Source organism: Benincasa hispida, chromosome 7 (genome assembly GCF_027475165.1).
Source record: "Benincasa hispida cultivar pf3 chromosome 7, pf3_genome.v1.1, whole genome shotgun sequence".
In the NCBI taxonomy this organism is placed as follows: domain Eukaryota; kingdom Viridiplantae; phylum Streptophyta; class Magnoliopsida; order Cucurbitales; family Cucurbitaceae; genus Benincasa; species Benincasa hispida.
The window spans coordinates 55,905,732-55,977,242 of NC_143484.1; the positions used below are offsets into that span (position 1 = coordinate 55,905,732).

Below are 71,511 nucleotides of genomic sequence, written 5' to 3' on the forward strand. Positions count from 1 at the left end.
CTGGTCGTCATGGGAGGGGCCCCGCAAAGGCTTATAACTCTCCCATTCGATCACCCTAGGGAGGATCTCAGAAAGGTCTACCTTGTAGCGCCGCTTGTGTATCCTGATCGTCATGGGAGGGCATAAAGGCTTACAACTCTTCCATTCGATCACCCAAGGTGGATCCCGAAAAGGTCTACCTTGTAGCACCGTTCGTACATCCTGATCGTCATGGGAGGGCCCCACAAAGGCTTATACTCTTCCATTCGATCACCCTAGGGAGGATCTCGAAAAGGACTACCTTGTAGCTCTGCTTGTGTATCCTGATCGTCATGGGAGGGGTCCGCAAAGGCTTACAACTCTCCCATTCGATCACCCCATGGAGGATTCAAAGGTCTGCTTTATAGCGTCGTTCATGTATCCTGATCGTCATGGAAGGGGTCCTGCAAGGCTTACAACTCTCTCATGCTTTCACCCTAGGGAGGATCCTAAGAAGATCTACCTTATAGCACCGTTTTCATATACTGATCGTCATGGGAGGGGCCCTGCAAGACTTACAACTCTCTCATGCTTTCACCCTCGGGAGGATCCCGATAAGGTCTACCTCGTTATGTTACTCCTTGATCAAAATTTGAAGATAAGGGAAATATGCCATTGAGTATTGAAGATGAGGTGGATATGCCATCAAACCTTGAAGATGAGAAGAATTCTCCATTAAGATTTTGAACGGAGTCAGTTTGGCTAGAGTTGATCTCGCATACAAGGCGGAGCCAGACGAACCAAAGTTATCCTCGCATATGAAGAGCCGGATGGACTAGAGTCGTCCTCGCATATGAGGTAGAGCTAGGCAAACAAAACTTGATCTCGCATATGAAGTGGAACCACACTCACATTTTTGGAGAGGAAGCGAAGCTACACCAATTTTGGAGAAGAGGTGAAGTTGTACCAATATTTTGGAGAGGAAATGAAACCGCACCACGATTTTAAAGATGTAGTGAAGTCACGTCATCAGTTTGGAGATGAATTGAAATTGCGCTATTAGTTTGGAGATGAAACGAAACCACACCACGACTTTGGAGATGAAGCGAAGCCACGCCAACATTTTAGAGAGGAAACGAAATCGTACCATGACTTTGGAGATGAAGCGAAGCCACGCCACAACTTTGGAGATGAAGTGAACCACGCCAGACTTTAGAGCTAAAGTGAAACTGCACCAACATTTTGGAGATGAAGCGAAGCCACGCTATCAGTTTGGAGATGAAACGAAGCCACGCCACGACTTTGAAGATGAAGTGAAGCCGCGTCATCAATTTGGAGATGAAGCAAACCACGCCAAACTTTGGAGATGAAGCGAAACTGCGTCATGATTTTGTAGACCGAGTCATTGAAAATGGAGCCGAGCCATGCACATTTGAGTTTGAAGACGGAGTAGAGCCATGCACACCGACCTTAAACTTGAAGATGAAAGTGGGGCCATGCATGCCAATCTTGAACTTGAAGATGGAACACCTTCGATGGAGTTTCTGAACTTGAGGATGGAGAAGTATTGACGAGACCTTTACGTTTGAGTTTGGCAAAGCGTCGGAAAATCCTCCATATTTAACTTTGACGAATTATCGGTGAATCCTTTACGCTTGAGCTTTGAATAATCGATGAATCCTCCATATTTGAGCTTGAAGCATCAGCGAATCCTTCGCACTTGAGTTTGACGAAGCATCGATGAATCTTCACATAGAGCTCGACTTTGCGACGTTGAGCATGAAAATGGCATTGCAAAACCTCCAAACTTGAGCATGAAGATGAAGCATCGATAAAGCCTCTAAACTTTAAGATGAAGGAGCATCGATGAAGCCTCTGAACTTGAAGATTAAAGAACATCGACGAAGCCTCTGAACTTGAAGATGGAGGAGCATCTAAGTTTGATTTTAAAGAGGAAGCGAAGCGCATTCCAAGTGTGTGCCTTTTATTTACCGTGTTGGCTCCTTACGAGGGATGAACATCTTCAATCCATTGTGTTGCCCCCAATAGAGATGAACATCTTCAATCTAAAATGTCATTCTTTAACGGAGATAATCAACATCAATCTTGTAGTGTCATACTTAGGTGGTTGTGGTACATTTTCTGATGGACTAAACTTAAATTTCTTTAAGTTTCCTTCATGCCTTTAAAGAAAGGGATCAAATCATGACGTAGTTGAAGTTTTTTTTTTTTAACTGGACTGAACTTAAAGTTTCTTTCAAGCTGCCTACATACCCTTCTTAATGATAGGGATCAAGTCATAATGTAGTTCGAACAATTTTTTTTTTGGGGTCGTTCACATTTTAAGCTCATGCGGGCTAGAAGCATCATGCAGTTTAGGCTCTTGCGATGAGGAGCTTCTTCATTTAAACTTCAAAAGATCTTATTTCATCATGGTTTTGATCATCCTCTTCATTTGTAGGATTCTTCAACATGATGATTTTTGGCTTCGCTATCAAGGAACCTTCTGTACTTATGTCAACAGAAAATTTCCTTTTCATGTGTGAAGGGACACGACTGTGAATCTTTTTGTCGTTGTTTTCTTCATGGAATGACGTTGGCTTCAAGATTTTCATCCTTCCTTTACGTTGATTGCTTATTGTCTTGAGACGATCAAAAGCAAATGCTGGAGTTTGATCTTTCTTTAATGTGGATATACTTAGCCTTTTGAAGGCTGAAGTTCGAGTAGAAGTAGTTGTTGGACATTGGTCTTCTTCTCCTACCGTGGCCATACTCAATCTTTGAAAGCCTTCAAGTGTTCGATCTTCAGTCTTAATACGATCGAAGATAGAAGTTCTTTGCTTCATTTCTTTTGAGTCTTTGACTTCTTCAGCAGTCACATGATTGTTGTCGACTTCCATATGCCGACAGTGTGACTTGCAATAACTTCATGATACTTTCTCTAGATGATTATTGAGAAAGCTTCTTGGGAGAAATTCTGCCGAAGTTGCCGGCCGTCAGAATTGAGGGAAGTCTTTGTCTTCTTTCTTAGCAGGCTTAGGCTTCCATGTCATCTTTTTTCCTTTCTTTTTATGAGTCTTGTTTCTTCTTCTATAGCTTCGATAGGAACGCGACTCTTTTTGGGTGGAGTTTAGTTGTCTTCTCTTTCGATGAGTCACTACTATCCACCCTTCGTTGTCATCTTCAACAAGCTCATCTTTTTCTTCGGAATTTGCTGTTTGAATCTCTTGTTGGAATCGAACAACTATAGGCTCGAATTCTCCAAACTGGATTGAACTTTGTCTTTGAGTATGGGACACAGACAGTATTGGAACATTTGAAGTCACTGCTACTGTAGCGTGATTTTTCTGAGCTACTTCATCCAAATCTAGCTCAATCTTCTTTTCACGAGCCAACTTTATAATTCGTTCCTTCAGCACAAAGCACCTTTCAACTAGGTGACTAATGACCCGAGGATACTTGTAGTAGTTAGGATCATCTATTTTTCCTTATTGTTCCGACCGCTTGCATTTCGGTAGCTGAATAAGTTGCTTCTCTAGTAGTTGCTTCAACATATCTGCCACATTAGAGTCAGGGAATGGATAAACCTTTTCTTGTCGTTCTTTAAGAGTTGGACGACACTTCTCGCCCTCATTGTGCCTTCTTTCAAATTTTGTTTGTTTTCCTTTGGAGGAAAATTTCAGGGGGGTCACATGAACGACCATAGATTCTTTTGTGGCACTACCCACGATATTTTCAGTGCCCTTGGCATCATTTTTGTATTTTCTCCCTTCAGAGACTAGGAAATCTTTAGTTCCCCTATTGGCAATGCTCAGCTCCATATCATGAGTACGTGTTGCCAGCTCCTCAAACGTATGAGGTTTTATCCCTTGTAGGATGTAGAGAAGCTCCCAGTGCATGCCTTGAGTGCACATCTCCACTGCAAATAATTTAGTAAGTCTATCTTTGCAATCTAGACTTAAAGCTCTCCATCGGTTGATGAAATCGATGACTATCTCTCCCTTCCACTGTTTGGTGTTTGTCAGCTCCATCATGCTAATAATACGCCTTATACTGTAGAAGCGGTACAGGAACTCCTTTTCTAGTTGTTCCTAACTGTCAATAACTTCTGGCTCCAAATCAGTATACCAATCAAAAGCATTTCCTTTCAAGGTACGGATGAATTGCTTGACTAGCTGGTCTTCTCTGGTTCCTACATTTTCACAGGTTACAATGAAGTGTGCAATATGTTGTTTTGGATTGTCCTTTCCATCGAACTGCTGGAACTTTGGAGGTTGATACCCAACTGGCATTCTTAGGTTGTCGATTCTCTTGGTGTATGGCTTGGAGTACATAAAGGAGGTTTGCAATGGTCCTTCGTACTGAGCTCTTATGGAGTTTGTGATCATATCCTGGAGCTTTTGAACTGATAGGGAGGCAACAGAGGTGGATTGTGGTGGCTGACTTTTCTGCAAGACAGTCTTTCCTTTGTCATTGACTTTTGTAGCTGGGGATTGACTTGATTCAGTAATATCTCGAGCCTGTATCTGATCTCTTAAAGCAGCGATTTCATGATCTCGCTCCTCTACAACTTTCATTAGGAGATTTATCTTTACCTCCATCTCTACCATGGTCGACTCAGTCGTTACGTTAGTCATCATGACAAACACTACATTAAAATGTGATTCTTTCTCTGATAGATCAGTAACAAAAGCATAGTTTTCAAACAAGGGATTTTCTTTGATGACGATCCCGCCTTTAGGAAATTCCATCAGCTAGCCCCAGATTTCCTCCGTGATGACAGAGCTTATGCAAGTGCTGCTTACGACGGTAGCTTTGGATGCAACTTTCTTTGGTACCATCTGTAGATTTCTTGACTCGGATGACGAGAGAGATGAGAGGTAGAGATGTCCCACTGGGCGTGTCAATTTGTTCGCACGAGATTTTAAGAGAAATTTATTTCGTGGAACTTGAACTTTGTATTTGTATTAATTTTGTGGAAAGTGAGTACAATCTCTAATACGCAGTATTTTGATGCTTTCAAAATAAACTATAAACTTTCAGCTAGTTTATCTTCTTGGGTGATCGGCCTTTGGGCTTGTTGATCTTCTTGGGTGATCGGCCTTTGGGCTTGATGATCTTCTTGGATGATCGACCTTTGGGCTTGATGATCTTCTTGGATGATCGATCTTCAGGCTTGTTAATCTTTTTGGAGGATCGATCTTTGGACTTATCGATTTTCTTGGATGATCGGCCTTTGGGCTTGTTAATCCTCTTGGAGAATTAGTGTTTGCACGAGGCTTCCGAAGAAACTTGTTTCGTGGAGTTGAACTTAAGTTTGTGTTGATGTTGAAGTTGATTTGATGCAATGTGGTTCGATCTCTAGTACTTGATCCTCTGATTCTCCCTCAGTTGAATGCGTACGCTTGATTTGAGGAAGCGAAGCGCGTGATGATCATGAAGTTGAAGTCTTGGAAGAATACTTGTATCTCCGAAGGACTTCAGTCTTTAAAGGTCTTCTATCTTCTAAGAGTGTTGCTTTAGGAGTCTTAGGAGTCTTTTGCTTGTTGATGAATTCTCTTTGGACTCTCTATATGTAGAATTGCTTGTATCTTCAAAGGACTCTATTCTTTAGAGTGTTTGTATCTTCAAAGGACTTCCGTCTTCAGAATGCTTGCATCTTCAAAGGATTTCAATCTTCAGGATGCTTGTATCTTCGAATGACTTTAGTCTTTAGGTGTGGTCAGCTTCAGGAGTCGAGTCTTCTGATTGTAAAGAATTCTCTATAAGCTCTCTGGAGTATAGAATTACTGACCTCCTCAAATGAGGAGAACTCTATTTATAGAGTTCTCTGCTGGAATTCATGGGCTTGGGCTTGGTCGGTCCATGGGCCTGACTAATTAGATTTGGGCCTTATTTGACATTTTGGTCAAATTAAGCCTATTTATGAGCTAAATTGGACTTTTAGCCCAAATAATAATATCAAATTGGACCGAAGTAATTTTATTCAATCCAACGGTTACGAAGGAAACATGTGGCATCATCGGACTTCGCCAATTTATATCTTCAACTTCAATTTGGGACAAATGTCAATTTCTAATTAGTCTCGAATTCAATTATTTGGAATTTCGTCATTAATTTAGTAAATGACGTGGCAATTTGCGACCAGTCCAAAATTTCTCATTCAACAACGATTATTTTGTATTCATAAATATAGTAGTTGCCAATTGGCCTCACAACGACACTTTAGAAGATATTAAATGTAAATGATGCCACCAGACATGAAACGTAAAGGTTTCATTCATAACTGTATGTTCCATTATTTGTGAGAAATTACAATAAACTTTTTAATTTTCAAGCAATCAAATGAATCTTCTTCTAATTGGCAAATTATTTGGTCTATTTTGATTTTTTTCCCTTTTGGTAGCATATAATTATAACAGGTATCTTCCTTTTCAACCATAAGAAAAATTCACAAATTTGTCTAATTTTTAAATTACAATATTAATGTTGAGCATGTAGTCTTTGTTAGTTCGTGAAATCTTATACAATTATTTTCTTAGTTATATCTTTGATTTGATTTCTAACTTATTAAAATCTTAAATTTCTTATTTATATGTTTGAGCCAAAATGTTTATTTGGTTTTCATGTATTTGAATTTTTAACATTTTTTATTCATTATGTTAGGAGAACTATCCAAGACAATATCATATAGAACAACATAATCAAATTTGATAGATTTAAAAGATTCAAAATAAATGTATTAGTATATATCATACATATCTCTAACTTTTTTTCTTAATTTATTCTCAAATTTACTCTAATTATAAAAGTTGTGCTATTTTTGTAGGCAGAAAATCAATTCGGTTGAATCACACAAAACATACTAGCAAAACTAGCAATCATCAAAATTTATGTTTCAGTGTTTCAAATATCCAAAAAAACATGCAACTCATTTTATATTGTTGTGAATTAACCTATAGTTTTGGCCATTAATTATTTTATTTTAATTTTCATGTTAGATATTTATTAGTTAAACTTAATAAAATTTACGTTCATTTGTTCTTGACATTTCATAAACAAAATTGATGTTTTAAAAGTTTTTAGCCACGTCATCACACATATTTTATAGCGAGTTGTTGTAAATTTGTCTTAATCATGGTTTAACTTTTTTGGGCCTTTGATATGACTAATTTTGATATAGGGTAATTACAATCAATAGCATTTTTAGGGACATTAACTAAGTTTATAACAATATTTTAAAAAAATTGCAGATATAGTAAAGTCTATCAACGATAGACTTCTATCACTGATGGACTCTTATCAACGATATAGTCTATCACTGATACAGTAATATGGTATATTATTAATAGACTATCTAAAATTTATCATATTTGTATTTTTTTTTTTACATTATGTTATATCTACTAATATTTTGGATCTTATTATTATATTTACAACCGTTCCTTTTATCTGCTCTAATTATATTATTCTTCTAAATTATATATATATATAACGAAAACAAAAACTTAAACGGTTAGTCTGAAAAATTCTTGTTTCGCACAAAATTGCGTTCGCAATAGCTTAATTTTCTGCCACAAAATATTTCTTATTTATTTCTTGACATGAAGCTTGGATCGATTTTTCTTTATTTTTACCTCATAGGAATGTGAACACTTGAATTTTTTAAAGCACGTGAAAATAATATTTGATAGATTAACTGCAGTTTTGTACCATCCCAATCAAATGGTAACGTTTTTTTTTTCCTTTTCTATATTTTCTTCGGATGGATGTGTCGATAAAAATATGAACTAAATAAATTACAGCTAGTCAGCAAAATGGACAAAATAAATTCTTAATATTAAATTCAAAGTCCAAACCTTCTAGTTTTGCACAAAAAAAAAAAAAAAAAAAAAAAAAAAAAACCCTAGAAAATGTAAAAAATGTACGGATACATCTGATACACTTGATATTTCTCGATACACTATTGATGTACACTTAATACATTTGATACACTTGATCTACTTGATACGCCTTGATACACTTGAATTAAAATAATACACTTAGAATTAAAAAAATAACAAAAAAAAACTTGAACTTCTTCTTCTTCACTCTCCCCCTCCCAACATCTCTCTTCGAAAAACCAGCACTACTCCACACGGTCTATCGTCGGCCATCGCTCCACCTCCTTGTCGTTTACCTCTGTCGACCACTGCACGTTCGGTCACTGGTTTTCTCTTTCTCTTTCTATCTTTCTTTCCCCCAATATCTCTCTTTCACTAACTCCAATCCATTTGTTGCCGACCACCACTCCATCTCTCTATCGCTTACCCATCGATAACCACAGCACATCTGGCCATCGATCGTCGGCCGCCACTTTTCTCTCTCTATCAATTAATTGTTTAGGGACTTATGTAATGAAAAATAATTAGAAATTCATAATTGCTAAACTAAAAAACTATTTAAGAATTGTATATTTGCCTTATTTGTAAAGTTAAAAAAATGAAATTCATAATTGCCAAAACCCTAAATTTAATTTACTATCCAATACAATTTTTTAAAAAATTATGAATAGTACTTATAATGGTTAGCTAGTTGTCTTTCATAGTAATGTTGACGCTTGTGCACAATGATGGTTAAAAACATATAAGCAATCAATTTAGCCATCAAACCATTTGTATCACCTAGAAGGCATCGATATTTTGCAACATTATGCTGCATTGTCTAAGTACTAATGGGAATTTTTTAACAAAATTTTCTTCATCAAAACACAAAAAAGACCTTGATGTCTAGACAAATAAGTTGGAACATCCTCACATCCTTTCATATTGAAAACCAAATCAATATAAAACAAGAACAATCTCACAAGTACACTACATGTAATGAAACTCGAGAAACTATTCGATAAAGAAAGTTTAGGTGTCAATGGGACAAAATCTTCTTTTTCTGATTTGCTAATTCTATTTATAAATAATGTAGGAGTTGTGGATGGGAGAAAACAAATTAATAACTGTGTTGGAGGTTTTCAATTTCTTCAACAGAAATTCTAGTGAGGTAATTTCGTTTCTGTTTAAATTCGGTTTACATAGTACTTGTTTTACCACAACAAGGATGAAGGCCGATGATGCAGTGACGCGAACAAGTATGAGAGAGAGGAAAGGGAGGAAAATAAAAATTGGGGTTTTTCATTTTTATTTTTTCCATTTCATCTCTTTTTTAAAAGAATTATTTTATTGGTAAGTTTGTATTAATGTTTAGTTGACATCAACTTGTTTGCTTTTACATGTTAGGCCTTTAACATGTACATTTATGTTTTATATAGTATATTCTAAAGTATTTGATATAAATGAGAAACAACTTTTTAGTTTGTTTTTAAATGATTACATGTTACATGTCAAATATAAACTTCAAACATGACAATTATAAATTATCAAATGAACGTATATAGTAAATCCTTATCCAAATAATGGATAATTCTCCTATATGTAAATAAAAACCTAACTTCTAAACAATATATCCATATTCAAATAAAGAGACATTTCATACGATTATAAAAGTAGTTATAGATTCGCAACAAAATAAATAAATAACGAGTTGAGTCCAAAAGACCTGTGATTCAAATCTCCACTCTTAATTTATACTTTTTAAAAAAAAAAAAAAAAATTAATATTTCAAAATTTAAAACTTATTTAAATATCAAATTATATACACGATCTATCAATCATCCTAAAATACTAGTGCTTGATGATTTGAACTATGATTAGATTGTTGAAGTTTTTAATTTATATGTATGTTGATATTTTGAAATTAGAGTAATGGCAACGTTGGCGCCATACGTGGTATAAAACGCTAATGTGGATGTATATTTGGTTATGAAATTTGTACATATTTGTGAAAAATAATACAAATTATTTATGTATAAATAGTGTTTTTTTAAAGTAATTTATTTATAAACAGTTGAATAAGATTATATTCGATTAATCATCCCATTCGTACAGATAGACGTGTGTCATAAATAATTGAAAGTGAGGTGAGACAAGAGGCAAACCAGGCTAATAGGCATGACAACTAAGTCATGTATTATTTATTCTTCAAGAAATAAAAACTTTGGCTAGCTAAATTTTTTTTTTTTTGCCCAATCATTTTTTCCCAATGTCACCAACTTTGGCAGCACATTCATCACTTATATTACTATGTTAACACATAAAAAATGGTTGAAATGAAATATTTGTGGATAATAAAAAAAATTATAGTAAATATTAATTTGTACCTTTAGGTTTTTTTATTGTATCAATTAAAATAATAAACCAATAACCAAAATGAGTATACTCAGTTGACATTTGTAGTTTGTGGTTTGAATCCAACCCCCAATTGTACTAAAAAACAATCCATCATTTATGTATCAACCTAAATGTTGAATTTTTATGAGTGTATCAAATTATATCTTTTGTTGCGTTTTGTGTGGATATGTCGTATGAGACTTTTATTTTTATCAATTATAAACATTTAAACTTGTGAGCAAATCAATTTTCATTTTATTGGAATTTTATTTTCTGATTTGCTTCTTCTATTTATAAACAAAATTTTATTGGAATGGTTGCACTAACAATTTTCCAAAGTAATTTTACCAAAAAATCTAAGTTGATCATTTATGACAACTAAAGAGTATCACTAAAACAATTATAAGTCTTGCACAATATTTTTGAACGAAATTTGAAAAGGATTGTAACTATTTATTTTTTTCATGTTTATCAGAATATCGAAATCATTTATACGAAAATGGTCTATCAATTTCAATTACATAATTTGATATTATAAATTTAATTGTATGTTTTGAATTATAGTTCACTCATGAGTGATTAACGATGTCATGTTATAAAGAGAGAGAGGCTTAGGAATGATTTAGAATCATCATAAAGAAAGTTTTTGGTTTAATATGCGGTTTGAAGTTTTCTCTCCTTGCGATTTTGTTTCTAAACCTTGTTAGAATGATTTGAGTTTTTTCTTTGGAGGGTTTTCTATTTCTTTATTTTTATTTATTTCAATTCAATATCTTAGAAAAAAAGAAAATAACGCTAAGACACGGTAGTTAAAAATGGTTACAAAGTTATACAATGTAGAAGGCAAGAAAGGAGAAAATTATTCGGTTACTAAGAAGTTAATTAAATACAGGTGTCTTTGTGGACCGCTTACCATGTCAACGCAAGTAACGTGCTTAATCACGAATTAAAGAGTTAATAAGACCGCCAACTGCTCCCGTTATCTGTGTAATACAGAAACTTCTTCGCGAGGTTGAGCCTCACGCGCGCCGTCGCAAAGACTGTTGTTATTCGTAACCCTCTATCGTTCGTTTATAGAAAAACCGTTGAAAAGCCGCCAACTTCCGTATGCACCACCACGCGCTTTTCTGAGTTCGGTACCCTACACGACGGGTCGAAGGGCGTGACGTGGCGGGCGTGACTAGGCAAAGGGAAAGATGAAAACGCAGGGTCAAATATTGCAAAAATACGCATAAACCAGAGGCCCAAAGAAAGTTCCATTTTGAACGAAGGGCGCTGTTTCTCCGCGTTTCACCGTCGATTGAACCACCGGAGTTTGGATTACGCCGTCGCTGGACCTTCTTCTTGTTGTTCTAGAATTACCTTCCTATAAACCGACTCGGTGACGCCGGATCGGGGGACTTTGGTGCAATTGGAGCGAGGAAATGAGTGGATGGGATAGGGTTAGACCATCGGGTTCGAGATTTGGCCGTGGTAATTCTGCAATGCACGAGAGGACCACCTCTACTACAACGGTTCGACTCGGCCGAGTCCAGCCACAGGCCCCTGGTCATCGCACCATCTTCTGCAATGATCGCGACGCTAATCTTCTTGTCAAATTCAAGGTTTGATGATTTCTAAGTATTGCATTGATTTGTTTATTGGTGTTGTTTCGTGGTCATGATATAGATTTAATCCGGACTTTTTTTTTTTTCGTTTCGTTACAACTCCCTGAACTTGGCTTTGGTTCTCGAATGTTTTATTAGAAAGGAGTAACAAGGAGTTGTGAGCGAATATGTTATTGCTTGATTTGTCTTTGGCCATATACGCTCGTTGTCTTTGGCGTATCTTTAGCCAAAATTGTCTAGTTTTTATCTTCGTCCTATGAATTTGAATGGTTGTCAATTTGACGTTGTATGCAGGGGAATTCAGTTTCGACGACAAAGTACAACTTCTTCACTTTCTTTCCGAAAGGGCTGTTTGAACAGGTAACTAATTTTAAGCGTCCCAAGCCTATATACTGTTTCTTCATTTTGTTACTTCCATAGACCTTTTTCTTTTAATTGGGAGGATGCGAGTGATTGAACTTAGAAAAAGTTTACGCAAGAGTCATTATGGCTGTCTCGTAGATGATTTATAAAATGAACAACTGTTGAAAACTGGAGGGGTAGTTTCTATCATACTATTGGTCGAAGAACAAGGTAAATTGGAGACAACATGTTTATCATTTTGCTGTTATTAGGAACTCCAGTTTTTGAAGTGAATGGCTATGACATGCTCTTTACTTGATTTATCGTCTAATTATCTTTTGGAATTATTAGAGCATTTTTGGAATATGACGTTAGTTAATGGTATTTTTGTGTGATCAAATGATGTGGGTACTGTCCCAACTTCATTGTACTACTATCTCTTGCTCATTTTTATTGAGATCACACTATTACTGTTGAAATAAATGTAAATGTTGTATCTGCAGTTATTATAATTTTTATTTTTATTTTTTATGGAAAAAATTATTTGTTTAAAAATGGAAAAGTTGAATTGCAATACCCCAAAAGAAGAACACAGGAAAAGGGAAGATTAGTATACTCTAAATTAAGGCCGAAGGAATTTCCCTTACCCCCCCTCCAACAAAAAAAAAAAAAAAAAAAAAAAAAACTCTCCTATTGGCATTATAAAGAAATATTAAAGTTTTTTTTTTTTTGTTGTTATTGGTATTGTTTTTGCCAGTAATTTGACCCTGCTACCATCATAACTTTTTTGAAACATTACATCTCTGATTAGAGTTCTGTACTTTTTTTAACTGACAGTTCAGGCGTGTGGCCAACCTATACTTTCTTACCATCTCAATCTTATCGACAACACCCATCAGGTTAGTTAATAGATGGAAAGTGTAGTCACTTTGGGTAGCATTCCCCAGTTGCACTTCACATTGTTTCTTAATAATTGTTTGATATGTAGAAGATGTCACTTTGGGTTGGCTTATTCTTACTGTACTGTCCTTAATATCTTTCTGGAGTTGACATGAAATAAGTTCATTGTAGTTTAAAATTATAAATTGCTAAATGGTACACCATGGGAATTTATGAGATCCTGATCGGTCATGGGGATCCGTGAGATCCTGGTCAGGTGATTTACTATGTTAGAGAGCATGTGGTAAAATTCATTAGACAACCACGGATATTTCAAATGGAATTCAGATTTGTTGTTGTTCAATTTAACAAATTAGCTGATTGTCAATTTGGTTGAGAGGAAATAAGAGTCCTAGCTGAATGTTGAAAGGTAGGCAATGGTTTCTCCTTTGAACAATAAAGAACTTCTTGTACCTAATGTTTGCAGTCATTCTCTGAAGATGAAAGCAAGGATCTTGTAGCTAAACACCTATCGATCCATTTTATGGGAAATATGGCTTGCGAGTAACAAAAGAACTTTCTAATTGGTGGAAAGAAATTGTAACTTTCTTTGGGAGCTCACTGTTCTTGTTTCTTCCTGAAGATGTCTCTATGGTCCTTTTTTTTCAAAAAAAGAAAAGAAAAAAAGGAACTCTTTTTATAACTCGGTTTCTATGGGCTTCTAGCCTTGTTTGTTGTTTTTTTTTTCCGATGGAGTTTGTTACATGTACAAGCAAAACAAAGAAAAAAGAAGAAGAAATGAAATAGCCGATCTTGCCTCTATTGTGTGCTCTTCTCAAGCTTCTTTTCTTTTTTTTTTTTTCTTGGATTTTTTTAATTAAAAAATAGAGCTTGTTATAATCATGATTTTTTTTTTTGAATGTTGCTTATGTTGCTTTAAAATTCTATATTATATTCTCGCTTTTAATGTGTTGATTTATTTTGTTTGAGTTCTATGGTTTTAAATCGGGGTTCAGGCCATTGAATATTGTTTTAGTGATTACCTTTTTAATTATTATTCATTGTGCAGTCCTGTGCATCCAATTACAAATGTGGTCCCTTTAAGTCTGGTTCTACTCGTCTCTCTCATTAAAGAAGCATTTGAGGACTGGGTGAGTGCCCTAACTCTATGGTTGTCTTTCAATTATTTTGACTCTGACGTTGAAAATCCTTAATCAAACAATAATCCTAACTATAAGGTGCTTTGAATGCAAACTTCTTTGTTTACGTCTTGACATTTTAATCATGCCATGCAGAAACGATTCCAGAATGATATGGCAATTAATAATAATCCTGTAGATGTGCTGCAAGATCAGAAGTGGGAGAGTGTTCCTTGGAAAAGGTTGCAGGTTGGAGACGTTGTTAGGGTAAGTGCTGTTTTATTTTATGGCTAACATCAGTTTTCTATTGTTTTGTTCTCTATCTCGATTTTGAATATCTGAAAAAAAAAAAAAAAACTATTATTTGAAGAATAAGGTTGGCATCAGATAGGAGTTTGTTTCCCCTCCACTATGATTTGACAATGATACTTCAATTTATATTTATGTGCTTTGTTGTTTATAATCACTACTGAACCTAAAAGTTAAGTTGATGTGTTATGATACATTTAATATTATATCAATACGTTAACACTCCCTTTTATTTATGGGCTCGGAAATTTGCATAAGACTCAACAAGTGGTTAATTAGGAAGGTAATGGGCATTACAGGATTTAATCACAGGACCATCCTATGTTACATTACCAATAAACCAAATGTTTTTTTAGATAAGAAACAATTTTATTGATCGAATAGAATAATCCAAAGTGGTACAAAAGGGGTCGATCAATGGGATTACAAAAGTTGTCTCCAATTTGCAATAATGAAATTTAAACTAAAATTGTTAAAGAGATGTGTATTTTTACACCAAAAAATAGGATGGAAGATTGATAGATATAAGATTTCCTTGGAGGGTCTATCTTTGCCTTGGAAAAGCCGAGCATTTCTCTCACCCCATAATTTCCACAAAATGGGCACTAAACTCAAAATCGATGGGTTGCAATAAATTTAATCTTATATCAATACGTAAATAATATATCAGGACAAGGTTTTAAAACGCAGTGTTTCCTCAATTTAGAATGTTTCTATTGGTTTTTTTCTTTAACCTCTGATACCTTCCACGTTCACATGTCCCCCTCCATTTTACAGGATTGGAGGCCCTCTTTCTTTGGAGGAGCTTCTTTTTATGTCGTGGGCTGGTTTTTTTGGTGGCATGTGTATTATCTCACTTTATTCTCAATGAAAGATTGTTTCTTACCAAAAAAAAAAAATAAAAAATAAAAAAGTAATTAGAAAAAGAAGAACTTGCTCCCCTTCAAATGTCGTATTGCCCCTTAGGTTTGATGGGACGAGTAGGACTATGTAGAGCATCGGGTTGTCATTGAATGAAGCAGATATAAGGTTAAGGTGGATAGTGGGTATAGTCATAGTCATAGTCATGCTAGGTTGAGTGAATGTGGGGCAATTGCATTGCACTCTCTACAGATTTTGATGAAAAGGTATTAAAAAAAATACTTCGGTGAAAGCTTGAATAGAAAGATCACTACAAAAGGATTTCTCATAACTATTCGTTAGGTTTTATTCTATTGGATTGAAGTCCCACTTTTGAATGGTTAGTTTAGGTCTATTTGGCTCTTTTTATTGGGCTGTCAATTTGTATGTCCTTTTGCATTCCTCTATTTATTTATTTTTCAATCTCAATACAACTTGATTGTCATCCTTAAGAGAAAAAATGATTGAAACCCACATATTATTGAAGTCCACTACCAAAGGAGGTTCTACGTAGGAAATAACCTAGAGGCCAGTGGTTGAGAAAGGGGGATAATGTATTTGGGTTCTCTATAGATTGGGTCTTCCCATAGTGTGTGACCTTTAACTTACTTCCATTGAGACAATATCATGGATGCAGGTTCGGCAAGATGGATATTTTCCTGCGGATCTTCTTTTCCTTGCTAGTACAAATCCAGATGGCGTCTGCTACATTGAGGTTCTTTTTTCCATCTCAAGTGCAATTTAAGTCCTTTTAGTTTTGATTACATTAGGTTTTCTCCCTTTTGTTCATTTTAAATAAGCGCTGGTTTTAGAATGGTGATGAGAATTCAGCCCTCCAGAAAGTTCAAATGTTTGAATATTTTTATTTTTGGCTCATAGACTGCTAACTTGGACGGGGAGACAAATTTGAAGATTAGGAAGGCCCTGGAAAAGACCTGGGATTACCTGACTCCAGAGAAGGCATCTGAATTTAAAGGTTCACATTCTATATTTATTTTTTTATCATCTTGTGGGTTTTGCCGCAACTTATGTCATGAAATAGTTATGCATTTCTTGATTACTTTATGACTCAGAAGTTGAATAAATGTGAAATTATGACATAATAAATGTAATGCATGGCAACACCTGGTTATAGAAGTTGACATTGAGGATGAGGTAGCTGAATGCACATCTGTATTTTGTATTTAAAATAATAAATGTTTAATGATGTGAATAGCAATTCGTAAGATTTATGATGACAAATTATAGATCACTAAGAAAGTGAAAAAAATGTCCTTATATGTTCGGTGCTGTCTCAAGGTATGAATGGATCTCTTGAAAACATTCACTATTCAATCTTAGTTCAATTGTTTAGTTATTTTGAGTCTTTGCTTTCTTATACTCACTTAGAAAGAATGTCACTGATTTTTTGATTTTTTGGATAAAAAACATTTCATTAATGAATGAAATATCCAAAGAGTACAAAAGGGATAAACATCGAAAAATACAAATGAGGCCCGATCAATAGGGGAGGATAACAACAGAGAAAGAATGTCGTTGATAATGAATAATCTATGGTTCCATGCATGATTTCATTTCTTTAGTTTTCTGTGTGCTTTTTTGATATCATAAAAGATACTAGTTATTCTCTACCTCTCCAAAATGCAGGTGAAGTACAATGCGAGCAACCAAACAATTCACTCTACACTTTCACAGGCAATGTTATTATTCAGAAGCAAACATTACCTCTCAGCCCAAACCAACTTTTATTGCGAGTATGATTTTTTTCCCTTTCAATGTTGCAACTTGGTTTCTTGCTGTTTGTTGTGCTTGTATGGCCCTAAAAAAAGTTGGTTTTGGTCCAATCAAATAGGTTTTCTTTTCCCATAGAACCACTAACTTTTATGCTTTCTTATTATGATGGTTTACAGGGATGCAGTCTCAGGAATACTGAGTATATTGTTGGGGCGGTTATTTTTACTGGCCATGAAACAAAGGTCTGTTATCCTGCATCAATTAGTGGAAATACTGGATTTGCATAATAATATTATATTATGGTTTAGGTGCCAAAGGTTATTATATTGATTTCATGGTTTATTTTGTGAGTTTTAAAATTGAAGGATTCAGCAAAAATTATTGGAATCAATGATTTTTATCTCATGGGATGGCTAGAAGAAGGACGTAAACAATAGAGTTCTTAATGTAGCCTAAGAAAGGAGAGAAATCTCCAATAGTAATATCAAAGTTTTTATTACTATTGAAATAAAAAAGAACAACAACAGCGCAAGGTTTATGTGGAAAACTCTAAATCAAGAAGAAAAAACCAGTTCTTTTATTATTTTTCGCTAACTCATACGACACAGACCCAAGATAAAATAGACTATAGCAAACCCTAACACAAGAAAGGAAACGTAGAGCGATATGAAAAGACCAAAACGCCCTTAGGGCAAATATATAGCAGCCCCTTATTTTCAACAATTATGAATAAAAAATTATCAATACAAGAAGACAATCCCTATATTTATAGAGAATTGGAAAAGAAACTAATCCTAATCCTAATCCTAATAAACTAAGGAAATTAATCAGTATCCTAATTAATCGAGGAAACTAATCCTAATCCTAATCAATTAAGGATTTGACCAAGATATTCTAATCTAATCTTATCCTAGTATATTAGTTCTTGAGGAAACATGCGAGGATTTGGAATGTGTATGACAAAGAAAATAATGTTGTCAGCTCCTTATCACAGCGCTTTTGTAACTTCTCTATAATTTCATATTTGCACAGTGGTTTAATTTCATTTTCTTCTTCCGTAGTTTGTGACTGTACATTGATTCCCCTTGTCTTTGTAATTACTCTGACGGGATTTACTTTGAGATATTTATTATAGATCCTTATTGCTCCTAACGTTTAGGAGGAAGAGTACCAATTAATTGTGAAGTGAGGGGAGTACCATGTCTCAGCTTAGGAAGTAGGTAGTCAAAATAATTGTAGCGGAATCTGGTTATTCTTAACCTTACGTATTGTGTTGTATGACACAAACTGAATAAAGGAATGGTGAGTAGATGGTGGCTAGAGCCAATGTTCGAAATATCGAAGTCCCAATTTCGTGGAAATATCGATATCGATGGAAATTTCGGAAAACTTTATGAAAATTGATGAAAATTATTAATAATTAGTTAATGAAACTTTGATTGTGGCTGAATTAGACTATAATTGATTATTTTAATCTTCATTTCTATAAAATAGGACAACATTTAGATGTATATTGTAAAATATTTGTGTAAATATTAATGCGAAAGTAGAAATTAAAAAATAATAATAATAATTACAAAATAATATCAAATATTGGAAATTAATTACAAAATTAAAGGATGCTTATAAAATAATTGTAAATTGTTTATTATAAAATAAAGTGGATACAAAAATGAAAAATTATAGCATTAAACTAACATAATTCTCCCCCTACCAAAATTCCGAACCGATCAAAATCTGAAAATTTTGAGATGTTGACGGAAATTTTGAACTATGGCTAGAGCAGGAGAGCTTGGAATCGTCTTCTTACAGAAGCACAAAAAACAAGCTCAACAAAAAGGGGAACTCCCTCTACTTTGAAAGCAGTTGTTTCTATAAAAAATGATTAATCTCTCTCTCTCTCTTAAATGAAAGCAACCACTTTCATTGAGAAAAAAATGAAAGAATACACAGAAGCACAAAAAACAAGCTCAACAAAAAGGGGAACTCCCTCTACTTTAAAAGCAGTTGTTTCTATAAAAAATGATTCATCTCTCTCTCTCTCTTTTAAATGAAAGCAACCACTTTCATTGAGAAAAAAATGAAAGAATACACAGAAGCACAAAAAACAAGCTCAACCAAAAGGGGAACTCCCTCTACAAGAAGGGACTCCAACTAAGAGAAATAGTGCCTTTAGAATAATTACAAAAGATCTTCGAAATCGAAAGCCACAAGGAAACATGGAAGCAAACAAGGGACCAAATCTCCCTAGAGTCTCTATCCATGCCCCTAAACACCCTACTATTCTGCTAAAAAATGATTTATCTGGTTAGGAACCCATTAAGGTGGCTCTGGTGGTAAGAGCTTGGATCTCTTGGAGATATCCTCTTCTGTTCAGTGTTCCACCATTAGGTGGAATCCATAATAATTTGACACTTGATGTCTCTTGGAGTTGGTTTTGGGTTATGTGAAGCCTCCTTGAAGGTTAGTGTGGCGGGGTGGGCCATGAAAAAGTAGGGAAAAATACAATACTAATCAACCTGGGTTTTTACAAGGTTACCAGTTACCTTTCACCCTTTTTGTGGTGCACTTCCTCTTTAACACCGACTTCTTAACTTATTGGTTTTTGTCCTTCTTGGTCAAACTTTGATGATGTTTATTTTTGTGAACTCTGTTTGGAATGAATAAATATGCAGGTTATGATGAATGCTATGAATGTTCCATCCAAAAGAAGTACTCTGGAAAAGAAACTTGACAAACTTATACTTACACTGTTTGCTACTCTGTTTATGATGTGTTTGATTGGAGCCATTGGCAGGTACGATAAATTTGATTCATTTTATTGATAAGTTTTCTACTCATTCTTTTTCAGTTTTTGTCAATGATGGTTTATTCTATTTCTCTGGTGCTTTGAATTTGTAGTGGTGTGTTCGTAAACCAAAAATACTACTACTTAGCTCTTGATAAGGGAGGTGAAAACCAATTCAACCCTCGCAACCGATTCCTGGTAACTTCTTGTTATTGGTTAATCTTTGTCTCTCTTCTTTTTCTTCTTCTTTTCTTTTTTCTTTGGGTGCTGTTGATTTCGGAATAGTGACTTCCACAGGTTATCATTCTGACCATGTTTACCCTGATTACTCTATACTCGACAATCATTCCTATTTCTCTTTATGTTTCCATTGAGGTGGGTAATATGATCCATCATTGAATTGGTTCTGGATTCGTAATGCACACATTCATCGTCTGGGGGTTTATTTTTCCTCTTAACGCAATTTTCAGATGATCAAATTTATTCAATCGACACAATATATCAATAAGGATCTAAATATGTTTCATGCTGATAGCAATACCCCTGCATTGGCCAGAACTTCCAATCTGAACGAAGAACTTGGTCAGGTAAATATTTACTTGACAAAATATTTTTGAAGCAATATGGAGACTGTAACATTTTATCAAAGATGGTATTTCAGTCGTTTTAAATCGTGGCTTTTGATCAGGTAGAATACATCTTTTCAGATAAAACTGGTACTCTTACTAGGAATCTAATGGAGTTTTTTAAGTGTTCAATTGGTGGAGAGATTTATGGCACTGGTATCACTGAAATAGAGAGGGGAATTGCTGAGCAGAATGGCTTGAAAGTGGAGGAGGTTTGTGTTCTATAACATATGCAGTGATGAATGGATAGGACCAGTTCAACTTAGAGACTATTGTTTTGCAGCCACACAAATCAGCCAATGCTATTCAAGAAAAGGGATTTAACTTCGATGATGCGAGGCTTATGAGAGGAGCATGGAGAAATGAGCCCAACTCTGATCTTTGTAAGGTATGTTAACTATTTAAAATAATGTGCACGGTCAGTTAGGAGTGTGGACCAACCAACCACCACACTTTGTTTTTTTTATTCTAGACTTTGCACCTTCAATTTAACATTTGGGATGCCATCTAGTGTCTGAAGCTTTAATTATGTGTGAATTCTTGATTTTGTGGGTTTTTTTCATTTCTCCCTTTTCTTTTTTGGTGATTGGACTTAATAGTCTCTCATTCTCTCATATGTTGTATTTTTGTTCTTTGAATTATTATGCTTGCCATCCCTTTCAAGGACAAGAAGGGAATCTTTTGGAAGAATTTAGTTGTTTTTTTTTCCTCCTTTTTTATTTGGTGGTTTGGCTTGAAAGAAATCATCGGACCTTTGGTTCCAAGGAGAAAGTGTGCTTGGTTTACCCAGAAAAAAAAAGGAAGTCTTCTTGGTCTTTCTTGAAAATGTTCTTTACCTTGCTCGTTCATGATGTAAATTGAAATTTATTTTTCTTTCTTATAGTTTTGCTTCACTTTTGTCCAATTGGATGGAGAAGTTTATTGTAACTCTTTGGATTGGGGTCTTTCTTCCCCCTGTAAACTTGATATATCAACAAAATTATTTCTTATTTAAAAAAAAAAAAAAAAGAACTTCTATGTTTAACGTTGAACTTGTGATTGTTCATGACTCAGTTTAATGGCTGCCTCATGTAAATCTTGTTATTTTTTTACTGTTGCTGTGATCCTCAAGTTCCCCAAAGAATTTTGGTTTGACCATAATGATTAATATAACTAAACAAAGCGGGAAAGAATTTTTAGGATATACCTTTGACAAGGACTGTAGGAATTGATGCCATTATCTTTGTATTGATGGAGTGGGTTTGTATTTAAAGCATTAATACATGCAATAACTAAAAGTATGTTATGTTTCTTTATTAGGAATTTTTCAGATGCCTTGCTATTTGTCATACTGTACTCCCTGAGGGTGATGAATCCCCAGAAAAGATCACATATCAAGCAGCATCACCTGATGAGGCTGCCTTGGTAACTGCTGCTAAAAACTTTGGCTTCTTCTTTTACAGGTTTGCACATCCTATCTAAATATGTTCCATGAGTTCCAAGGTTTACACAACAGATTCCAAGTGAACTCTGTTTCCTCTTCACTTGGGCATTATGTTAGTCTTATAGTGTGGTGGACCTGGTGGTAGAAACTCATGCATTTGATACTTTTGTCTACTGCCAGTCCCATGTAGCTTTGGCACAGGGTTAAAGGATTTCCCTTTTATTTACACTCATTGGAATAGTATTTTGCTTGTAAAGTTTTTCCATGTCGATTGTGGCCATAAAAATGTACCCTTGGCATTTGGCATAGTATGACATGGTGAAATTATGGAATTTTTCCGATTGTATGTCTAGTAACATCAGGTGGTAATTTCTGTCCCACTTTCTATTATCCCAGGCGTACACCTACTACAATATATGTTCGCGAATCTCATGTTGAGAAGATGGGTAAAATCCAAGATGTTTCTTATGAAATTCTCAATGTACTTGAGTTCAATAGGTTGGTATAGTGTATTCCTTCAATATGCTTCAATTTGATACAATTTTACTTGTAACCCTATAAATTTGTCAATTGTATTTGCTATTGATAACAGTGTAAGGAAGCGTCAGTCCGTGGTGTGTCGTTATTCTGATGGCAGGCTTGTCCTGTACTGCAAGGTAATCTTTTAATATTTTGTGATTTAACTTTCTGTTTGTCGATTTTTTGATATGTGGTTATTTGCTCTGACCAGGGTGCTGATACGGTAGTATATGAGAGATTGGCTGGTGGAAATGATGATCTGAAGAATATAACAAGGGAACACTTGGAGAAGTTTGGATCTTCCGGTCTGAGAACCCTCTGCCTTGCTTACAGAGATTTGCATCCTGATGTGTATGAAAGCTGGAATGAAAAATTCATTCAAGCTAAGTCTTCATTAAGAGATCGTGAAAAGAAATTGGATGAGGTGGGTTAAGTAATTATGATGTTTTCTTTTCTTGTAGAAAAGTATACCTTTTTTCTCCCCTTTTTCTCCACCCCCGCCCTCCCGGTGAAGGCTGATTGCAACAATCTTCATTGAATGGGGCTATTCTTCATCTCAGGACATGTGGTCCAGTGTTTGTTCCTTGTGGGAAATTGTGTGTGTGTCATCTCTATTCTTTAGACGTATGCTCAAGAGAGGAAAGTAAAATGAACAACTTTAGTGTGGATAGGGAAACCCCGCTTAAAGAACTACAAAAAGATTAAGACAGAAAAAAGAGAATCCTTTCAATGGTTAATAATCATCAAATACCTATAATTACAAAAGAATATGTCGTTCTCCACCCTTTTGTAATTATAGCTTATTGACTTGACCCCCATGACAAATGGGAGGAGTTTCTTGCAATTATTCAGAAGTAGGGTTTCTGTTCCCTTTATATATAGAAGAAAAAAAAGGAAGAATATGTCATCTCTATTCTTGAATAGTTTATTGAGAAATGCGATTATTCTACTAATCAGAATCTTCTAATATTTTTGTCTCAGTCAATATGTGAGCATCACTCGTTTTATTTTATGGAATGAAAGTATATTTGCTCAAGTGTGTGATTTCTACCATCATGGTGGTTGACATCTCTTTATAATTTACTTGAATGGAATGAGAAAGAAAATCTTATTTCAAAGTGAACACTTACCACCATTGATTTAAAGAGTTGATGGAATTAATTTGGAATCTCATATCTTTAGACCATTGGATAATTTATTGATAAATTTCCTTTGAAGGAGAACTTCCGTCTTCATGGACTTGTGGGGCCAGATTTATGTCATGATGATATGGTGGTGTTCTCACGTAGAAATTATGAAAAAAATGCAGGTTGCAGAACTTATAGAGAAAGACCTTATTTTGATTGGTTGTACTGCGATAGAAGATAAGCTTCAAGAAGGAGTACCAAACTGTATACAGACACTTTCTAGAGCTGGTATCAAGATTTGGGTGCTAACAGGAGACAAGATGGAAACTGCTATTAATATAGCTTATGGTAGGTTGACATTTTGGCAGTAGCTACAACTAAAGTAAAACAATAGCCAAATTAAATAATTTGATGATTATATTATTTGTAACTATTTGATTCATATGTAGTTCCTATCTTTTTCAGCTTGCAATTTAATAAACAATGAAATGAAACAATTTATCATCAGTTCCGAAACGGATGCAATCAGAGAAGTTGAAAACAGGGTAAGCATCCAGCATTTTAGCTAGTGATGATATGACATGTTGGTCAATATTGTTTTCATCTGTGCTACTACTCTGCTAATACTTGCATTTTTATTAGGGTGACCAAGTAGAACTTGCACGTTTTATTAGAGAAGAAGTAAAAAGGGAACTGAAGAAATGTCTTGAGGAAGCACAGCAGTGTTTACATTCTGTCTCTCCACCAAAATTAGCACTCGTTATAGATGGAAAATGTTTGATGTATGCATTAGATCCAAGTCTACGAGTTACTTTGCTAAACTTGAGCTTGAATTGTACTTCAGTTGTTTGCTGCCGGGTTTCTCCTTTGCAGAAAGCACAGGTTAGACTCCCTTAGAAAGCAACTTGTTATCCACGGCATGCTTTATTGTTATTTTTTAAAAATATTATTATGCTACTTGCGTAGAGAAGTCTATTGCTTTTATTTAGAGTGACATTGTTTTTATTAAAATATATGCATGTATGTTTCAGAGAGTTACCTTCTGTTTGTCATACTGGCTGTAGTATTACTGATGTGGTCGATCTAATAAGTAATAATTGAAAACCTTGCTTTTATATTCAGTGATATGATAGCTTCTAAGTAACTTAAATCATTATGAGTTGGCTCAATGGTCAAAGTTCATACTCCTCCAACATGGTTGATATGAAAATATAGTGACTTGAAATTAGGAACCATTTGTATGTGAACTCCTAATTTATAAACACTAAAGCCCACAAATTGATTTGTTTCCTACTGGTGTAAAACCAAAGGATAGAAAAAACTCTCAAATGATTTTATTGTCTCCAAAATATTGACCAAACCTATTATTTACAGGCATGGGTTAACAACAAACTGTTTTACAAAGACTACCTGTATTAAAAGGTAGTTGGTTAAGGTCTATTAGTTACAACACCTAAAAATTAACTGACTAAAGAAAACTAATTAAACATTCTTATAACTGATACATCATATTCCACCCCCTTATAAAAAACTCGTCCTCGAGTTGTCTTGCCTAAACAAGAAGAATGTCTTGCCTAAACAAGAAGAATCTAAAAGAATTATTAAAGGATCAGTAAGTGCACCGGGACATCTCAACTAGGTTGACACCCCCTTAGCACTATCATCATATCCACTATCGTTTTAAGTTGCCAAGTGAAAGTCATCTGGGGCATGATAGGGATGCAAGTCTGCTACATTGAACACTGGATTGATGTGTAAATCTAAAGGCAATTTCAAATGATAGGCATTAGAACCATACGCTCGAAGGACTTTGAAAGGACTGAGCTTTCTATTTTTTAGGTTATTATAGGTGCCAACTGGGAATCTGTTTTTTCGAAGATGAACCATAACCAAATCCCCTATTTGAAATTGTTGGAGTCGTCGATGTGTGTCAGCTGCCTTTTTGTATGAAGTGTTTGCTTTCTTGATGTTTGCTTGTACTTCTTGATGGAGTTGGATAATCTTGTCAGCCATCTCTTCAACATTGCTGTTAAGACCAACAGAAGGAAGTTGAGCGAGATCAATAGTTAAAGAGGGAAGTTTAATATATACAATTTCAAATGGACACTTCCCTATAAATCTGTTCTTAGGAAAATTCAGCTTGTGCAAGCACTAAATCCCATTGTTTTGGATGTTCTCTACATAGGTAGCATATTAAATTGCCCAAAGTCCAATTAGTAACCTCTGTTTGACCGTCTGTTTGAGGGTGACTGGTAGTGTTGTATTTAAGGGAAGTATGGAACTTTCGCCGAAGTGTTTTCCAAAAATGACTAAGAATTTTTACATTCCTATCTGAAACGATAGTTTTTGGGATGCCATGAAGTCGAGCTATGTCCCAGAAAAATAAGTTAGCTATGTATACAACATCATGAGATTTTTTACACGGTATAAAGTGACTCATTTTACTGAAGCTATCTACATCTAACATTACCGAATCATGTCCCTTTTGAGTTTTTGGTAGTCCAAGGACAAAGTCCATAGACAAATCCTCCCATATAGAAGTTTGAGTGGGTAAAGGTGTGTAGAGACCGGCATTAGTAGATGTTCCTTTGGCAGTTTGGCAAATGAAACATCTTTTGACAAAGTTTTGTACATCATGTTTTAATTGGGGCCAAAAGAGCTGAGTTGAACGAAGGTCAATCGTTTTAGAAATACCAAAGTGACCAACTAGGCCTCCAGAATGGAGATCTTTTATTATAGATTCCCGAAGTGAAGTACTAGGGATACACAAGCCGTTTCTAACAGAAAATTATAAAAAATGTGGAAGCCACCGGAGTTAATATTATTAGAGTATTTGTACCAAATCTCTTGAAAGTCGGGGTCAATTGGATATAGATCAGGGATATGGTGAAAGGCAATAACCTCACCAGCTAGGATAGTTAATAGTTCTCCTTTCTACTTAATGCATCTGCTGCTTTGTTGTCTTTACTAGCTTGGTGGCGAATAACAAAGGCAAACCTTTGCAGAAACGAGAGCCATCTAGCATGCATCTGCTAATTTGTTTTTGAGATTTAAGATACTTCAAAGAAAAATGGTCAGTTAGTAAAATAAATTCCTTATCGAGTAAATAATGCTTTCATAGTTTAAGAGCTCTCACGAGAGCATATAATTCTGGTTTATATGTGCTCCAATTTTGTTCTGGAGGACTTAGTTTTTCACTAAAATATTCAATAGGGTGACCATTTTGGGATAAAGCTGCACTATTCCTATGCTACATACGTCGATTGCCACTTGAAAAGGTATGGTAAAGTCGGGGAGTTTGAGCACAAGACTATGGCTTAAGAGGTGTTTGATTTTCTTAAACTATATGCCTGTTCTGTGCCCCATTTGAAGTTATTTTTGCGTAAGCAATCTGTTAAGGGAGCTTTCACACTGCTAAAATTTTTAATGAATTTCCTATAGAAGGATGCTAGACCTAAGGAAGATTGGATTTTTTTAATTGTTGATGGTGTTGGCCAACTAGAAATGGCTTCTACCTTCTTTGGATCAACTTAGATTCCGTTCTTTCCTATTGTAAATCCTAGAAAATAAATTTTATGCACCAAAAAGACACATTTTTTTATGTTTAAGTAGAATTGATTTTTGGATAAAGTGGAAAAAACAGTGTGAATCATTCAAGTGCTCCTGAACAGTCTTACTAAAAACAAGTATGTCATCAAAATAAAGAACAAATTTATTGAGGAAAGGAAGAAAAACCTTGTTCTTTAGGTGCATGAATGTATTGGGAGCATTTGAGAGGCCAAATGGCATGACAAGCCATTCAAATAGACTTTCATTTGTTTTGAAGGCGGTTTTCCATTCATCGCTAGGTTTTATACGAATTTGATGATAACTACTATGGATATCCAATTTAGAAAAGATGTTAGCACCTCTGAGTTGATCAAGAAGGTCCCCAATCTGAAGAATTGGAAATCTGTATTTTATTGTGATTTTGTTGATCGCCCTGCTATCAACACACATCCACCAACTACCATCCTTCTTTAGTGTATAATGCTGGGACTGCGCAAGGGCTAATACTAGGTTGGATGAAGCCTTTGTGGAGTAAATCTTGAATATGATCATGCAAGATTTTATATTCTGTCGGGCTCATGGGCTCATCTTGTAATGGGTCAAGCGAGGTAAAGAGGCTCTTGGAATGAAATCTATTTGGTGTTGGATGTCCTGGATGGAGGGGGGTAATTGAGTTAGAGTGTTACTATATTTGGAAATTCCTCAAATAGTTGTTGTATTGTGGCAGGTAATGGTGTTGTAGAAATCATTTCTTCATGTCCTTTCACTACTAAACCCCAGACCATGTCTTCCTTTTGTCTGATAAATTGTTTGCCACTTAAGACACAAAATAGCTGACCTTTAGGCTCCTTTGTAGCATTTGTTGTGACTGGTTTATGAAGTGGAAGGAGAACTATTTTCAATTCATGTGTTGGCACGGTCCTTGTGGATTGCTTGCAAGTCATATTGCCAAGGCCGTCCGAGGAGGATGTGGCAGATGTCCATTTCCAAATCATCGTAGTCTATTTGATCTTTATAGTTGTTGCCAATAGATAATTGAATGGTGCAAGTGTGAGAAACCAGTGCTTCTCCCCCTTTCTTAATCCAACTCACTTTATATGGGCTCGGGTGTGGTTCTAATGGGAGATTGAGGGCTTGAACAAGTTTTTTAGAAACCACATTCTCGAAGCTACCACTGTCAATTATGACATTACAACCTTTCCTTTTACTGTGCATCTTGTTTTGAACAAGGAGTGTCGTTGAGAGTTTGGTTCACTCTTTGGTGTAAGCAAAATTCTTTGAATAATACAAGAAACACCGTCACCCTCATCTAGTTCCAAGAAATTTGTTTCCTCCACTTCTTCATCATCTAAGGCATAATCGGGTGCATCTTCTTCTCCCACCACTGCCATTGTTCGACGATCTGAGCAGTTATTGGACAAATGCTCTGTTTTTCCACATCTAAAGCACTTTCCAAAAGTTGGACGATCATAAGGATTAGTTTGCTTCTTTGTATTTTCACCTTGACTTTGATCTTTGTTGTTGGATGTCTCTGCCTGTTTCAATTTCGAAGTACTCCCCTGAGATTGGTTGGTTTGAGTCCTTATCATTGGAAAAGTGTTTTTCCTAACATTAGTTGTCGTAGAATCCCATTGATTTCTTCTATGAATTTTCTTATTTTGAGAATCATTCATTTCTTCCAGAGTCTCGGCTAAAGAAATGACAAAAAAGAAAGCTCAAAGATTGAATCTTGACCTTTTCTTTAATGTCTGCACGCAGCCCTTCAATGAATCTTGCAATGAGGTGTTGCTCATTTTCAAGTAGATTAGTTCATGCACCTAGCCGATGAAAATCTTCCATGTAGTCGGCTCAAATCTTGGTCCCTGACACAAGTTTTGATACTGATTATACAGAATCTGCTTATAATTGGTAGGCAAGAATCTGTCCTTCATTAGCCGTTTCAACCTCTCCCAACTTGTTATTGGATTGTTCCCGTTTCATTACCTATTTACTTCCAATTGTTCCCACCAAGCTGAAGCACCACCACAAAATTTCAAAGCCACCAGCTGAACTTTCTTATGTTTTGGAGTATTAGCATATTTGAAGAAGCTTTTGACATTCTTGATCCACTCCAAGAAGTCTTCTATGTCTCTTTTCCCATTAACGTGGAAATATCTAATTTTACTCTATATTCATTTTGTTCTTGATGTTGGTGTCCCCCAACCCTCCAACGCCATAGGTGTTCTTCATTTTCTCCTTCTTCTTCGGTTGAAGAGTCGTTGTACTGCTGTTTTCTTCTCTGGAAATTAAGCATTCTTGGTCGTTCTTGTTGTAATGCAGGCCAATCTTGAATGTTTCTTGGTTTATTTCCAAGTCGAACATTGGGGTTTTGCCTTTCTTGAGGGGGATTGTTGATTCTTGCATAGAATTTTCTTGGTTTTGTGGTTGTTGTCTAATCATTTGTAGCTCCCCTGCGATTTCATCAACTTTTGTCATCAGTCTTTCCATCATTCTTTGGGATTCTTCCATGGACTGCATGCGTCTCGTTAAAGTTCTTGGTGATTGGGCTGTGAACTCCCCGCTTCATTGTCTGTGGCTTTGGAATCATTGCCATTGGTAGGCTTATTCCCTGCCATCAGCTCCCAGAATTCTGCTCTGATATTAAATGATGTAAAACCAAATGATAGAAAAAACTCTCAAATGATTTTATTATCTCCAAAATACTGACCCAACCTATTATTTATAGGCATGGGTTAAAAATTAACTTTTTTACAAAGACTACCTGTAAATAAAAGGTAGTTGGTTAAGGTCTATTAGTTACAGCACCTAAAAATTAACTAACTAAACATAATTAAGTAAACATTCTTATAACTGATACATCACCTACCCTACTTATCAGGTAGGACATAGATCACCTTAAGATCAAGCTCTTGAGACATTTTTTCTTTCTTGGGCTGGTTTCTTTGGTTACTTTGGGCAAAGCCCCTCCAATTGATAAACTCTTAAGTCAAGCTCTTTGGAAGTATAAAAGTTCGAGGAGAATAAATATAGTCCTTTGGATAATGATTTTTGGAACTCTAAACTGTTCAAGTCTGCTGCAAAAGAAGCTTGCCTCCCATTACATTTCTCCCAATAGATGTGCTTTGTGTAAAAGAAATTGGGAGGTTCTCCAACACCTTCTTTTCGATTGCATTTATGCTCAAAACTGCTGGGTATCACTCTTCAAGATCTTTAATTTAAGTTGGGCTTTTGGGACAGCATTTAGAGATAATGTTCAGCAGCTGTTAATAGGTCCAAGCCTCAAGAAATCTCATCAAATTTTGTGGGTCAGTGCTGTAAAGGCAGTGTTATATGAGTTGTGGTTTGAACGGAACCAAAGAGTCCTCCAAGACAAGGAAACTCCATGGTTTACAAGGTTTGAAGCAGCCAAGCTTAAAGCCTCACTTTGGTGCTCTCTCACAAGCCCCTTCGCAGACTACTCTAGTCAGGAAATCAACTTGAATTGGCACGCCTTTCTTTCTCTGGCATTTTGAAGCCTCCCTTCCAAAGGACTTTTAGCTTCCATTGGTTTATTTTATTCTCAGATTGTCTAGCTCTTATTTTGTCCCCATTTGCAGTTTGTCTCTCAATGTAATGTTTTGAAACCATGTATTTTCATTTGCTACTAGTATTCGGAAGTGATGGGGTGCTAAGGGGGTGTCAACCTAGTTGAGATGTCCTGGTGCACCTGCCGATCCTTTTGGTATCCATGTATTTTGAGCATTAGTCTCATTTCATTTTCTTAATGAATAAAGAGACTAGTTTCCTTTTCAAAAAAAAAAAAAAATCTCATTGAAAGGTTGTTTCTTTAACCCAAAAAAAAAAAAACCCACAAGATAAGATGATTCCTACTTGAATGTTCTTGCCATGCAACTCAACTCATGAACTACATAATTCAAGATCTATTAGCTGAACTTCAAAGAACACAAAGACTGCAAGCTTGGAAGTGATTTTGAAATTGTTAAAATCACTTTTGACATGCTTAAAATTACTTCATAACATGTCGTTAATCATTCCAAATGAATTTAATATTTAATTTTACACTTTTAAATGCAATTTTCATATCATCAAAGTTGGTTTTGAATGATTAAAAATATGTTTTATATGTTTTATAATGATTTTGAAAATGACAAAAGTGATTTTGACTATTTTAGTTTCTCCACCATCTTTATTTTGAAAATTAAAAAGTACGGTACATTAAATATAACAAATCTAGAGGAAGTTGGAAATGAAAACCACCGTCTGTCTCTGTGTTTTATAACCAAGAAACGACATTGCTGAACAATCTGAACATTAGAAACAGCATAAAAATTGATGACTAACAACAATCTAACAAATCTAAAAGTCTCTAAGGTTACCTCAAGAGCTCAAGCTTGTTTGGTGTAGAAACGTATGGCGACAGCCAATGCCAAAATTGCAAGTGGCACGAGGAATTGAAGAAGCTTGATGATGAACTCGTATGTCTTGTCCTGATTGTAATGAGGCTGTTTTGGAGGTGTATATGCGACCTTCTTTGGAATTGTTGAAGCATCAATCTCCCCAACATAGTATTGATCCATCATTTCTCTTGCATTGTCACTGACATCTTCAAAGTCATCGATTGCGTCTTTTCCTGTAGCTGATAACATAACATCGTCACCACCAGGATGGTCTTCTAAGAACTTGGTCACATCATATACCTTGCCACTGATAATGAGCCAACAGTCCTTATGATTGTTGTGCTCAGCAACTTCCTTCAAACTGAAAACCTTTTCTCCGCTACCCATTTCGTGGAATTGGATTGGTGGGTCGGATTGGATCCGATAGAGAAGCAGAGGAAAGGGGAAAGTGGGCGATGAGCACGAAGATGAAAGAGTTGACCATTTTAGAATCACCCCCAAACATACTCTAAAATTCATTTATTGTAATCTATCCTGGAACAACCTAATGGTCAAAGCTTTAATAGCCTTCCAAAACTCTAAATGCATGCCACATCATTAATCAATGGGCATAATGACTAAGATACCCCTATTTATCATGTTCTGGAAAGGATGAAACTGAAAAGTGAAAACAATAAAATTACATCTAAATTGTTAATGTAAATAATAATTCCGAGTCTTTGGTAGTTCATATGATTAAATCATGGTTACCATCTATCTAAAATGTTAATTATAAGTATTCCATCTTTCTAGGTTTTTGGTGCTGGATTATGTCCAGACTCCAGTCACATAATTCTTCTGTAGAATTAGTGAAAGCATGAAATTATACCGTCATATTTAATTTTTTTTAAATAAGACACCCACAGTTATTGAAAGAAAATGAAAGAGAGAATGTGGATTTTTCATTCACAAAAGCATCAAAAGCTAGAGAAACCCAATCTCTCTGTTCTTTTCTAAGGGGAAGGAAACTCTCAGTCACTGTTTAATCATCTCTTGCAGGTGACAAGTCTGGTGAAGAAAGGTGCAAAGAAAATAACACTTAGTATTGGCGATGGCGCTAATGATGTTAGCATGATTCAAGCAGCTCATGTGGGCATTGGAATAAGTGGTCAGGAGGGAATGCAAGCAGTGATGGCTAGTGATTTTGCTATTGCCCAGTTTCGATTTCTCACAGATTTACTCCTTGTGCATGGGCGATGGTCATATCTTAGAATATGCAAGGTTCCCACTTATTTTTTTACATTTTATGATCTTTCTTTCTGAATGCTTGCACATTCTCTCGTTAATTAGCTGGTTATGACATTAAATGCATATTTGAGAATAAATTTGAAATGGTTAAAATTACTTTCATGTTTGAAGTCATTTTCAAATATGCCCTTATTTTATGAGACTTTTAATGAATGGACTTGTTCTCTGGCAGGTTGTCACATACTTCTTTTACAAGAATCTTACGTTCACTTTAACTCAGTTTTGGTTTACCTTCCAAACTGGATTTTCTGGTCAAAGATTCTACGATGATTGGTTTCAGTCATTGTATAATGTCATATTCACCGCCCTACCTGTAATAATTGTTGGACTGTTTGACAAGGTACTGCATTCTTTCTTACTACTTTGCTCATGGCGTGTAATGCTCTGCTATTGAAGAGATGACTATAGTTCGTGGAGATTTTCTTTTGTTTCGTTAAGATGAAATCTATCCTTGAACTCTCCCTACCAATTAATATCATATAATATATATATTTTGCCAGGATGTCAGTGCTGCCCTTTCCAAAAAGTACCCTGAGCTCTACAGAGAGGGAATAAGAAATGTGTTTTTCAAGTGGAGAGTTGTGACAACTTGGGCTTTCTTTTCCATCTACCAATCTTTAGTCTTTTATTATTTTATAACCGCTTCTAGTTCCAGCAGTCAATCGTCATCTGGCAAGGTGTTTGGTCTGTGGGATATCAGCACGATGACTTTCACATGCATTGTAGTGACTGTGAATCTGCGGCTGCTTATGATCTGTAATTCAATTACCCGGTGGCATTACATTACGGTTGGGGGAAGCATTTTAGCATGGTTCCTATTTATTTTCTTATATTCCGGTATTATGACACCACATGATAGGCAGGTTAGTTCTGTTCTTATATTCCTTAAAAAAATTAATTTTAATTTTTTTTTAATTTTAACTTTTTTGCTTTGAATACTCATTTTATTATTGCCTCTTTTTCTGCAGGAGAATGTATATTTCGTTATATATGTCTTAATGAGTACATTATACTTTTACGTAGCTGTTATTCTCGTCCCCGTTGTTGCACTTCTTTGTGATTTCGCTTACCAAGGGTATGCATTCTTTGAACTATTTTGCTACTTATCGGTAGGAAATACATCACATAGTTTCTTGTTTCTTAAGCTTTCTTTTATACGTTATCATTTAGTGCTGCAATCCGTGTAAATTTTTTGCAGAGAAGCCTAATTGGGTAATTGTTTTTAGACTTTTGATCTATGTTATCAAAAGGTCAAAAACTCCCTTGAAAGCGAATAAAATTTGATATCTCCACAATGAAGCAAGCTTCTGCTACAAAACAAACATTTTAAGAAATCCAAGGAATATGCATTTGCATATGTTCTTAGAAGGATATTGCCATCGGATTGCTAGATTAACGATTAAACTGGACAATTTGGCAACCTTGACCTGTTTTGTCTTGGATTGCTAGATTAACGACTAAACTGGACAGTTTGGCACAACCTGTCTGGCGAATTTCCTTTTCCAAAATGAACTGAATTCTTATTTACCATCGGATTTTAGATGGCTGATTGACCAACCTTGGCCTGTTTTTTCTTGGATTGCTAGATTAACAACCTAAACTGGACAATTTGGCATAACCTGTCCGGCGAATTTCTTTTTCCAAAATGGACTGTATTCTTATTCTGAAATTCCGTCTTGTTTAACAGAAACTTGAATATCAAAGTGGCTAGTGCGATGGAATTTTGTACCATTACAATTATTGTAATCTGTTAACCATTTCTTTTGTATTCAGATGATTAGATGAAATAAGATGAAGATAGTGAGTCAACTTATTATTACACCTTTTGTTTTATTGCTATTATATTTTTCACTGGGAAATTTTTTTATGTGTATACAGCCTTCAGAGATGGTTTTTCCCCTACGATTATCAGATAGTACAAGAAATACATAGACATGAACCTGAAGGTAGAGGTACGGCAGGATTGCTGGAGATTCAGAACCATCTTACACCAGAAGAGGCAAGAAGCTATGCCATGTCTCAACTCCCTCGAGAATTATCGAAGCACACTGGCTTTGCTTTCGACTCACCTGGCTACGAGTCATTTTTTGCTGCACAGCTTGGTATTTATGCCCCACAGAAGGCATGGGATGTTGCTAGGAGAGCCAGTGTTAAGTCGAGACCAAAGCTTAGGGAAAAGAAGTAAGGTAGATTTGATCATTATTGTACAAAATTCTTCATATCAAAGGTGAACCTCAGAAAAATCATTAGTATTAGCTTTGCTGTGCCATATTTTAGCATTTGATTTTGCAGCACACCATTTGGTTCCCTCTTTCTCCCATTAGTCATCTTTTTTTTCCTTCTGAGAGACTAGTGGTTATTAGAAATGTAATGGTATATATTGATATGTCGATGTAATTTTAATACCAAATGAAGTTGTAATTTTTGACTGGTCGGATTGTAGCTAAGCCCATAGGAACCTATCCGTTGACCATTAACCTATCTCATGTTCTAGTTAGTGCACATTATCATTCAGCGATAGCTGAATTTTCAAGTTTTTTACTTTTACTTCCTACATTGTCTTATTTAATTTTCAATTTCAATGAATTATATCCTCTTCTCCTTCATAAACATTATCTCCTTCATTAGTCTACCAAAAGTTCTAATCCCCAGGTTGGTTATAGTTGAAAAAATCATGGATTTTAAAGGTTATAATGATAAGATTTTTTTCAGCTGATTCAGGTATCTTCCCTACACCACATCCATCAAGAGAAAGCAAAACAGAAGTCAAGCCTCCTATGCGCTCTACTTAATGCAAGCTGTTTTAGATTCTCTTGGAGGCAAATTGATTCAGCAAGGTCATTTAAATTACAGAAATATATCATTTTATGGCTTCTTCGGATCTCAATTTGAAAATACACTGCTTAGATGGTTGCTTAAGCCATGTAGCCTCTGCAGGTGCAGACAACAGCACAGAAAATAGCATCTTTGATGTGATGGTCAGGTCTTTGCTGAGTCGAAAACTCTGACCAAATTCTGAAAAATCCAATTTGAAGAATTTGAAAGATTGCTTGGCCTAACTAGATTCAAATTCTCCAAAGATTTTGACTTCTCAAAATGGCCACAATAGTTGTAGATAAGGATTAAAATATCAATATTGATATTGATATTGATATTTCAATGTCGTGGATATATAAGATAATTTTGTAATTCAGAAAATTTAGAAAATTTGTTTAGATTAATAATTAAGTTGCTTTTATTTCCCAATTAAGTTATGAATATTGTTATTAATATTTCTATTCATATTGAATTAAATAGATGAGTTTGAGTATTTATAAAAGATATCAAAGATATTCGTATATATTTAATATTGATATCGAACCATTCAATTTACGGATATATTGACATTTTGATGGATATTTCCAGCCATTGGCATCAAGTTTCTTTGTGTAATTATGGATTTGAGAAAGAAGTTGGGACAACAGCAGCTTGTAGCATATGCTTGACCATTTTTTGGGATTGTTCATCAGCACCTATTCCGTAATCTGTAATCTATTTTGGAAAAAAAAAAAAACCATTTTATATCATGTAGTTTTCAGAAACTATTGCTTGAAGTTGAGTGGGGAAACTTTTGATGGTCAAGAAGTTGTGTAGACGACAATTAAGAACTTAATTATGTGGTGCACCATATATATGCTGTCTATTTTTGAGACAACATAAACCAAGAATCATGTTATCTATCACATCTTTATTTAGTTAAATGGAAGAGTTTTAAATTCCAGAAGAACCAAGTAAAAACCATTTTATTTCCCTATAATTTTTTTTAGTCTTACACAGACGACACATGGACAACTTAAAACTAAGTAAAAGAAAAAAAATTGAATTGGCATTTGGGAATTAGAATCGTTGCTTTGAGGATATTTGTAAACATTAAATGAAATATTGTTCCAGTAATGATCATAATCATATCAAATTAGTGGGAACATATTGCAAAGTTGTCTTGTACGAATCCATGAGAATGAGATTTGTAACAGTATTCAAAGCTTTTCTATTCCAATTATTAAAATCTTTCACAGCCCTAATTAATAATTATAGATATTTTTTTAGTTTTAACCTTCTTTAAGCTCCACCATCAGGCAGAAAGAATCCCCATCCTTCCACTTCCCTTTGCTCTATTTCACAATGATGTTATTTTTAATCTTCAGTTTTTAAAATTTTGAACTAAGTCTCTAATTAACCTTTATTTCCTTATCATTATAACAAGAAAATTCCCGATTTTTTAAGATAAAATAATCAAAAAGAAATTTTTGGACGTTAACTTTATCTATTAACTTTTACATCTTTCACGATCAGTGTACCAGTTAACATGAGCATAGTTCAACGTTAATTAACACATATTTCTTTCAATCATATTCCTTACTCCTACAGTTATTGTACTAAAAATATATAAATATATATATATAATAGTTGAAACTTTTTAAAATGCATAGTCCAAGTAAGACAAATATATCAAGTTTAGAGATCACAAAGTAGATGATAGTTTTGAGATGTTTATGAAAGGTTAAAGGTAATGTTGCAACTTTAAAGACATAGTTGAAGTTTTTTAAAAAAGTAATAATAAATTTAGGCCATACTTAATTAGACACAAACTTGCAAGAAGAAAACTTATAAAAGTTGTTACAAGATGGGTAAATGAAATTTGAAGTAGGAGTGAATTAATTTAACAAGAAAATATATAATTGACTGATTCTTTGAGTTTAGGCATATATCTATTTTATGTACAATTAATATGGAGTTTTGAGTGTGTGAGAGAGGGCTTGAAGGTGAAGGAAGACATGGAAAAAGCAAAATTTTGAAGATGCTTTGAAATACCAAACAATTAACAAAACGAGAGAGAACATTACTTCATTTAACTTTTATAAGTAATTTGATTTTGTGCACTATTATTCCAAATGGCCAAATGGCTTCCAGCTCGATCCTTACCCATTTTTTTTTTTGTACGGTACTAATTACTTCACAACCCATCAGCTCTCACACTTCATTATTCTATTCCCAATGTTTCTTTCATTAATTTCTCTTTCATATGTTATAGTTTTTATACATAATCATGTATTACAACACTTTCATTTTTAGTTTTTTAATTCAAATTATAAATTTAGTCTCAAAAATTTCGACGAAGTTAGAATTTAATTCCTATCATTTTAGAACTTAATATTTGTTGTTTGATGATAATTATATTTAATTAGAAAAACTCACTTTAACTCTTACACCCTCTAATTAACTAGATAGATATACATTTTTTTAGTACAATAACTATGGAATGAAGGTCAAACCTTCGATTTCTAGGGAAAAAGATCATGTTGATTATTATTAAATTAAGATCACTTTAGCAATTAAATACGAATACATTATTCCTCAAAGTACTGTATGGTACATGAGATTTTCCCTTTCTTTTAATGCTTTTTTATGAAAATATTTAAATTGATGAATGGATTTCAGTCAACTATTTGTCTCACCAACCCTCTTAATTGAACCAAATATTTAACCAAATAAAGAAATATACCCTTTGACTTTTTTTTTATTATTTATATATACATAGTATTGGATCATGTAATAGCTTAGGAAAAGCTAAGATACATACCCAAAAAAAAAATCATGTTTCTACTTATTGACAATATAAGTGCATGTGAAAACAATAAACCTGACTTCTACTAGAGCCATGATTTTAAATTTATTTTTTGACATATGATAAAATAGATTACATAATATATTGGGTTAATTAATTATATGATAGTAGAAATATGGTGTGTGTTTTTTGAAGAATAAATATTGTGTAATGTTGGTGATGAACTTAGAAGTTAGAAGTGAAGTGTAATGTATATAATAATAATAATAGAGATGTGATGATAGGTAGACTTGAATGAGAAGCTATTTAGGTAAGTGAGAGTTGAGTGGTAAGGCATTTGATTCTTTAGAAGCTTTTTAAGTAAATAAGACTGTGAGATCCATAGGGAATGGATTAGAAACATTGTGCCATATGCTTTGTCTTTTATTTATTGAGGTGCTAATATAACCTGCCTGTGGCTCCCCTTCTTCCCCAATTTTATATATATAATTAAACATATATATGAACAAAGATTCCCCACTCTAAAAAGTATATATTATAAATCCCAAACCCCTTTTGCAATAAAAAATATTCAACAACTCCGGTTTGTAACAATTTAGTGTTTATACTTTTAAATTTATAACAATTAAAGTCCCTAACATTAAATAGAATATATCAAAATTAGATGTCAATTTTTAATATTCTATGACAAAGACTTTGTATTTTGAAAAAAAAATAATTGAGTCTCTAATTAGTTTGGTGATTTATTTATGCATGAAATCTTATTGAACCTTAACATTAATTTTTACAATAGGGACTAAACCATTACAAATTTTAAAGTACAATAACTAAATTGTCACTACTAAAGTTCAAGGATTAAATGTCACAAAATTGAAAGTACGGGGACTAAGTCGTTACGCTCTAAAGTTTATGAATTAAATTATTGCTTTTATGAAAGTTTAGGGACTAAAAGTGATTTTTTAACCTTTCTTTTTCTTTCTTCAAGTATCAATTTTCACTCAATTTCTTACCATGATTGGCATATTTCTTAAACAAATAGAGTTGAATTTTTAGCAGAATTCAAAAAACAAAAACAAGCTTTTAAAAATAACTTTTTTATTTAAGTTTCAAAAGTGCCATGATTTTTGAAAATTTTAATTAAAAAAATAGATAACAAAACAAACAAAAATTTAAATAAAAATGATGTTTATAGGTTTAATTTTTAAAAATTAGAAATTAATAACAAAATGGTTATCAAATAGAATCTTTAATTTTTTATTTATTTAGTTTATAATATAAGAGAAATATTTAATGTTGGTTGGATTACTTACCTTTGTGCAATTCAAGTACCTTTTCAATAAAAAAAAGGGGGGTCAATTGGCCTTTTTTTTTTTAAAGAAAAAAATTTGTTTCATTTTTCTTTATTTATATAAAAAGATGGAATATAGAATTAAGTGTTGTCTAGACTTCACCTAATCATTACTCATACTATAAAATTTGGTCAAGTAGTTATTTACATGTCATGTGATTTATGTGAACAATAATTATTATTATTATTAATTTTGGGATGACAAACGTAACTATGGTGATTGGCATAAATGCAAGAAGGCCAAATTTGTGTATTTTAGTGCTAAATGTTCTTAGCACGTTTATATATATCATTATATATATATATATATATATATATATATATATATATATTTATATGACGGAATAAAATAGGTAGTTTGAAACAGAGAAAATGCTTTTAGATTTTTCAATACTTCTTTTTTTAAGTCAGATTTATCAATACATTTAAATGTGTATATGTGTAAATGTATATACTTCTTTTTCTTTTCAGACAAAAGCATGAGAATTTAATGCCTAAAAAACTTTTAAAAATAATTCTAGACTTTAATTTTCAAATTCAATTTTTCTTTCTTCACAAGTGTTTTCCCCCAAAAAGCTCAATCTTAAGAATAATCTACTTTTTTTATTATAATAGTACTTGTTCTTCTAATACTTGACAATAACTTTAAACCTTTATAAGTTTTATTTGACTTGTAATTTTCATAACAAAATGATACATGCTTTTCTTTCCTCTCTCTTTCTCTCACACAAGCATCAAATCATTCATTCATGTAATATGTATACTACATGTAAATTTAACTAATACATACACTAAAAATAAAAAAAAAATATGATAGGGTTGTTTTCAAATAAAAGAAATGAATCAATTTGTTTACAAATATAACAAAATGTCACTGTCTATCAGTGATAAGTCTATCGTAATTTATCATGGTCTATAACTAATAGACGTGACATTTTGCTATGCTTAAAAATATTTTCAACAGTTTTACTATTTAAAACAATTGTCCAATATAAAATTATAATATAATTGATATGTGAATAAACAAAAGAAAAACAGGGCAAAGAAAGGTTTGAGAAAAGTGCAACAGAATCCACCAACCCTATAAAGAAAAAAAGAATGCTCCCTAATTAAACATGCAGCCGCTGCCAAAACAAATACCCATCTTCCTTCTTCTCTTCCTTCCTTCTCCTATTGATCTTAAACACTAATCCCATACTTCTTCTCTTCATTGTTTCGATATCAATCGCCGTTATCTTTCTATCTTCAGGTCGTAAAAGTACGACGCATCGCTCTCGACATAACCTAGAAGAAGACTATATACACTAAATAAAGTTCTCTCTCCCTCTATATATATATGAGAAGTGTAGATAGTTGTAGCTACTTTTCTTACTTGAAGGTCTTGCTTGGAGCTGTGGTTGTGGGGCTGTTTGTATGGCTTTTAATCGTTGGGTCGCTGCCACCAGGGAGAACAACAAGCCGGCGGCCGGCAGCTGAGTCTGAAGTTGAGGGAAGCCATGTCATGAAGCAAGCTGAGGAATTGGCTAACAACAACCATCCAAAGTTGGATCCTAACTTTATGAGCAAAGTTAAAGTTCCTAAAGGACCAGACCCCATTCATAACAGGTATATTTAAATACGCTTTGCATTAAGATTATTAAATTTACTAAAAACCTATACTAAATTTAGCATGAATAATTCATCCTGTTTAAGTTCTTCTAATGTCACACTTAGTATTAATAAAGTTTATTAATAAGGTTAAAACATTATCCTTCTCTATACTTTGAAGTTTGTTCGATTTTATTTTATATACTTTCATTTGTCTAATTCTAGTTCTATTGTTTCAATAAATCTTAAATTTAATCCCCCTAACTAGTTTATTAGTGTTTTTTCTCCAAATTTTTACTGTAAATTTCGAAAACCTATTCACATAGTATTTTCTTATGTGAAAATTATTATTATTATTATTTAACTAATTTCAATAAGAATTAATATGGAAGTATTACATTTAAAATTTATTGAAATAATAAGAACTAAAATTAGAGAATTGAAAGTATATAAACTAAAATTAAACAAACTTCAAAGTACAGAAATTTTAACCTATTAACAATTACGTGTTAGACCTTGTGTTAAATTTTGAAGTTAGGTAAATGTTAGAATTGATTAAATATATACACTTCAATAGTCTTAGTGTGTATGCTTTAGAAGGTATACTTTAAACAAATGAAAAACACTTTTTTCCAAAATTATCTAACAATATATAGCTTATGGGCTTTAATTAAAATCATGTATGCAAGTATGGTTGAAAATTTTGTATTGAAGCTATCAATCTAAGCATAGTTTTTTAGTGGATAAAGGTACTAAATACGATTTCAAAAAAAAAAAAAATTATTGAATTAATGTGTTATAATAGTGAGTGTTTGTTGAATATATATATATATATATATATATATATATATATATATATATATATACGTACTTGGATTGGCAGGAGAATTGGGGTTAAAGGAGGACCTCCCAGAGGAGCTTAGACTTTGTACACAGAAAGGCATAGATTCCTTCCTCAGCTTTATATAGCAGTTTAAATATTTAAAGATCATTATTATGAAGATTTCTTTTTTCTTTTCTTTTTTTGGGTAATTTCAATAAGGGGAAATGTATAAAATCTCTGAATAAATCTGGATTGTATAGAATTGACGCACACTCAACTTTGTACCTTTTGTAGAACACTAACTCTTCATAATATCCCTCAAATTTTTCTAAAAATACTAGCTTAGATGAGAAAATGGGCTTGGGCTTTTTTGGTTCGATTTCGAATTGGCCCAAAATCCGGAGCTCGGCCCAAATACAAATCTTATTGGGCTTATCAACCAACCAATTCGGGTGTAGGAAGGAACCAAAAGTCCAGTTCATTCTATTCTTCTGCAGAAACATTCAGTCGTCCACTTTATTTCAACTTTTCTTCGAAAATGGACACAAGTTTGAACTTTGAAGAATCTTTTTAAAGAATATACATATACTTCTTTTTATTTCAAAAAAAATATTTACATTCCTGGGTCAAAATATATTACTTCTAATTGTTTACTGGTCTAAACGAATAAGCTTTTGTAAAAATATATTGGATTCCATTTTCTTAATTTATCCTTCTTGTAAAAAGTTGTTTTTGTACCTTATAAATAATAAAGTCATTTAAGAAACATCATGATATTAAATTTTCATTAACATATAGATATTTTTATTATACCCTAAAAAAATTATGAAATAGAAAACAAATAAACAACAAAATATCGATGATGTGAATATAATATAAATAATATTTTTTTATCTTAATTAAGAAGCATAAATATTTATTTACTAATTTAAATGTTTTTTGTTTTTATATTTTTTCCAAAATTAAGCATATTTTACCATTATCTCCCTATTTTTTATAAAACTTTTTATAAAATTGAGACTTCGATATTTTAAACTTTGGAAAAGACGAACTTAAATTTTTTAAGTGGAAAATAAATGTTCAAAATGTAATGAATAAAATAATTTTCTGATTTATTTGACCTAATCTAAATGGATTGATTCTTTGGTCAGATATCCTATTTCAAACCTCAAAAATTGAATCAATTTTTGTAAGATAGCTGCTTCTTTTGACTTTACTAATTCAATCACTATTTCTTATTGACTATTTTTAGAAAAAGAAAAATGTGGTGGCTATTTACTTACCTACCATACCCACATCATTGCACATTTGAAAAAAGAATTCTCGTAAATCGAATTTATTAAATGGAGCAATATAGATTGTAAAAATTCATGTTTAATTTATGGATTTCTTGCAAAGTTATTAAAAAAAAAAAAAGAAAGAAAGAAAGAAAAGATTGTGGGGAATATTTTTTTTTTCAAATAATCGTTACCTTTTCTTGTTGATATAACAGAATTATCTAAATAAATAAACGTTACTATAGTTTTTAAAAAGAAATTGTGAAGGGGAAAAAAACATATTTTGATTTGGAGACATGAAATGAAATGGCATTTCATTTGCATTTTGATTAATTTAGGAGCAATCAATCCGTTCCCCTCAATTCCCTCGTCATCCTCTTATTCACATAAATACAATTTTAGTAACTTATTTCCAAACTTTGGCGAAGAACGGAGAGAGGGGGAGGGGAGGGGGAGAGAGAGCCAGAATGAATCAGGGGTTCAGATTCTATCTATGTTTCTTTGTTTCATGTCACGGCGATTGAAAACGTAAGCATTTTGGGGATCAATTTTGATGTTTATGAGTCCATTTGATGCATAAATGAGCTCAAATTCGTTCGTTATCTGAGAATGGAGAGATCGCTGAGTTCGTGAGTGTGATTCTTTCCGGACGATCTCTAATTTTTGCTTGTGGATCTGAGAGGGATTTGAAACCATGCCGTCTCACGCGGATCTGGACCGTCAGATCGAGCATCTGATGGAGTGCAAGCCGTTGCCGGAACCGGAGGTGAAAATACTTTGCGATCAGGCGAGAGCGATTCTGGTTGAGGAGTGGAACGTGCAGCCGGTTAAGTGTCCGGTGACGGTTTGCGGCGATATTCATGGCCAGTTTTACGATCTCATTGAACTGTTTCGGATAGGAGGCCGTACTCCCGATACTAATTACCTTTTCATGGGCGATTACGTTGGTGAGTTCTTTGCTTTTTTTTTTTTTTTTTTTGGTTTTTATCCTGCTATTTATATTTGAGAATAATTTGATTCCTTCATTTAACGCTACTGTTGCTCTCTGTTCTTTTGTTGTGTTTGAAAATTCTCAACTTCTAAAAGTGATTCATTCGGGTTGTTCTCAACCCGAATAGCCACATCCTTCAAAGGGCTGATGTATTGTAATATAATTTTTCTGGATTAATCGGAGTATGATTTCTAATAGGCCTTTAGCTGTACCTCTTTGCATTTAAGAGTAAATTATCTATTAGATCATTTAGAATCACAGCCAGATTACTCGGTTTTGGCAAAAGATTGTTTAAGTTGAAAGCTTAAAACCGGACATTTCAGATGTGCTGGTAAGGTCTCTGATCAGATAACTTTTATCAGATGACTCTTGTGGGCATGGGTGTGCCTGATTTCTGGATGGCTCCCATCTGAGAGCTACGGGTGATAATGCAATATGGGTTTGTAAAAATTGACGCTTGGTTGATTCTTAGGGAGTCTTCTCATTTCGCCATTGTACTGCGTCACAGTTATAATTCATCAAAAAAAAGTTGCATCGGAGTTATATATATTGGTTGCTTTTAAACTTAGCCGTAAATTTTGAACTAGGAGGCTTTTGGGATTTACATCCTCTGGGAGGCAATAGATGAAAGCAGCTACTTATCATGATAAGAATTTATAGTGGTTTGCTCATAAGCCTTACATAAGTTGATAAGTAGTTTTTGTATAGCTGTTAATAAATAGAAAAAGGAAAGGAAATAGTTCTTCAAATTAATAACGGGGATCAATACTCTGACACTGTTTTAAAAAGTTATCTTAGAATCCTCTCCAGTTTTTGAAGAGGCAGCACAACGAGCATTGTGCTGTTCAGAAGTCATTACTGCTTCATTACCCTCTTTTATTTGCTCGGAGAGGGGGAAAGGAAGAAAATAAACCCATTGCAGTTGATGGTTTGGTTAATTGGTTCCTTCATCCTTGATTTCGTGTTTTGAGAAAGTATGTAATGCTTTGTTTTAAGCTATGGAGTTCTGAGTCTACGGTACTAGTATTTTTTCTCACATTGTGAACTAATGCAGATCGTGGGTACTACTCGGTTGAGACAGTTACTCTTCTAGTGGCTCTAAAAGTTCGTTACAGAGACAGAATTACCATCTTGCGGGGTAATCACGAGAGCCGACAAATAACTCAAGTGTAAGATGTCATGAGTTTTCAACCCCCCTTTGTTACATATGTGATGAGTCGTTCTCTAAAACATCCTTCCCTAACGTTAGTATGAATAATCTTTTATTCATAGACCATTTTTTCTCATTCAGGTATGGTTTTTATGATGAATGCCTGAGAAAATATGGAAATGCCAATGTCTGGAAACATTTCACCGATCTTTTCGATTACCTCCCTCTTACAGCTCTAGTTGAGAGTCAGGTTCAATTCTACGCACCATGAACTGTGCGGTTGTAATTTGATACCGTATAGCATCTATCTAAAATGCAACTCTTATCATGTGTAGGTTTTCTGTTTACATGGAGGACTTTCTCCATCTTTGGATACCTTGGATAACATTCGCTCATTGGACCGTATACAGGAGGTTTGTACGTTTTTATTTGGTTGTTGATTGACTACTCCACCAATCATAGCAACAAAGATTTTCCATTTTCGGTTTATTCAGTGTATTGTATTCCTCATAGCTGTTGTTTCTGTATATATCAAATCAGGTCCCCCATGAGGGGCCAATGTGTGATCTCTTATGGTCTGATCCAGACGACCGTTGTGGATGGGGAATATCTCCACGTGGGGCTGGTTATACATTTGGTCAGGATATAGCTGCTCAGTTCAATCATACAAATGGGCTCTCTCTTATATCCAGAGCTCATCAACTTGTCATGGAAGGATACAACTGGTGTCAGGTGAATTTGTTTAGCTGATTGCAAATGTTCTACCCCACTTGTTGTTTTTGCTTGTATTGCATGTTCTCATGTTTTTCAATGACTCGTTTTTGTAGGATAAGAATGTGGTGACTGTCTTTAGCGCTCCGAATTATTGTTATCGATGTGGAAATATGGCTGCAATTCTGGAAATTGGGGAGAATATGGATCAAAATTTTCTACAATTTGACCCAGCTCCTCGACAAATTGAACCCGATACCACACGCAAGACTCCTGATTATTTTTTGTGATTACTATATTGTTGGTCATTGTAAGTGTCAGTAATTGTAGATTTTACTCTGAAAAAGCCTTTATTGTCATGGGTGAGAACCAGATTATGTTCAATGTCATTCTTTTGGTTGTAGTTTTAGTTGTGTTTTGTTGCTTCTTTTATGTGCAAAAGAAACTCTAGTAAAGTGGCAGAAGGTTTCGACCGATGGTCCCATTTGCTTGTAAATCTTAAGGAAGCAATAACTTGATATTATTGTGTTGTGTTTATACATACATATATATTCTTTGAAGTGAAAAGCTGATTTTGCCAATACTAATATAGTGAGCAACTTTTCGATTTCAACAACCAAAAGAAAGCAATGAAATTTCAAGCAGTCAATTCTATGGGAGTAACATTTGTTTCGAAATAAATAGAAAGGGAGAGAAGTATGTGCAACCATCCAATGCCTAGCTTTTGATTGATCTATAACTTCAATATATAGTATTTGCGGTTAATAAATTTACGTCACATGAACATTTGTAACAAAAGCCTGACTGGACTAGAACCTGGAATTTGATTGCACCCTGCCAGAAGCAAAACCAGCCGTTGAAACAGATCGCTTCCTTCTGAAGTATACAACTGAACCACTTACGAGCAGCAAGCACAGCACGATGCTCTGTCCAGAAGAAAGATTACAGCAAATGAAACTGAACTAAAAATTTGATTTGGTTTTCCTTTAGACTTTTTAGGAAAGCAAAAGCGTACAAACTCATCATAATAACAGCATTAACTATAGGACTCAAAAGTTTTACCTTTGAGGTAGATAAAAGTAAAAATAGGATAATAATTGGCATGCTATGTTGTACCAAGATGAATAAGAGTTCCTATCCTACATACTTCCTCTTCTTCACATATTGCAAGCAAGACTTCAAAGATCTAAATAGCAACAGCACAATGGTCATTTCTAGAACACATTTACCTCTCTCCAAAGAAAGACAGTTTTGATTTGAACCACTAATTGGATTTCTTAAGAAAATAGAATATTGTTTTCCAAGAAAAGTTCCAAAACTGCCCCTCATACATATATACTATTATGACTTAGTTAACAATATATTGATCTTAAAAAGAATGAACTACAAAGAGAAATAACTACTTTTCCATATCGCTTTACAAAATAAAAGATGTTTAAGAAAATAGTTATTATTTTGAAAACGTGCCCCAACAAATTCTGTAGCTTGCAGGAAATGGCTAAAGTTTACAGACAACAAAATAGTAACAAAATGAACCCCTTTAGTACCCCAAATCTTACTAGACATGATTTTAGTTATCACCTAAAACAACAAAACTGCTTAAGAAAATCCATTAGATTATACTGATTGGCCCTTAAAATTCAGTTCAGTAAAAGACGAACATTTCTCAAAAATGCCTATACCGTCTACTTAAAAAATAAATAGGTTCTCATTGCAGTAAAGGATTACAGAAAAAAGGCCACAGACCACAATTACAATGAGAATAAAAACAGTAGTGCCCTAATTGAATGATTGCACCGCTATCTAGTTGATGAACACGTTTGGCATCAATCATACAGAATAAAGCAATATAACAGAAAAGTGAGAAAAGATCATGTAGCATGCATAAAGAAAAATAGAGCAGATAAAAACTGACCAAAAACCATCCATTTCAACGAATTAAACCTGTTCAAATTGAGTAGTTAGGAAAATGACATACCTCAAAACCAAGTACAGACAACTTTTCTTCATTAACTGATGGTATACAGCTTCTGTAAGTGATGTAAGACTGAGAACCATCTGTTGCTGAGACAGAACCATCTCTTAGATTTCGGTGTGCAGTTGATGAAGCGTGACCACTGGCCTCATCAGGGATCACAAGCTTCTGCTCATAAGACATTTCAAGCATGGAACGACCATTGTGAGATTTTTTCTCATTGGAAACTTTTGAAGTGGCTTTGATTTCCACACATTTCAGGGGAATACGGTAGCCAGTCTCACTGCAGCGATATTTTTCATCATTCTATGAGACCAAAAAGAAAAAAGAATGAAACTTTACCCCTGAATTAAACTTTATACCAAAGAACAAAACAAAAGCTACCATAAGCTACCATTACCCAATCTCAACATACTAGTAACTTAAAGCCTATATCTTCGTGATGAACTTGCATTGGCATTAACCAGATATTAACTACCAAGTCCGCGCTGTCTGTCCCATAAGGCAAGTTCAAATCCCTTCTCACCTACAACTAACCAATGTACATCGTCTCTTTATTTATTTATTTTCTATCCTCCTTTTTGCTTTTTCATCAGCTGGCTAAGGGAAAGGCATTCATTACAAAGTAAGTAAGATATGCCCAGCCTGGACATATTTTTAAAGAATGTTCAAGCATGAAATTTTGGTTTCAAAGACAGCGAGAACACAAGGGGCCTATCATCATCCAATCCTAATGACATGAAAACTGGAAGGCTACAGCTTCATGATGGAAAACTCACAAGCATTTGCAATATTTTTCCACTACAACTACTAAATTATCGTCGCCATAAATGAAAGAATTGTTCGTAATGCCTCATCCCATTAGTTCACTACAAAATCACCAAATTACAGCAATTGAAAGAAAATCACTGTTCTAACTTCTAACTTCCAATAAAGTAGGTCATAATTTCTAGATGATTTATCCTAATAAAAACCGCATGGAAACTAAACGGGAAAAAACAGCAGTAGAAATTAGGTATCTCGAATAAATATTCTAATGAAATAGAAACCTTTTCGGAGTAAAGGCAGGCAACGCAGGGGCCAGAACGAGAGCATTCAAAGGTAACGTTACTTCCCTGTGGAGTCTCTTTGAAACTTAACAGAGCTCTGCGCCCAAACCCTATCTCGATTTCTTCGTTCCTCCCAACTCTGTAGCTGATAATCAGAACAAATGCAACAGTTCGCCAGGGAATTCCGACAGATCAAATTAGATCAGATCAAAAAAGAATTCGATCTAATAACAAATAATCAATACGAAAACATAATGAATCAAATTAAAGCTTACGTATTCTGCAGTTGGGCGTGAAGTGAAGCAGAGAAACTGACGAGAAGGAGAAGAAAAGGAAGCAATGAAAATTTCCAACACATTTTTGCTTCCGACGTTAACGTCTCTCCGTTTTCGTTTCTTCTCACCAAAATCAAATCTGGGAATTGAATTCACAAACCGGAGCCTGTAAAGTTTCTATATTCTCCACCCTTCCCTTGTATCTTCTTTAATTGCATATTTGCCACGTTAATCTCGGTTTCCTTACATTTCCAGAGGTAAATTTTTTAAATAGTGAAAGTTTAGGGTTGCCAACCGAAGAAAAATACATTTGAATTTCATATTTTCAGTATTTTTAAATAACTTTTTTATGATACGTTTAGAATCTAGGTCCAATTTTAAAAGTGGATTAAAATGTGTTGGATGAAATTAAAAATATAGAATAAAAATCGATACTTATTCGAAGTTCCTTAAAATCTTTTACGTTTACCTTATTTAAAATATCATAATTATCATGCAATCGAATTATGTTTTTAAGATCTAGAACTTCAGAACATCCGTCAATGATAACTAGAAATAAATGTTCTATCCGGAGGATATCTAGTCCCTCAACACCAGGCGTACTTGAAAAAAAATTTGATGTAATTTAGTGGAACAATAGATGAGCGAGAAATAACATTGAATAAGTAAGGGTTGAGAGCTCTTTTTATGTAATACGTCTAACATCACTCCAAACATCAAAGCATATAGTTGTCAGGTTGGTTGAATGTCGGATTTACTCGGTGTTTGAGATATCACATTGTTTGAAAAACCTTAGATGTTATTTTCAAATTTCAATATTTAAAAAAATTGATAGATTAAATGGCATCTATTATCGTAACTAACCAAATCAAAATGAGTGTGTTATGAAATTGACAATTAAAGAACGTAGAGATGGAGAAGATCGACACACAGATATATGTGATTCACTAATGGTGTGTTACCTATGTCCACAGACATAGAGAGAATAGTATTATTAGGGAAAATGTTTTCAGAAAATTACATCAAACGAGACCTCTAAGATTAGAGAGTTTATATATCGCACTACTCTAAATCCTACCTGTATTTGGTTGTTCGAAACACCAACAAACAAATTCAATGCATTTCAATAGAATGTAACTCAATTAGCATTCATACTGTATTAGTAATCAAAGATTTGTGATTCAAATTCTTTCTTCCTTTAATCATACTAAAAAAAATATCAAATTTTTTGTCTTCAAATTTTTTTCTTTTCAAGTGTGACAACTGATGATATGAGACATCCAACCTCTAACTTATGAGGGACCCTAAAATCATTTGGACCGTGTTGGCTGAAGTGGCTGAAATTCATCCATGAACACATATAATAAAACGACAAATCAAAAAAGCAATAAACCTTTGCTCACATTGATGATAGTATTCTTGTCGTGTACCAACTTAAGGAACCATATGCTCTAAAATGTCCTCTCACCTTCCAAACTACAAACTCTTCGAAAATATTTAGATTAATGCTGATAATTAATCCATTACTTTATTTATAGAATAACATAAATTTAAATACTACTTTAATACTCTTAAATTTTAGTTCATTTTGTTTTCTTGGTTTATTTGGTCCATTCATTCTAATTTATAACTATTTGTTAATGAAATTTTAACCTACATTTATTAAATTTTCTAAAACTATAGGCATAAACTAGTGTTGAAAGGTTTTCTTTATGTATAAAATTTATTTTCAATTTTTATAAATAGAAATGAAAAATGCCACTTTTTAAAGTGGGAATTTGAAATTAAAAAAAACTAACATGAACATTCATAGTATGGCTAGAAAACAATGTTTCGAACATCATAGGTAGAATTTTCCTATAAATTATTATGACTTCGGTGAATGAAGTTCATCTTATCCACTACAATCTAAAACCTCTTAATGACTGACGTATCAAAGACATTTTAGCAATTATCACATAGTTCAAATTCTTTTGCAAGTCACATCTTTCTTGAATTACAAATTCACACTTTTACATGAAAGTTGATGCATTTTTCTTGTCAGAATTTTGACATCAACAATATTAAATTGAACCAAAATCTAAAATATAGATATTAAAATAATATTTAAACCAATAATCTATTTCTCCAACACTTCTTTTTAATGGAAATATTACTCAAGCATTTTGAAGCAAGAGCATAGGAAGAATTATATGAACATTAACATAACAATTCTAAAAAAAATAGAAATACAACCAACTTTATCAAAGAGGAACTAAATAAGTCAAACCACAGTCCCCCCATATTCCCTCTCTCTCTTTTTTTCTGGACCAATTAAATTTCATCTGTACAAAAACAAAGCTGGAATCCCTTTTTATCCACTGTCCAATTAAATCCAAGCAATTATTCTTTATATCTAATACCCCAACAATCTTCAAGCAACACTGACAATGTCTATGCTGTCTCCGCCGCCTGACATTGCCTGGAAACTGCCGGACGACTGTGAAGCCGCCGCCGGTGACTGTCCCTCCGAATGTTGAGTTGAGAGCTTCAAAGTTAGGGGCAAAGGGTCTTCTGGCGTTCTCTCGTTAATGTTCAATTCAGCAAATTTTGGGTATGGAGATAAAGGAAGCATTGGTATTGGACGACTAATTTTGGAACCGCACGTCTTTGCCTCAGAATTTGATGAACGTAGTGTTAGTGTACTCTCCACGGCGTTGCTATCGTCGGCGCCTCCGGATACAGCGGCGGGAGGTGGTTTTGCTGGATGAATTTTCACGGGGAAATTTCCCGGATTGTTGTCTTTTTGCGGCTGCGACGGTGGTAGCGGTGGCGGCATAACCTCGTGGCCGGAAAACATCAAATCGTCTTCCGTGGATGAGTTCGTGAACTTCATATAAATTAAACAGGAAACAAAAAAACAAACACAATTAAAAAACTATATTTCTCTTTTTTAATTAAAAAAGAAGAAAAAAAATTATCCAAATGGTTAAATTAAAATTGGTCCCAGTAGAAAAAATTAGAATTTAATTTCTATAATTTTAAAAATTATAATTTAGTCTTAAAGACTATTATAGAGATTTTATCAAACTATAAACTATATTATAACTTTCTACAAACTATAGGGATTAAAATTGTAATTCAACATATAATTTATTCTTATGCTCCATTCTTATTTATTAAGTCATGTTTGGGAGTGATTATATTTTGAAATGATTATAATTACTTTTTTTCAGGTTGAAAATCACTCTAGCAACACACATTTAATAACTCAAAATCAATTCAATTAAATATAATTTTTATATTATTAATATTGATTTTGAATGATTAAAAATATTATAAAAATAGTAATTTTAATTATTTCACAATCACTCTTAAACTTGTCATAAATTAAGATAAATGCGTCAATACATCTACCCTCATTAGGATATGGGTTTCAATCCAAATTCTTTCTAATTAGGTAATAAATCGAGGAATTTTTTGGAAATGGGAAACAATTTTGCCTTTCCATTCTCATGTACACACATGCCTTTCATCCATTCCAAAAACTTATTGGTCTAAAAGAATTCAAAAAACAAAAAAAATAGAGGAAAATTAAGGGGGAAAATACACTTATCTTTCTAAAGTTTACTCTGTTCTAGATTACTAATTCACATATTTTAAGTCATTCCTTGCATCTAAAATCTATGGAATCATGTTAAATTACATATTGACCCAAAAGTAAATTTAATATTGTCTCGTCTATCAAATTTCTATTAGTTTTGATTGAAGAAAGGGGGATTTACCGTATGAGTAGTGATATCGAAAAGGCTGGATCTACGGCGTCGCCGATTGAAATTATTCCGTCGGAGAAAATATTTCTGAGCATGACTTGCAACCTGAGTTGGCGTACGTGTCTTCACAAAATTCCTCGAAATCCCTCTCCAATCTCCCTTCCCAACTTTCTGTAATCCCAACAAAAACAGCCTATGCTCTTCCTCCGTCCATGGAATCCCTATCCCAACAACCAATCAAAACCCAAACACTACACAATCCAAAAAAACTTCACAAATAATAAAAATTACCTCTCTTCCGGCCGCCGCAACGGTCAGATGGGTGAACGACGTCGTCAGAAGCATATCCGGCATCGGCGGCGTTGTTGGAGTCTTGACTTGGAGGCTGGTCTGCGTATTGCGAGAGATTATTCATACTAACGCTTTTCCTAAACGAGCTACTTCCCTCCGTCGTTGTCACCCTAACTCCGAACAACATGAATCCGCCGCCGTCCCCTTCCGGGCACGTGCGGGAGTTGTGGCCATTCTTCCCACACAGCGAGCACGTGCGAGACCCGTTCATTTTCCGACTCTAGAACTGAAGGCTAGGCTGCAGGAAGAGGAAGAAAAACATAAAAAGGGGTCTGACAAGATAAAGCCACGAGAATTTGGAAGTGCCAGAAAAGCAAAAAGCAAAAAGGTGGACCGGAAAAGCAAATATGAGACCTGGTTTGGTTCATATAGACGCTGAGTTAGCCACCAGTACTCCTGGGATTAAAAATCAAATCAAATCAAATACCATTTTAAATTTGTATGAGAATATTTTTACCATTTATAAAGTAAACGTTAATAAATATTAAATTATAAGGGGAAAAAATTAATATTTCGGTTTTTTTTCAAAATATTATATTTTTAATTCTTAAATTTTGTATTTGATTTTAATTTAGTCTCTAAACTTCAAAATTTTACGGTTTTAATTTGAGTTACGTTTTAATTGATTCCTATATTTTAAGATTTCTATTTTTAACATCGATTTTTCACTGAATATTTATTTTTCATCTTTCTTGTTAATGTTTATTGGTTAATTTGAAAGAACTATAATTAATTAACTTTCACGTTTTTATCACTATTAAAATTAATTCAAATTTTTACTTCGTAATTTTTTTTTAAATAATTAATAGACATCAACATCAAATATTAAAATGAGTATTTAGCGAGAATAAAATTGTAAACCTTAAAACACATGAACCAATTGAAATTGAATTCAAATCTCAATGAAATTATAACATTTTAAAACTTAGAAACCAAATTGAAATCAAACTCAAACTTATAACATTTTAAAACTTAAACAACAAATAAAATACTTTTTCCAAAACTTTAAATTTATCTAAGTGAAATAACTAATTTTGACTTTTTTAGGGAAGAACCAAAAAAAATCAACGTAATTGGTATAATTTCTCTTCTTTTTTTTTGGGGGGGGGGGTGATGGAGAATACTATAGTGGTGCGCAGGTGCACAGCGTATCATACTCCATCGCCATCCAGCCGTACATCTTTTGAAGATGATTCGAAGAAAAAGGGAGAAAAACAAAAAGAATATGAAGAGAATGGTGGAGAAGGAAGAAAGGTGGAGCACCGTCGAATTAGCATATTCTGTTCTATCTCTCAATCTCAGGGGATGATTGGAAGACAGATTTTTTCATCCATTGAATTAAATTTGGATGATTGTCTGATGGGTGAGGGGTGGACCCCACTTCTCACCAACACCAACATGTAATTTATTTATTCATTTAATTTACACACCAATTTCTTTTTAATTAACCTCAGCCTTTCTTTGTGGCTAATGCCTATGGTGGAGCTGTGCTGTTGGTGAATTGCCTTTTGATGGATGCTTAATTATATTTTAATTTCTTTTAGGTTCAATTACTAAGTTTAGTGTTATGTTTGCTTTCTCAACTTTAAAAAAAAAATAAAAAATATATTCAATGTATTTTTTTTATTTTTAAATTTGTATACTCTTATTTTTTGAGATTTAAATCTATATCTAACCTATATTTTAAAAATCTATTAAACATTTTCAAAGTTAAGAAACAAGTCAAATATAAAATCTAAATTTTAGATCTTATTTAATAATCATTTTATTTTTTATTTTTTAAAATTTAGTCTACAAATACTTATTCCACCTTTAAATTTATTGCTTAGTTATATATTTTCTACTAACGTTTTCTAAAATCAAATAAAGCTTTGAAAACTATTTTTTAAGAAAAAAAGTAGTTTTTTAAATATTATTTTTGTGTTTTGAAATTTGGTTAAGAATTCAATTTTTTTATTTAAGACGTAGAACAATGTAAGAGCTTGAGATAGAAAAAATCTAAATTTTCTTTTAAAAAAAATGAAGGTCCCCCTCTGGTAACCATTTGACTTTTTGTTTTCTATTTTTGAAAATTAAACCCTCTTAATTTTTTGCTATGTTATCTAATTTCTATTGATATTTTTAATAATCAAACCAAGTTTTGAAAACTAAAAAAATAAAAAAAAATAATAAAAACTTAATTTTTATTATTTGAATTTGACTAGAAATTCAAATTTGTTAAAAATAAAAACTATGATAAAAAAAAATTAGAGAAAATAGACTTAATTTTTAAAATAAAATCAAATAATCAAATAATTACCAAACTTAAATGATTATTAAATAAAATTTTATGATCGAAGACTAATTTAGTTAATTTTTTTTCTCCTTCCAATTTATTTAATTCAAATGGTAAAGAAAAATATATCATTTAATTCAACGGTTGAAACGCCTTGTCTCTCTCTTCTTTTAATTCGTTAAGTGGGGTGCCCTTCCGAATGTTTTTTTTAATAAGCAAAACTCTTATTTATACATATCTACATATAAATTTGTATTAAAAAAATTATATTATCGTACTTGTGAAACGTTTTGAAATTGATTTTTTTTTTTTTTTAATTTATGCGTGTTGAAGTACTAAAAAATATATTTTCCTTAAAAAAAAACACTATAAAATATAAATATTCTAAATATTTTTCAGTGCTAAAAGCATTCACATATTCCACACGCTATGAAAGTTGTTGGGTTGGATTATATAATTTATTATTGTAATAATTTTGATCAGCAATTGCCATGAACTTGCTAATTTATTTTATTCTACATATTTTAACACATCGCCAAATTAGTGCAGTGAAGTTGCCAATTTTTATTGACGTAAAAGATATTTTTTTTAAAAAAAAAAACAATATCATTCATCAACACTAGTTTATTAACAATATTTAATAAAAGTATTGTGGATTTGAAATCATTTCTTTAACCCTTTAAAAAGCATAGGACAAAATTAACATGGCCGTAGACAAAAAATATTGGAACTATAATGTGTTTACTATTAAACCACTAATCAATTCGATAGGGTGAGGCTCTAATAACCAAGATCCCTCATCTCTTATGAGTATCATTTAGGCAACATTAGATTTCTTGTTAATAGACAAATCATAATATAGAGTGGGTTGATGATACTTACGATTCCATAACAGATAGTAGAAGGCGTTCTTAGAGCGTAAATGCAATTGACTCTAACACAATGACCACTCTCTTTATACAAGTGGCTGCGATGACGAACTTATTGAAAAATCTGTCAATGGGAAACGCGACACAAACTCAAAAGGTGCATCAGGTGGACGCATTCACGTAGCCCATGGCTAGCTATGTGGGCTATGGAGAACAACATTCCTACAATGACTGTCCCGTTAGCCTATTTCATTAAAAACAACCCATTCTCAAATACATACAACCCTAGATGGAGGAACCATTCAAATTTTTCTTGGGGAGGTCACCAGTAAGATTAACAACATCTTGGAATGCATCAGTAGCCTAAGCAGAGGTCATCGCCTGGATTCCAGCAGCAACAACAACCTCAGCATCAGACTTTTAATAGAGGAGGCTATGCGTAGAGTTCAATGTCTCCGCTTGAGAATCTATTAAAGGAATACATAACCCAGAATGATGTGTTACTGAAGAGTCAGACATCATCAATCCGGAACTTGGGGATGCAAGTGGGACAAATTGCAAGCGAGCTGAAGAATTGGCCGTATTGAGTATTGCCTAGCAACACTAAAGCCCCAGAAAGTAACAATGGAAAGAGCAATGCCATGCGGTGGCATTGCAAAGTGATAGACCTTTAGTTGAGAAGAAGATAAGCCCAAGAAATGAGGGTCATCCTTCAGCATGTGAGAATACAATGCAAACAATGACATTTGAAAAAGAACAACAAGGAAGAGCACATGACTCTGTAAGTCATTCACAACCAAACATGTCGAACGCAGGGCACTTGCGGTGCAACTGAGTGCACCATTCCCCCGATGCCTACAAAGAAAGAATGATGAAAAACAGTTCAAGCGCTTCCTTGAAGTCCTTAAGCAATGCATATCAACATTACCCTCATAGAAGTGTTAGAACAAATGCCATGTTATGTAAAATTCTTGAAGGATGTTTTAAAAAAGAAAAGAAAGATCAGTGAGTTAGAAGCAATAGCGCTAACGCAGGAGTGTAATGTGTTGATCAACAACAACATTCCTGAAAAGCAAAAATATCTAAATAGATTTACTGTTCCCTGTTCAATTGGAGGATAGAAGTAGCGCATGCGTTATGCAATCTTGGAGTAAGTATTAACCTCATACCCCTCTTCATCTTCAAGAAACTTAGAATTGGTGAAGCTCAACCTACTTCTGTAACGCTTCAACTTGCTAATAGATCTATCATGTATCCTGAAGGAAAGGTTAAAGATGTCTTGGTAAAGGTTGACATTTTATATTTCCAGCGGACTTCATCATCTTAGACTATGAAGCTGATCGGGATGTTCCAATCATCCTTGGACACCCGTTTCTTGCTACCGAAAAAGTTTTGATAGGCGTGCATAAAAGGGAGCTCACCATGTGTGTGGACAACCAGAAAGTTAAATTTAATGTGTTGATGGCATTAAGGTTCACAGATGATATAGAGCAATGTCAACCTATCAACTCAATTGAACTTTTTGAAGAAGAAGAGATGGATCAAGTTTGTGAGGTCCATGCGTTGGGTAAGAATATGTAAATATTTGAGCCACTAAGTCTAGATGAGTGGTAGACCAACATTTCCTTCCTTGAAAGAGCCACCAACGCTCGAATTAAAACTTCTCTCTGACCATTTATATACGCCTTTTTTGGAACCGATAATACTTTGCTTGTTATTATTTCAGTTAATTTTACTCAGTCTAATGAGCATTCTCTTTTGCAAATTTTAAAGAAGCATACGAATGAAATTAGCTGGATGCTGGCTGACATTTGAGGAATCAACCCATTGTATGCACAAGATTCGACTGGAAGAAGGAAAAGCTGGATCAATCGAACCTCAACGCAAGGTAAATCCATGAAAGAAGTGGTAAAAAAGAAAATTATAAAGTGGCTCGACGTGGGGTGATCTACCCCATTTCTAACAGTAACTGGGTGAGCCCAGTCCAATGCACCCCCAAGAAAGGAGGCACTACTATGATAGTCAATAGCAACAATGAACTAATCCCATCCAGAACTTTCACGATATGGCGTATATGCATGGACTACATAAAGCTCAATATGTCGACCAAGAAAGACCATTTTTCCCTTTCTTTTATTGATCAAATGCTTGATCGATTGGCTGGTAAAGAGTTTTACTGCTTCCTAGATGGATACTCTAGTTACAACCAAATCCTTATCGCTTCGGAAGACTAAAAGAAAATAACTTTCACATGCCCCTTTGAGACATTTGCATTCCATCACATGCCCTTTGGGTTGTGTAACACACCAGGAACATTCTAAATGTGCATGATGACAATTTTCTCTGACTTCCTTGAGCAATCCATTTAAGTTTTTATGGACAATTTCTCAATATTTGGATACTCCTATCAATCCTGCTTAAACAACTTAGAGGCTATCCTCCCTAGATGTGAGGAAACAAACTTAATGCTTAATTGGGGAAAATGTCATTTTATGGTGACAGAAGGCGTTGTTCTAGGACACAAGTGTATAGTCTCGTTATATAACACCATTCATGACAGAGACTTCACTTCACTAGGATGACCATAGGTAACATGACCTCAATCCTGAGTAAGTTGAGAACTCCTGCCTTTGAGGGTGGTCCTTTGATTTGCATGGGTGCGAGTAGCCAGAACGCTGACTTAAACCTACCACTTTAAGGATTCGTCTAATTGGAGAGTTGGGAACTCAACTACACAAGATGGAATTCACTCCTTCCCCGAAGCAGGGGTAAATAGATAAATTGCTCCCTTAAGGGCTGATTTCGAGGCTTGAACTATGTGGCGCCACACACCTTCTCATGTCCCGAGAGGTGTCCACTCATAGTAGGACTATGACGTATTGTTCATTAGAGGAATCAGTGGTACTTAAGGAGTTAGATGTAACTACAAGGGCAAAATGGTAAATTGGCCCAATTGTATTTACGAGCATCTGTGAAGGGTTATCATGCTGTTGAGTGGTTATATCCGATAGACACAAAAATATATATGTGATGAGAAGAATGCAACTATCGGTCTTTAGTGAAGTGCCTGACAGTTAGTGAATGGTGGATCTTATGACTAAAGAGTTTAGTCGGCTATTCACGTACCGTTGGAGCTTCATACTACAGGTCCATAAGGTACCCTTGGTAGCTTAATGGAATCAAGTTGAGAATCAGTTTTTGGGTTAGTTTGAAGTGTTCAAATTGACAAGAAGGAGTTTGATTATATATGATATGATTAAACTGCTCAATTATATATGATATAGTTGACATTATGTATGAGATACATTAATTGGAGGAAATGGATATAAATATGATCTATATCAAGTAAAGGAAAAAAGTGTTTATATGTTGCATATGATGAGATAGTAAAACTATAGGTTATAAATATAATATGATAAATTAGTTATTATATTTATTTATAATTAAAACAATTATAAGATAATTGTTGGTGGTTTTCTTCATCACCGTGCGTGAAAGTGGGAGGTTTTATTCAGTTTTCATAACTGAAAAATAAAATGAAAAATATTTTCATTTTTTGTCAAGAGAATCGTAATGTCGCTTCATTCGAGTACATTGCCTATCATTTAGCTCACGAGAGACTACATGACAGCTTCAAGTATTTGTCTAAACAATCGTGTACATGTGCATTTATCTAAACGATTGTGTAGATTTTTACTAAACGACCATGCGGCAAGCGAGCTTCTCTAAATGATCGTGTAAACGATCTCACCTGTTTTATTAAACGATTGTATACCTAACTAAACGATCAAGCACCACTGTCTATATAATAGACTCTATACTCTCCCACTTGCTTGGTCGTTGAATGCTACTGAAGCTCAACGACGATATGAACAGAGGCTGATTTTCTGGAATCTGCAACTCAGCCTCTTTGCTTGTTTCTTTGAATTACAGCCTAATTTCAACTCTAATGACTCCAAATAAATTACAGACTCTCGGGAACACATATAAACTCATCAAACAAGAGCCAATTACAAATTAAAACAGAAATTAAAGAGAAATTAAAGGCAAAAACTTAGAAAACTATATCAGTACAACAGTTTCATATTTTCATATAAAACACCCACCAAACCAAATTAATCCGAATTGAATGCTTATATGATTCTTTGATACCAATTATTGGACTGGTACCAGTACACAACAGAAGCGAACAGGATCTATAAGCACTCTAATTGATTAATTTTGGCAAAAAAGAAAACATGCTCAAACAGAATTTAATGGGTTTCAAGAACATGCCTTTGAAGCACCATTGAAATCTTGATTTTCAGCTACTAAATCCTCCAAATCTTTGTGTAGACGACCACAAGATTTTCCCTACTATTCTCTTGGTGCTTCAGGTTGAGTTATGAGACTCAAAATAAGTTGGAATTAAATGAAACTTGGAGAAAACTCACTGTAACAACCTAAATGAAGAACACTTTCTTCAATCCGATTTTTTTAGAAAAATTCATTCTGTTCATCATCTCAACTTCACCCAATCTCTTTAATATATTGCAGACATTTATGCAAAGAGATTTGATGCATGGGATGCAGCTCATGCTTGGAGTAAATGAAGATTGAAGAAGTGGGTTCTTTGTGAGCTACTTTGAAGATGAAGATGAAAAATCATTTTTCGTTTTTTATGTAATTTTCTATTTCCAAAATCTATTTTGATTTTGAAATCATATTTTATTTCTAAAATCAAAATATATTAATTTCACAAATTAATTTTCTAATAAAATTAATAAATAATTATTTAAACAATTTAAATAATTATAATTAATTTAATATCCAATATTAAATTAATTTTTACACAAATTCATCTTCATATATTTAAATCATATTTAAATATATGTTCTCCAATTCCATTTGATTCTAATTTGAACGTTTCAAATTAACTTATCACACTACTCTAGGGCTAATCCATTTCCGAGCTAGAAGTAGACCTCATGGACCTACAGATCATGGGTTTCAACGATCCGAGATTAATGAAAGTTTATGATATGTGTTACTACTTCTAGATGTATTAGACCGATCTAAATTCATTAGACCGATCTAACTCCCATTCGTTAACTCATGGACCTACACAATGCATGGATGATTATAATGAAAGTTTATGATATTTGTTACTACTTCTAGATGTATGCGTTATTAATGGAATGTTTATAGTATGCTATGCGTTGAAACCAAGTATAATTCCACCACAAGTTTCTCGGAGTGATCCAAGGTCGAACACAGGGATTGCGTAGTTAATGCATTACGTTCGTGATATATGCGATCAGAGTTTTTCAATTAATAAAAAAGAGTGTGTGTGTACAAGTATTTAAAATTGCGGTAAAGTAAAATACTGCGGTAAAGTAAAGTTGTGATAATAAAATAAAGTGCGATAAAAGTAAACCTAGGCTATTATGATACAAGATACAGGATACTGATACATGATACTGAGTTGAGCTGACTGTGAAGATTATACAAAGGGTCATGTTATATGATGGCAAGTCTTTATGTATGAAACAGAAATAGAAAAGGTAATTAATATAAACATCGTAAGTTCATTAATTGTGTTAAAGATATACTACGGTTTCGCTTTCCCTTGGCGTACACCTCTCGGTGATTGCCGCGTTCCCATATCTCTGTGGTGAAACAGGGACGAACGTAATGAACGCAAGGTTACTTCCATCTCTGGAAGTACTTCTCGCTTTACTTAACGCATTCTTCCAACCTTTTCTCGACAGGTGGAATGACATCTTCACGTCTGCTCTCACAGATGAAGATGTCGTCTAACATGCTTTAGCTAAACATATTCATTTCCTTAGCACAGATTAATTTACTTGTTAGATTCATGCTAATTACCAAGGGATTAAGAAAACATCATAGAGAAAGCGATTAATGGAGGAACGGAAATAGATAGAAAGATGAAAATGAAAATGATCATGACATTCAATACTAATATTTAGTGTCTGATACATGGTGTGAATGATAGACTAAGAAGATGAATACAATTGATGATAAAGATATAGAAACAAATACAGAAAAGTGCCAACGTCTTGACACAGATATGGACGGTGGATGTGCTTGCCCGCGAATGGAGTGAATGTAAAGAAGAACTTCCCTCTCAGACTTGCTCGTCCGGTAGAAGTGACCTTGGTACAGAGCTTCAACGGTGGGGATAGAAAGGATTTACCCTGAGACTCACCTCTCGGCCTTGTCACTTAAATCTTCCCGGATCTTCTCCGATCAGGCTCTTCAGGCCAGTCTCTCTCTCAGTATACAAATATCAAAATATGCCCGTATCAAGTATATCTTCCAATAGAATTTCAGAGGCTATTTATAGGCTCAGCTTTGACTCTCTGCAGTGTGGACCCCACTTTATTGTTATGGCAATTCCGGAAATGGTGGAGTGAATATTCCTTCTGTTACGCAATCAATCCCGTCAGAAATGCACAACGGTCAGTTGTACACGTGTCAGGATCCTCCGCAATTGTGTTGCTCTTTTGCATCTTCCATCGTGTGCCTGCATGCGGTGTTATTTTTTTTATTACTGCATGCGGTTGAAGTTGCATTAATCGCTTAGCTCTCAATCGATTGTCGCATGCGCCGTAGATGCGTTGTTCTTTTTCTACCATCGCAATGGTGTCAGTGGGTGTATTGGCGAAAATTTATAATTCTTGCATTTATTAGCTAATTCCCATACAATTGGCGCAACTTTCCTTTCTTTTGGCCGCAATACCTAAATAAAGCAGTATAAATAACTTGTATTTCTACAAGTTATCACACTCCCAAATTTAGATATATGCTTGTCCTCAAGCATATCTTCTACTAAGGCAATATTTCTCAATTCCTATCCTAAATTTTACATTGATTGGTTGCTTCGAATGCTCCACCTAGATACATTACTTAATATCGCAATTTCCTTCTATCCTTGCTAATTCCTAACAAAGCTCTATTTTATTCTTCTATACTACAAATTTCTGCTAAAAAATGCTTTTCTAATTTTAGAAAGAATGTTTACTTCTTCTTGTCAAAACAACTTGATGCGTCTGGATTCGGTGGTTAAATTTTTGCGTCATTTATTAGAGACTGTTGATCATGGTTACACCCTTCGTTTTGGCTTGTTCCCACGAGTGTCATGCGAACATCCAACTACGGTTGTGTGCCAATCTCAACTTTAACTCGTGAATTTCAGAGGAGTTGTCTCTTATTTCTTTTATTTTTTTTCTTTCATTTTTCTCTTTTCATATTGCGTTGTACTTGGAAACCCACCTTCATTTTGGCTTGCTCCCATGGGTGTCATGCGAACATCCAACTATAAATAGGCTCCTTTCACAACTTAACTCTTATCAGATTGGGATTGTTTTTTAGGTTTCCCTTGCGCTGACATTGGAGTTTATATGATTTTTTTTAAGATGAAAATAATGAGCGCATTTTTCTTAATGACCGCATACTCTTGATCTTATCTGCTCAGACTTTTCCTACCCCCAAATTTAGAGATGCGCAAGGTTCTCATTGCATTGTTTGGATATAATAGACAAACACTTAGACAAAATTTCAAAAAGAAGGTTTGAGCAGAATTTTGAAAGATAAAAGGTAAAGTAATGCTATAGCTACGAATTAATTAAGTGTTAGTCAGAAAATACAAAGTTAGGGAAATGTTACTAAGTGTATGCATATTATACATCATGGCAGCGTAATGAATAACGCAACATAAAAGATCAAGAATATTGCAAAGTTGACAAAGGATGATAAAGAAGAGGCATAGGCATATAGAGAGAATTGCTACTCAATTGTATTGAAAATTAACTAAGTATACAAGTAATTACAAATACCGCAATGCAAAACTTTTGACTGTACAAAGAATCAAAGAATTTAATTAAACAATGAAAAAAAAATAATGAATTGCAGTTATCTTTTGAATTTGATTCAGACAGGTGCACAATTCAAAATTACACCGCGCTTCCATTAATGCAAATACATTTTTGCTGAGGACGGGCAACAACGTATGTATTCCCGCAACACACCCCTTAATTCAACGCATTTCTGAAGAACGGGCGCACGATATTTCTACCAGTGTAACACTACCTCAATATAGTGCATTTTTGCTAAGGACGGGCAAAGAACACATACGAGCGCAACACACCCCTCAACGCAATGCATTTGGGTGTAATGGATGCAGAGTGTATCTGTTATCATGGAATGCACCCATCATCGCGTTATATACCAATTTTTATTTTTCTTTTTAATTCATCAATAACGCAAGTCGAAAAGACTTTGCGGTGTTCAACTTTTCATCCAATCATTCACAGAAATTTTAAGAACATCGCTATTAATGCTTACGAATTAAAGGAATTAAACATGACATGGAAAGATACTAATGAGTTAAATTGAAGGAAAATACATAAAGCATTAAAGGCTAATTCTAATAAGCATTAAATAACGCAACTTAGAAAGCGGTAAAGAAAGCAGTTAATAAAGCAAATAAATATAGATAGGAATGCTGATTGGAGAAAGTTTTCAGAATTATCGCATGACTTTAAATGCGTTGTTTTCGTCTTCAGTTGTCAGTTCCACTGCGCCGTGGGGAAAGATAGTTTTGATCCAGAATGGCCCAGACCAGCGGGATTTCAACTTCCCAGGAAACAATCGCAAATGTGCGTTAAACAATAGTACCTGTTGACCTTCAATGAATGACCGGTTTTTTATGCGATCGTCATGCCACTTCTTAGTTCTCTCCTTATAGTTCTTGGCATTCTCGTAAGCGTCCCTTTGCCATTCGACCAGCTGGTTCAGTTGCAATTTTCGGACTTTCCCCGCAGTTGCCAGATCAAAGTTCAGTTTCTTGCATGCCCACATCGCTTTATGTTCCAACTCGAGCGACAGATGACAAGCTTTTCCGAAGACCAGGGCATATAAGGACATGCCAATTGGCGTCTTGTAGGCAGTCTTGTATGCCCATAGTGCTTCATCGAGCTTGGGTGACCAATCCTTCCTGGAGGTACTGACTACCTTCTCCAAGATAGTTTTGATCTCTCGGTTAGAAATCTCTGCCTGCCCATTAGTCTGTGGATGATAAATGGTTGCAACTCTATGGATGACGTTAAATTTAGTCAACAGGTTGGTGATTATACGGTTGATGAAGTGAAAGCCTTCATCGTTGATTAGAGCTCATGGCGTTCCATGTCGGGCAAAGATATTCTTCTTGAGAAACTTCGCCACTGTGGCCGCATCATTCTTGGCACATGTGATGGCCTCAACCCATTTTGATACGTAATCAATCGTGACCAGGATGTAGTGATGAACTTCTGATGGTGGAAATAGGCCCACAAGTCGATTCCCCATACATCAAATAATTCGACCTCCAAAATTGACGTCAAAAGCATTTCATTTCTTTTAGACATATTCCTCGTTCTCTAGCATCTATTGCACTAAACAACGTGGGCATGGGCATCCTTAAACAATGTTGGCCAGAAATAGCCACTCTATAAGACCTTTGCGGTTTTTCGCTGCCCCCTCTCTCCCCCCCCAAAATATCCTCCGTAAGGGGACTCATGATAAAGCTCCAGAATGTACTTGACTTTGTGCTCAGGAACACATCGACGTAAAATGTGATTAGGTCCAAGTCGATATAGGAATGGGTCGTCCCAGAAATAAAATTTGACGTTATGTCTCAGCTTCTTCTTCTGCTGGTAAGTATAGTCCTCTGGTACTTGGACGCAAACGATGAAGTTCACAATATCCGTATACCAGGAAACATTAATGCCTACTGCATCAGCAACTCATCGGGGAATCTTTCTTCAATATCTTTTTCTTTCTCCTGAACCTCGCAATTTTCCAATCTTGATAGATGATCAGCGACTTGGTTCTCGATGTCCTTCCGATCCTTGATTTCTAGCTCAAACTCTTGCAGAAGCAACACCCACCGTATCAGTCTCGGTTTTGGTTTCGTATCCTTCTTTGTCATCAGATATTTGATCGTAGAATGATCAGTGTACACCACCACGTTTGTTCCAATTAAGTACTGTCGGAATTTCTCCAGTGCAAATACCACTGCGAGCATTTCCTTTTCTGTGGTTATATAATTCTCCTGTGCATCATTCAATGTTTTACTCGCATAGTAGATAGGATGCAAAACTTTGTCCTTGTGCTGACTCAAAACTACGCCCACAGCATACCCACTAGCATCACACATCAACGCAAATGGTTGCGTCCAATCAGGCGCAATTAGAATGGGTGCGGTGATGAACACATCTTTCAATGTGTTGAATGCTTCAGTGCACGCATCATCAAAATTATATTCACGATCAGCTTCAAGGAGCGCACTTAGGAGCCTTGCGATTTGGGAGAAGTTGCGAATAAATCTTTGATAAAACCCAGCGTGTCCTAGAAAGCTCCTAATTGTTTTCACGTTCACTGGGGGAGGTAGCTTGAAAATTGCGTCGATTTTCGCCTGATTAACTTCCAATCCTGCCTTTGATATTTTATGACCTAGTACAATTCATTCTTCAACCTAAAGTGGCATTTTTTCCAGTTCAGAACCAGATTCGTTTCCACACATCTCTTCAAGACTTTCTCAAAGTTAGATAAACAGGAGTCATAATTATTGCCGAACACTAAAAAATCATCCATGAATACCTCGACTCACTTTTCCAAGTAATCTGAAAATATAGCCATCATACATCGTTGGAAAGTGTCTGGCGTATTGCTGAGTCCAAACGACATGCGACGGAATTCAAACGTACCAAATGGGCACATGAAGGTTGTCTTATCTTGATCCTCCGGCGCAATTGCTATTTGCTTGTACCATGAGTAGCCGTCAAGAAAACAGAAGAATTCATTCCCAACAAGTCTATCTAACATCTGATCAATAAACGGGAGTGGGAAGTGGTTCTTATTTAACTTGCGGTAATCCATACAGATTCTCCACCTCGTAGTTGTTCTTATGGGAATTAATTCATTCTTGTCGTTGGTGACGACTATCATCCCCCATTTCTTTGGAATGCATTACACTGGGCTCACCCAGCTGCTATCAGATATCGGGTAGATGACGTTTGCATCTAGCCACTTCACTATTTCTTTCTTCACAACCTCTCTTATGGCAGGGTTCAAGCGACGTTGCCTTTCTATCGATCCCGTTTTTCCTTCTTCTAGACGAATCTTGTGCATGCAATACGAGAGATTGATTCCTCGAATGTCTGCCAAGATCCATCCTAAAGCCTTTGCGTTGTTCTTCAGGATCTGGATGAGAGCATATTCCTTCTCCTTACTCAGCGAGGCAGATATAATAACAGGTAACATGTTATTACCTCCTAAGTAAGCATACTTGAGGTGCCAGGCAACGGCTTCATCTCTAACATGGGTGGTTCTTCCAAGGATGGCTTAGTGCGTTGCGATGTTCGTTCAGATAACTTGAGTGGTACAAAATTTGATTCAAGTTGTATTGTGACACAATTCTCCTCCCACATTGCGTCAATTCCAAATTCTTCTTCCTCCAACTCTTCTAGGGGCTCATGCCAAGGTTCTTCCTGCAATTCCTCATATCACTTGGGTACTTCAACGCATTGAGAACGTTGAACTTCACTTGCTGATCGTCAACCTTAATGGTGAGTTCTCTTTTTTGTACATCGATCAGTGCTCGCCCTGTTGCAAGAAATGGGCAACCTAAAAGGATAGGCACTTCTCTGTCAGCTTTATAATCTAATATGATAAAGTTCGCTAGGAAAGAAACTTATCCATTTGCACGAGTACATCCTCTATTTTGCCCTCGGGATGCGTTATCGATCTATTGGCCAACTGTAATGTAATCGTAGTTGGTCTTGCATTGTCGATATCCAGCTTCTTGAAGATCAACAAGGGCATTAGATTTATGCTCCCCTCTAGATCGCATAGCGCATTTCCGACCTTCTTCCCTCCTATTGAGCAAGGCATGTAAAACTCCCAGGATCTTTTATTTTGGTGGGAATTTTGTTTTGAAACAGCGCACTGCATTCATATGTTAACGCAACTATTTCATTCTCCCCGATCTTTCTTTTGTTAGCAAGTATATCCTTGAGGAATTTTACATAGCTCGACATCTGTTCCAGACTTCTATTAAGGGAATATTGATGTGTAATTGTCGAAGAACATCCAGGAACCTCTGAAATTACTTACTATCATCTTTCTTCTTCAGTCTGGACGGGAAAGGTGGAGGATCCCGCCGTACTTCTTGTTTATTTGGCTGTTCATTGAGGTCCTGTGCTTGGTGTGTTGTATGACTGGAGGTTGCGTTGATTTAGAATTCAAGTCTTGATGAGATTCATCTCTTGCGGATGCACTTACTTCTGAAGTGGTAATTTTGCCATTACTAGTTGATTGGTCATCATCGATGGTTAATTCCACTAGTCTTATTATTGAATCTGGTACTGATGACACAGGGGTTGTTGTCTTACCACTTCTCAATGTCACTACCTGACATTGCTCTTTACCTCGCGGCCCCCATGCTCCTGAACTACTGAGCAGTGTACAAGCGCTTTATTCTTCAACTCAATCACAAGCTGTTCAATCTGTTCTTTCAAATCCCTAAGGGAGGCAGCTTGCGATTGTCTAATTGCCTCGCTCTTTTCGATATAATGTTTCAATGATGTCTCTAGAGACGAGGTACTACAAGAGGTATTAGATAAGAACGGTTGGTCATAGGGTGGTATACTTTGAGAACTACCTGGGCTATTGTCCGGATTAATGAAGACCGGAGGGTTGCCTCGATTCCCTTGATAACTGTTTTAATGAAAGTTATGGCTCCCCTGGTTGTGATTCCCTTCCCAACTTAAAGTTGGGTGATTCCGCCAACCAGGGTTGTAGGTGTTGCCAAACGGTTCATTGTAGACAGAGTATACGGGCCGTAGATTCCACGAGCAGACTTCTACTGGATGTCCCTCTCCACATTGAACGCAATTTATTGTGGCCACGTGTGTCAACGCATTAACTTGCGTTGAACATTGAGAGAAATGTCTTTGTTGATTAGTCATAGTCTGAAGGAGCAAGGTCATTGTGGTCATCTGGTCTACCAGTGTGCTCATTGCATCAGTTGGCACAATGGCATCTTCTGCTCTCTCTTGCTCCAGACCTCTTTCCTCGAACCTAGTATTTATCCACTCATCTAAATTTTGCGAGATGCGATCCAAGATGATCTTTGCTTCCGTATATGATCTGTCGATTAATCCTCCTGCTGCGGAGGCATCGGCAACTGCTTGCATTGGTTGGTCTAAGCCATTGTATAAAGTCTCCATCAAAATGCCATCGGGAATCCCGAAATGCGGACAACTCTTTACTAATTGTCGAAATCGCGCCCAGGCGATGCTCAAAGTTTCATAACCCTTTTGTTCAAAATTCAACACATCCGTCTGTCTCCTTGCATTGACGGCTGGAGGGAGGAATCTATTCATGAACCTTTCAACCGACTGGTCCCATGCATTAATCTTATCAGGCTCTAACGACTGAGCCCACCTCTTTGCTTCATCCCGTAGTGTGTACGGGAAAAGATATAATCTAAGTTCTTCTTGAGTTACACCAGGCATGGAGAATGCGCTGCACATGTCTACAAAGCTCGTCAAATAAGCATGTGGGTCTTCTCCTTGTAATCCTCCGAATTGCCCTACATTCTGAATCATCTGCAACATAATCGGTCATATCTCAAAGCTTACATTCTCCTCAACCATGGGTCTTGAAATTCCTGGCGAGAAGCTATAAAAATCCTGTACCGCATAGTTCCTCATAGGAATGTTGCAGTCAGCAGCAAGAAATATAGAGTCTTGCGCTGGCCAATTTTTCGTTATTGTTAGCCATGCATATTCACTGTTTAATTCGACCCTGATGTGCTCTTGCGCGAAAAATACACTGGATCTCTGGATCGGCTTAGAATTTCTGGATCACTCCAGTACTCATCAGGCGTCAGACTGCTCTTCGCGATAAACAGCCAGTACAAAGAGATCTGTCTTGCAAAATATCACAAACATATTTAACACTAACCGTTACCAATCCCTGGCAACGGCGCCATAAACTTGACAGGCATAGAATTTGATCTTTATCTTATGTCACACAACGCATGGATGATTATAACGCAAGTTTATGATATGTGTTACTACTTCTAGATATATGCGTTATTAATGGAATGTTTGTAGTATGATATGCGTTGTCACAAATTTCCTTGCGTTGAAACCAAGTATAACTCCAATGCAAGTTTCTCGGAGTGATCCGAGGTCGAACACAAGGATTGCATAGTTAATGCGTTACGTTCGTGATGTATGCAACCGGAGTGTTTCAATTAATCAAAAAGTGTGTGTGTACAAGTATTTAAAATTGCGATAAAGTAAAATATTGCGGTAAAGTAAAGTTGCAATAATAAAATAAAGTGCGATAAAAGTAAACCTAAGCTATTATGTTACAAGATACAGGATACTGATACATGATACTGAGTTGAGACTGACTGTGAAGATTATACAAAGGATCATGTTATACGGTGGCAAACCTTTATGTATGAAACAGAAATAGAAAAGGTAATTAATATAAACATCGCAAGTTCATTAATATAGTTAAAGATATAACTACAGTTCCACTTTTCCTTGGCATACACCTCTCGGTGATCG

General features: G+C 34.7%; 5 protein-coding genes and 1 pseudogene across 12 annotated transcripts; 3 read left to right on the forward strand and 3 right to left on the reverse strand.

Annotated features, from left to right (window-relative positions):
- Positions 1-11,410: 11,410 nt before the first annotated feature.
- On the forward strand, positions 11,411-36,162 carry ALA3 (aminophospholipid ATPase 3). Of its 8 annotated transcripts, none has more exons than XR_005482745.2 (29): positions 11,424-11,821; positions 12,119-12,184; positions 13,004-13,065; positions 14,115-14,196; positions 14,341-14,451; positions 16,031-16,108; positions 16,273-16,369; positions 17,041-17,147; positions 17,304-17,369; positions 19,803-19,924; positions 20,029-20,113; positions 20,213-20,290; positions 20,386-20,502; positions 20,604-20,753; positions 20,825-20,929; positions 21,841-21,983; positions 22,361-22,462; positions 22,557-22,620; positions 22,695-22,907; positions 23,793-23,958; positions 24,076-24,155; positions 24,253-24,492; positions 32,595-32,816; positions 33,016-33,183; positions 33,344-33,706; positions 33,812-33,918; positions 34,722-35,029; positions 35,556-35,680; positions 35,781-36,162. XR_005482745.2 is itself a non-coding variant. In XM_090315467.1 (29 exons), the coding sequence occupies exons 1-29, from the start codon at positions 11,642-11,644 to the stop codon at positions 35,849-35,851; spliced, it is 3,864 nt and encodes a 1,287-aa protein (XP_090171593.1). In that variant the 5' UTR covers positions 11,424-11,641; the 3' UTR covers positions 35,852-36,093. The 8 variants fall into 8 exon arrangements, 7 of the variants coding, with proteins under 7 accessions (XP_090171595.1, XP_090171593.1, XP_090171592.1 ...); XM_090315467.1 differs by having other exon boundaries at positions 34,722-35,024; positions 35,565-35,680; positions 35,781-36,093; XM_090315466.1 differs by having other exon boundaries at positions 34,722-35,024; positions 35,565-36,003.
- Positions 31,537-32,004, reverse strand: LOC120081250 (cytochrome b5 pseudogene; annotated as a pseudogene).
- Positions 36,163-40,917: 4,755 nt separating the features above from the next.
- CLE26 (CLAVATA3/ESR-RELATED 26) lies at positions 40,918-42,541 on the forward strand. The gene is made up of 2 exons (XM_039035996.2): positions 40,918-41,401; positions 42,267-42,541. The coding sequence occupies exons 1-2, from the start codon at positions 41,133-41,135 to the stop codon at positions 42,304-42,306; spliced, it is 309 nt and encodes a 102-aa protein (XP_038891924.1). The 5' UTR covers positions 40,918-41,132; the 3' UTR covers positions 42,307-42,541.
- A 967-nt stretch (positions 42,542-43,508) lies between these two features.
- On the forward strand, positions 43,509-46,902 carry LOC120081266 (serine/threonine-protein phosphatase PP2A catalytic subunit-like). Its single transcript, XM_039035994.2, has 6 exons — positions 43,509-44,430; positions 45,529-45,643; positions 45,766-45,874; positions 45,960-46,037; positions 46,165-46,356; positions 46,452-46,902. The coding sequence occupies exons 1-6, from the start codon at positions 44,178-44,180 to the stop codon at positions 46,623-46,625; spliced, it is 921 nt and encodes a 306-aa protein (XP_038891922.1). The 5' UTR covers positions 43,509-44,177; the 3' UTR covers positions 46,626-46,902.
- A 134-nt stretch (positions 46,903-47,036) lies between these two features.
- Positions 47,037-49,942, reverse strand: LOC120081267 (structural polyprotein). Its single transcript, XM_039035995.2, has 4 exons — positions 49,635-49,942; positions 49,360-49,504; positions 48,314-48,616; positions 47,037-47,261 (listed from the first exon to the last, which is right to left on the reverse strand). Exons 1-4 carry the CDS (start codon positions 49,715-49,717, stop codon positions 47,145-47,147), a joined length of 648 nt encoding a protein of 215 aa, XP_038891923.1. The 5' UTR covers positions 49,718-49,942; the 3' UTR covers positions 47,037-47,144.
- Positions 49,943-51,734: 1,792 nt separating this feature from the next.
- Positions 51,735-54,111, reverse strand: LOC120080819 (myb-like transcription factor family protein). The gene is made up of 3 exons (XM_090315141.1): positions 53,678-54,111; positions 53,399-53,607; positions 51,735-52,503 (listed from the first exon to the last, which is right to left on the reverse strand). Exons 1-3 carry the CDS (start codon positions 53,946-53,948, stop codon positions 52,048-52,050), a joined length of 936 nt encoding a protein of 311 aa, XP_090171267.1. The 5' UTR covers positions 53,949-54,111; the 3' UTR covers positions 51,735-52,047.
- Positions 54,112-71,511: the final 17,400 nt, after the last annotated feature.

Excerpts from the sequence above, each read along its gene's own strand:
- ALA3 (XM_090315466.1), top strand. The coding sequence starts at position 11,642 with ATGAGTGGATGGGATAGGGTTAGACCATCGGGTTCGAGATTTGGCCGT. Across the intron at positions 13,066-14,114 it reads TTATCGACAACACCCATCAG|TCCTGTGCATCCAATTACAA; the intron begins GTTAGTTAATAG and ends TTCATTGTGCAG. Across the intron at positions 14,197-14,340 it reads AAGAAGCATTTGAGGACTGG|AAACGATTCCAGAATGATAT; the intron begins GTGAGTGCCCTA and ends CATGCCATGCAG.
- CLE26 (XM_039035996.2), top strand. The coding sequence starts at position 41,133 with ATGAGAAGTGTAGATAGTTGTAGCTACTTTTCTTACTTGAAGGTCTTG. Across the intron at positions 41,402-42,266 it reads CCAGACCCCATTCATAACAG|GAGAATTGGGGTTAAAGGAG; the intron begins GTATATTTAAAT and ends TTGGATTGGCAG.
- LOC120081266 (XM_039035994.2), top strand. The coding sequence starts at position 44,178 with ATGCCGTCTCACGCGGATCTGGACCGTCAGATCGAGCATCTGATGGAG. Across the intron at positions 45,644-45,765 it reads AGCCGACAAATAACTCAAGT|GTATGGTTTTTATGATGAAT; the intron begins GTAAGATGTCAT and ends TTTCTCATTCAG. Across the intron at positions 46,357-46,451 it reads AAGGATACAACTGGTGTCAG|GATAAGAATGTGGTGACTGT; the intron begins GTGAATTTGTTT and ends TCGTTTTTGTAG.
- LOC120081267 (XM_039035995.2), bottom strand. The coding sequence starts at position 49,717 with ATGTGTTGGAAATTTTCATTGCTTCCTTTTCTTCTCCTTCTCGTCAGT. Across the intron at positions 48,617-49,359 it reads CCTGCCTTTACTCCGAAAAG|AATGATGAAAAATATCGCTG; the intron begins GTTTCTATTTCA and ends TTGGTCTCATAG. Across the intron at positions 47,262-48,313 it reads TGTCTGTACTTGGTTTTGAG|AGCATCGTGCTGTGCTTGCT; the intron begins GTATGTCATTTT and ends TCTTCTGGACAG.
- LOC120080819 (XM_090315141.1), bottom strand. The coding sequence starts at position 53,948 with ATGAACGGGTCTCGCACGTGCTCGCTGTGTGGGAAGAATGGCCACAAC. Across the intron at positions 53,608-53,677 it reads TTGCGGCGGCCGGAAGAGAG|GGATTCCATGGACGGAGGAA; the intron begins GTAATTTTTATT and ends TTGTTGGGATAG. Across the intron at positions 52,504-53,398 it reads TCGATATCACTACTCATACG|TTCACGAACTCATCCACGGA; the intron begins GTAAATCCCCCT and ends ATTTATATGAAG.